Source organism: Pinus tabuliformis, chromosome 4_2, assembly GCF_031772625.1.
Source record: "Pinus tabuliformis cultivar Carrire ecotype Pingquan chromosome 4_2, CPIR1, whole genome shotgun sequence".
Taxonomy (NCBI): Eukaryota; Viridiplantae; Streptophyta; class Pinopsida; order Pinales; family Pinaceae; genus Pinus; species Pinus tabuliformis.
The window spans coordinates 1,123,872,060-1,123,944,148 of NC_142304.1; the positions used below are offsets into that span (position 1 = coordinate 1,123,872,060).

The 72,089-nt window shown below is 37.4% G+C and overlaps 1 protein-coding gene across 1 annotated transcript; it reads right to left on the reverse strand.

Moving 5' to 3' along the window:
- Positions 1-9,959: 9,959 nt before the first annotated feature.
- LOC149173611 (subtilisin-like protease SBT5.3) lies at positions 9,960-41,071 on the reverse strand. Its single transcript, XM_089426753.1, has 11 exons — positions 40,949-41,071; positions 15,769-15,866; positions 15,258-15,355; positions 14,937-15,119; positions 14,731-14,842; positions 12,766-13,312; positions 11,918-12,015; positions 11,543-11,788; positions 11,316-11,427; positions 11,001-11,214; positions 9,960-10,528 (listed from the first exon to the last, which is right to left on the reverse strand). Exons 1-11 carry the CDS (start codon positions 41,069-41,071, stop codon positions 9,960-9,962), a joined length of 2,400 nt encoding a protein of 799 aa, XP_089282879.1.
- Positions 41,072-72,089: the final 31,018 nt, after the last annotated feature.

Below are 72,089 nucleotides of genomic sequence, written 5' to 3' on the forward strand. Positions count from 1 at the left end.
TATATTTTCAGATCAAATCCATAGCAACTGGTATCAGAGCTATAACAAGTGGTATCAGAGCTATAAAATTGAGCTCAAATTGAGCTAGCAATTATAATACATCTCTATTCATCAGATTAATGCAAGCAGGAAAAGGAGCTCTTAGCAGATCACTTTCCCTTGGAAAAATATTGTGTGCATACGTGTTATTTCTCATTACATGTTTTTGATTGATGTTCTAAATTGTGAACTGAATTCTAGAGAGTGGTAGAGTAGGATTATGTCTTGTGATTTTGATTGAAATTTCATGAGCAGATACAATTCTACACCATAATTTCTACAGCAAGGCCCATTTAATGGGAGGTCCTTGTTTGGAGATTTGGAGTCTAGAACATTCCAAAGACACTGAGGCATCAAATGGCAGGTTTTAGGCAAAAAAATTTGCAAGAATAGGTTTCAACCCACTACTATTTTTCTACACATTGAGACCCTCATGAAAATGCAAAAATCACCTCAATCAAAGTTTTTATGTGGATGTATGTTTCTCACAAGTTGACCTCCCTTGTTGACCACCATGGAAGCAAATGGAACCCACATCAACCCACATTACTCATGTCTATGGCTAGTAATGTGTGGACTTTCAAGATGATTCTACAGGTTTCAAAACCTTAACATTCATTGAGAGGTGAAATATGCAAATGCCATAATCCTAGACAACTAATAGATTACGTTGAATACAAGGCCACTAGGAGTAGAGGGGATTCCATTATTTTAGCATTGTAATTGTTCTATAGTTGTAGAGATCACATAAGAGATGGATTTGATTGCATGATAAAAAAGGAAGAAGATTTTATGTCAAAAATTCATAGGAATCTCCATAGTGAATACCCCTTTCTTTGTATCTGCATTTTCATCACTGGAGAAACTAGAGAAAAGCATAGGCATCACCTTTTCACTGATTTTTCTCGCATTCAAATTATGTTTTGTTCACTTGCTTGTTCTTTCATTTTTGTATTTTAGATATCTTTTAAAATTTGAGCAATAAGCTAGTGATAATAAATTTGATATCTATCAAAATATACTCATATAATGAATATTTTTCAAAATATTATAAGATTTGATGTGGAAAATTGTTTTAGTTATTCTTAAATTTCCAATAGTAAATATATATTTCATTAATCAAATATGATATTACATATATACAGGAATTGTTGTCTCAAGATAGGAAAACTATCTTGGATGCACAATCTATTGGTTGAGAGAATATCTCAACCACTGCAATCGCCAGTGTACTAGGATGCCCTTCTCATACATGGTTCTGTCAACCATTATAACTATATAAATGTATCTTTGACTGTAAACCCCCCTCCAATATCATCATCATTGGTTTTATCAGATTACTCATTGTTATCACCAAAAAACTAATCATCTAGCCTAATTTACTGGATGAATCGAAGTACACCATGTAAAGCCAATTTTACCATAGTAAAATTGCTTTTACTGTGAGAAATTACTTAATGAACCACCTTTGTTAAGTAATTTTATAGTTAAACCCATGAAGTATAATTAGATAAATCACTATTTATTTGATTTTCTTCTAGAAATAATTAACTAAACTATTGTTTTATTATTATTCCTTGTCAAATTTGACCCAATCATGAAAAATAGATAAATAATTATTTATCTTATTTTTCTCTAAGAATAATTAATTGATCACTAATTAATTATTATCCTTTATTAAATTTGACTAAATCCCTTAGGAATAATTAAATAAATCCTTATTTGTTTATTATTTCTTAGCTAATTCCTTGAGATGATAAATAAATCATTTATTTATTTATTATTTCTAAATAAAGGTTTAAATATTTTTTTCCTTCCTAAACAAATATAATAAAATATTCCAAGTCGTTATTCCAAGAATGGGATCAATAATATTTTCTTATTGTTCATCATTGGAGGATAACTCAATATTTTGTTATAAATAGAAGGGATTTTCATTAATTATTCAACTTTGATTATTTTCATTGTTGCACTCATTGTTGTAACTCTGATTATTTTCATTGTCACACACCATATTTTTGTTGGGTTTACACATTATAGAGGAGAGAGACTCTACATAAGATGAAGACGTTTGAGGATAGCCAAGAACCCATCCCATAGAGGGGCACTGGTAACATTTATCTGTTCTCTTCACAGGCGTTATTATAAAATTATTCTTTACATATTTGGTTTCCATTGGATGATTAGAGTTATTACTCTTTCTTTTTTTGTTTAAGTATGATTGTGGCATAGATTAGAATTTTGGTAGGTTTTGATTCTATCAGTTGTTGCAGATCTACAACGTTTAACAGTCATTTATATTGTTGATATTGTTTGTCATCCACAATCTTAAGAGAGCTCTTTTTGTACATCATTGAGAAGAAAACATGACAACACCCGTGACCATGCTCTGAGTTTTATTCGATGACCCTCAACCATGCCACCAAGGGCTCTCAGCCACCATGGCTCAACTCAGACACTAAGGCTCAACACAACCACCAAGGCTCTCCAGACACTCTGGGCCACAAATTTGCCACTAAGGCACTCCAGCCACTCTGGGCCACAAACCTGCCACTATGGTACTCCATCCACTCTGGGCTACAAACCTGCCACTAGGGCACTCCAGCCGTTAAGGCTCTCAAAAGACTCGACTCAACCAGGATGAGGGTTTTCTCGGCTCACCCTCAACCATGCCAAGGGTTTTGTCAGTTGACCCTAAACCATGCCTACAAGAATCCATGTCCACTTCACTATTATAAGTGGTTTCTGGCTTACCACAAACCAACATAGTAGAGTGGTTTCTAGCTGACCACAAACTTTCAATTACAAATTGGTTTCCATGAACTTTATGGGGATACACATGCTCTATCAGACTTACATTACACACTCCAACTCTTCGAGTTACCAAGTACATACTTTACAAAGACCACTACAAAACATCCTAGACTTGATTACTAATAAAATGTGTGACTCATAATAGAACATACTAGTGAGTCTATTCTACTAACTCACACTAACTCACACAAAATCAGTTGTCCATCATCCTTTAATCTTTGATGTAGCTCCGACCATTGTCTAGTGCCATATTCACTGTCATGTCTTCATCATATCTAGTTGTTAAGCATTCCTGCAAATAAATTTGTCTATTGTTGGAATGGCCAGTGCCAATAAAGACACAAATGTGTGACAATAGTTGGCCAAATTAAATTCCACTATATTCTTTTAACCAAAATTATATCACCTACATAACACTTTCTAAAAAAAATAAAAATTTAACATTGGCATTCTCCAGGGGACAAATTGGCTCTCCAAACTTGGCTCCAAAGTTCTTATGTCAGATCGGAAGGCGGGCTCCCCAAACAATGCCCACATATCTCCATTGGTATTGCCAACAACACAAGTCCTCCAAATGACAGAAGATTGGTCCATAAAGTAGGATTGTTGGCTCTACGAAGCAACACCATTGTGCTTCTACTGTGCTCGATCTCTCCACACTTTGCTACTTTACTCTATTCACCTCTTCAGGCTCAACTTTCAAATCAACTTCATGTCAGTCTCATGTCTGAACAGATCATTACCATCACTGGACCGTTTCAACTCCACACATGTCTGAAAACTGCTCTTGCAACAAGTGGCTTTCCTATGTTGAATAAACAACATTCACAATGGTACCAAAAGCTTAGTCTCTTCGAGACAACAATAAATCTGCTCATCTGATGCTAGCTCACGAATACATTCAATGACACCAAAGAGGTTGACTCACGTCTATTTACTCTCGCACTCCACGTCTATTTACTCTCGCACTCCAGCTCTGCTTCAAAAATTCACAACACACAGTAAAGACAACTTTGCTCCTCATTCATATTGATCGAATGAATCTGAGACATATTTGACAAATCCAATACTCGCACTGCACTTGAAAGTTGAAACTACTGAAAAACCCAACGCCAACTGAATTAAGTTGCCTAGAAAGGCTTCAAAAATGTAGAAATCGCCTAATTCGAGTCTGTGATCCTCAATGCCATGACGTCGATTGCATCAACATAGACATCACAGACATTGGAATCGTTGTCCTTCAAGTGACAGACAACATTGCCCAACATGACCGTCTCTTCAAATCGCTTGAAACCAGCAAACAGATCTGTTAACTATGAAATCAGCATATCACCGCTCCACCGGCATGAGGCCCTGAGGGTGATCTACTGCACACCACAATTCTGTGGCAATTCACGATCCACTGCATGACTGCCGTTGTAGTTGACAGATCGGACCCCTACCTTAGATCAGGTCGATCCACCTACGTCAAATTAGCCCTCCTCATGCTGTTTTGTTAAGTAAGGATCTGTTGGGTCTCAGTCACAGATCGAAAGCACCGCAACTCCACCTTAATATGCTGATTACCAAAGCCACCTCCGCGCTGCTGCTACAATCCACGAGCAACAGATCCAAATGCTGCTCCTCCTGATGTAACTCTTGCATAAACAAAAATAAACAAAACAATCGATTAATGGACAGACATTCTCACCATTTCAGTCACTCTCAACACATATTTTTTATTTCCCTTAGCCTAGGATTGTTGGTTTGACAACGAACTTCAGTTTTGTAACCAATTTTAAGTTTTAGTTATGTAACGGGTAACGGTAGTTTACATAATAAATCGAATGTCATGTAATGGGAAATGATCATCGAATAATCAGATATACATTTCAGTTTCTCTGTTCTTGGTCTTCTTCTCTCTTATTTTGCTGTTTCTTTCTTTCTCTGCTCTTTAATTCAACAAGTGGTATCAGAGCTGGACAAAAACTCCTGAAATCAAACCCGTGAATTATCCCGTGACAGCGTGGTTGTGGACGCGTTCCTGTGGACGGCGTTGTTGAGACGTGCTGAGCGGCAGACTCTCTGAAGGCAGCGTGGTTGTGGACGCGTTGTTGAGAGCTTGAAGAATCGTTGGGCGGCCAGAATCCCTAGCGTTGCAATATTGTTTTTCCTGAATGACCTGTGGACGGCGGCTTGAAAAATACGAAGAGCCCTGTGGAGCGTGATAGAATTCTTGTGGGCGGCGTTGCAAAATCCAGCCCTGTGGACACGGTGTTGGTGTTGCAGTATTGCAAAATCTAGCCCTGTGGACAGCGTTGGCCTGTGGACGGCATTTGCAATGATCACTGAGATTGCCCAGTGTTGTTGAAGATAGGACGGCCCAAGCGTTGTGGCCTGTGGACGGCATTTGCAATCCGGGTATTTTTTTTTGCAGAAGTTGGCAGAATTGTTAAAAGATAGCAAATTGCAGTTTTTTAAAAGATAGCAGTTTGCAGAATTTTTTGTTTTAAAGATAGCAGATTGCAGAATTTAAAAAAAAAAAAATAACAGTTTGCATAATTTTTTAAAAGATAGTAGATTACAGAATTTTTAAAGGATAGCAGAGGTTATTCAGAAATCTTTAAAGATAGCAGCAGAGATTGAAAAGGGTGTTGTGGGTGTTGTAGTTTTTTGTAAATATTAGAAGAACAAGTTTGCAAGGGTTTTGCACGAAGGTTGTGAAACTAGAAAAACAAGAAACTTGTCTTTCTGTTTGAATTGGGGAAGTTATTTTTTTTAAAAGCCTGAAACCCTAGGAAGGAGGAAAAATGGCCAAGATGTCGAATGCAAGATTCGAGGTGGAGAAATTCACCGGAAAGAGCAATTTTGCTCTTTGGAAACTGAAGGTTAAGGATCTGCTTGTGCAACAAGGGTTGCACAAGGCATTGGATGGGGTTACTAAGAAACCTACAACCATGACTACTACAGAATGGGAGGACTTGGATGCCCGAGCACTCAGTACCATCCGGCTATGTCTAGCGGATGAAGTTCTCTTCAACATCGTTGAAGAAACCACGGCGTCAGGTTTGTGGGAAAAACTTGAAAACCTTTATATGACAAAATCACTAACCAACAGAATTTATCTGAAACGACAATTATACAGTCTTCGAATGAAGGAAGGTTCAAGTAACCTGTAGTAGATCTTCTTTTGTCCAAATCACCTGCATAGTCAGCATCTACATATCCGCAGACTGATCCTTCACTACCATCAAAGACGATGCAATGATCTCTTGTGCCTCTTAGATATCGAAGCACCCATTTCACTGCTTGCCAATGTTCTTTACCTGGATTTGCCATGAATCTGCTGACAACTCCAACTGCATGTGAAATGTCAGGTCTTGTAGATACCATCGCATACATTAAGTTGCCTACTGCATTTGCATATGGTACATGAGACATATACTGCTTTTCTTCATCATCTCTAGGACTCAAAACCGAAGAAAGCTTAAAATGGGAAGCTAAAGGAACATTAACAGGTTTCACATTATTCATAGAGAACTTTTCAAGTACCTTCTCCACATACTTCTGCTGTGACAACCAAAGCTTACCATTTTTCCTGTCTCTGTGTATCTCCATGCCCAAGATATGTTTTGCTGCTCCAAGATCCTTCATATCAAACGCCCTAGAGAGTTGAGCCTTTAACCTGTTGATCTCTTCCATGCTTTTGCTTGCAATAAGCATATCGTCAACATACAAAGCTAAGATAATGAATATGCCATTGAAACTTCTGAAGTACACACAATGATCATACTCACTTCTTATAAAGTTCTGGCTCACCATGAAGGAATCAAACTTCTTGTACCATTGTCTGGGAGACTGCCTCAGACCATACAATGATTTCCTGAGCTTGCAAACTAATCTTCTGCTGCGACCTCGCACAAAACCTTCTGGTTGTTCCATATATATCTCTTCGTTCAAATCACCATGTAGAAAAGCTGTTTTAACATCTAACTGTTCTAACTCAAGATTAAGCAACGCAGTTAGTGCCAACACAGTACGTATAGAAACAAGTTTTACAACTGGAGAAAAAATCTCATGAAAGTCTATACCTTCAACCTGAGAATACCCTTTGCTACCAATCTCGCCTTATACCTCTCGATACTACCATCAACTTTCCGTTTCAGCTTGAAGACCCATTTACACCCAACAACACTTCTCCCTTCAGGAAGCTCTACAAGATCCCAGGTATTGTTCTTGGCTAGGGAGTCCATTTCTTCTTCCATAGCCTTTTTCCATTTCTCGCTATCTGTATCATCTATCGCTTCCTGATAACAAGACGGTTCCCCATCTTCAGTAACCAAAGCAAAAGATGAAGCAGCAGAATCTTCATACCTTTTGGGAGTTTTCTTCGCCCTTGTAGACCTTCTCAGAGCGACTGGTTGCTGAACTGGTTCAGAAACTTGCTCTGGTTCAGAAGCTTCAACGGCTTCCTTTGTGTCTTCAACACCTTTGTCTCCAGAAGTCTCTCCTTCCTTTCGACTGTCACCGAAAGATCTAGCCTCCAACTGAACTCGTTGACTCGGCGATACCTGTTCCTGTTCAATTCTTTCAACATTTGATTTTAACAAAGAGGATTCATCAAATGTTACATCTCTACTGATAACTATCTTCCGCAATGTAGGATCCCACAACCTATATCCTTTCACTGCATAGTCATACCCAACAAAGACATAACATTTCGACTTTGGATCTAACTTTGAACGCTGATTTTTAGGAATAAGAGAATAAGCATCACAACCAAATATCCTCAAATGAGAATAGTCACAAGACTGACCTGTCCAGACTTCTTCAGGAATTTTACACTCAATTGCTACTGAAGGTGATCTGTTAACCAAATAACAAGCAGTAGATACTGCTTCTGCCCACAACTCCTTTTGCAAGTTAGCATTGTTGATCATGCTTCTGGCTCTTTCCATAAGAGTCCGATTCATACGCTCAGCAACACCATTTTGCTGAGGAGTATAAACAGCAGTTTTGTGTCTAACAATGCCCTCATCCTTACAGTATTGTTCAAATTCAACAGAAGTGAACTCACCGCCATTGTCAGTTCTTAGACATTTAATAGATTTGCCTGTTATTTTCTCTACCATTACTTTAAATTGTTTAAACACATTGAATACATCAGCTTTCCTTTTTAACAGATAGACCCAAACTTTACGAGAATAATCATCAATGAACGTTACAAAATACAAAGCACCTCCATATGACATAACAGGGGAAGGCCCCCACACATCAGAATGAATGTAGTCTAAAACATCTTTACTATTATGATTACCAACTTTAAATCTCTGTTTACACTGCTTCCCATACACACAATGTTTACAGAAATCTAAATTCAAGGATTTCAGACCGGGAAGAGATTTACGTTTCATCAGTATGTGAAGACCTTTCTCGCTCATATGACCCAAACGCTGATGCCACAGACGAGTACCTGCTTCTACCTTTTCCGACGCAACCGCTGCTTCACCGACCTGAGTACTTCCTTTTAACCTGTAAAGATTCCCGACCTTCTCTGCCTTCATAACCACAAGGGCACCTTTGAAGACTTTCAAAACGCCATTCTGACCTGTAAACTTATAACCATCTGAATCCAACACTCCCAAAGATATTAAATTTTTCTTCAAATCAGGCACATGTCTAACACTAGTTAATGTCCTAACTGTGTTATCATACATCTTAATCCTGATATCTCCCATCCCAACAGTCTGACATGACATATTGTTACCCATAAACACAGAACTACCGTTTACACTTTCATACGAAGTAAACCAGTTTCTATGTGGGCACATATGATGCGAAGCACCAGAGTCTAACAGCCAACTATCAAAACTATGAGAGACATTACGTCTTTACTCTTGCAGGTGGAGCCATTAGTTGGATGTCAAAGCTTCAAGATACGGTTGCTTTGTCCACTACCGAAGCTGAATATATAGCTGCTTCAGATGCCAGTAAAGAAGCAATCTGGTTAAAGGGTTTGCTCGATGAAATTGGAAGGGCGCAGGAGAAAGTGAGTGTACTTTGTGACAGTCAAAGTGCTATTCACTTGGCCACAAATCCTGCCTATCACAGCAGAACCAAGCACATTGATGTGAGATATCATTTTCTGAGACATGTGATCGATGGTGGAAAAGTAGCTCTTAAAAAGGTCCACACACGAGAAAATTGTGCAGACATATTCACAAAGCCAGTTACAGTAGAGAAGTTGCGATGGTGTTTAGCTTCTCTTGGCTTGCAGGAAAGATGATGAATGGGAAAGTTGTTGTCAAGGTGGAGTTTGTTGGTTTGACAACGAACTTCAGTTTTGTAACCAATTTTAAGTTTTAGTTATGTAACGGGTAACGGTAGTTTACATAATAAATCGAATGTCATGTAATGGGAAATGATCATCGAATAATCAGATATACATTTCAGTTTCTCTGTTCTTGGTCTTCTTCTCTCTTATTTTGCTGTTTCTTTCTTTCTCTGCTCTTTAATTCAACAAGGATGAGCCAAGTCCAGGAGGGGCCAGGCCCTCAGGGGCTCTGATACCATGATAAATTTCTATTAGGAAATCTGCATTTCATTAATCAAATATGATATTACATATATACAGGAAGTGTTGTCTCAAGATAAGAAAACTATCTTGGACACACAATCTGACACAAATCTAGGAAACAGAATAGGAACAGATTCCTTTAGATAGAAAGAATCACAATTGAGACAAGTAAGAATTACATATTCCAACAATTATATGTAAAGCATTTATAAATCAATTATTTTCTCCAAATTTCTTTAAAATACCGCAACCCCAAACTTGACATTCATATTATATAATTAGATTAAAAGTTATCAAATAAGTTTTTACCCCTAAAACTAGAAATATCTTGCTTCACCATGATTCTCCAAATGATAATAAATTAAACAATTTTGATATAATAATAACCAATATTAAAATAAATAAATCAAATTCAGTTCAATGAGATTACAAATACTTTTTTTGTTGGATTACAGGTGTTTCATTGTTTGCATGTATGACTATTACTTCTCCTGGCCAATGCCATCTTCAATGAATACTTCACTGCACTAGTAGCCGGTCTCAACAATAGCTATTCAAAGCCTTCCTTAGTGGTGTTGATAGCTACTACATTCACAACAATTGGACTTACCACCAAATACCGAGCATATTTCCATGTGAGGGACCCAAATACATATTTCCCCACAGTCCTCTCGATGCCTCTTAGTGTCACATTAAATGATTTCTTCTCACCAATCCTAGAGAACTCAAGCTTCTGAGGCTCTACTGACACTAAAACACCCTCAGGGGACTCCACTTCGGCTTTGTAAAACGCCCCTCCTTTGGCCACATTTGTCACAGTTCTTTTCACAAGCACAGACCCTTTCAATTCAGAGACAGTGATGGAAGGATAGTTGAGGTCATATATCTTAGGTTTGAAGGTTGGGCAAGAGATTTCCTTTCCTGTTATGGCCTTTATCTGGGTTGAATTATAATTCAAGCTACAGAAAAATCTGTAATATTCTTCGACAGATAGATCATAGATTAGGCCAGGATTTGCTGCTTTATTCGGATTGACATGACCTGCTCCGTAGTCGAAAGGATTTGCTTTTCGCTGTAATTGAGTCTTAATTGCCCGTTTGGTGTTGTCCAATCTTGCAGCTGTGTTTTACAAAAGAAAACAAATTAACATCTAGCCATATGCATTTTAAATATTACTATTGTATTAATATGGGGTATGTATTCTCAACCATGGTATACTTTGAAGAGAATAAATGTTAATAATTGTTTAGTGTATATTTATTTTGTATATTGGATAAGATGAAAAGGCATTGAGTCTATCATTAATTTAGTGCATAGTTTCATGGACAAGATGAAAAGATACTAGCTAATTATTGGCTTAATGCATTATAGACAAGATAAGAAGGCACTGAACTAATTATTGACTTAGTGCAGAATAAAACGTTAAATACATAGTGTGGAATGGAAACCTTAAGAGGATTTCAACTTATGAATAACATTCTGGAAGGCATGAAATTATTTTATAAAAAACCTTCTATATATGTGAATGAGAGTAGTGTAACGGTTTTATTTGTGAAAAATGGGTGAAACTAAAGAATTAAAATGTACATACCTGTAGTCATAATGGCAGACTTGATGGCTGCAGGGCTCCAATGAGAATATGCTCTCTTTAATAAAGCAGCAACACCAGCAATATGCGGGCAAGACATAGATGTGCCAGAAAGTATATTGAAAGGTACATGTCTATGATCAAGGGGGCCCCCAGTTGGTGTTGCTGCTTCTGAATATGCTGCAAGGATGTTCCACCCTGGAGCTGTAATATCAGGCTGCATTGGAGAAACAATTAACAACTTTTTCCTAGAAATTGCTGTTCTTGACAATGGATATATCACGATATAAACACTAGCTGTGGGGATTGGATTATAACCTTGAGTATGTCGGGAGTAACCGGATTTGGCCCTTGAGAAGAAAATCCTGCCATCACTGGAGCTGGCTTTGTATTTAACTCGGTTGTTGCATAGATGGAAGCGACAGGGGCCCTGAATGAGCATAATTTAATTTGGAATTAGGACTTTTCATCCCATATCTTTCATCATCTTAAAACCTACATAACCAGGTCTTAATATAAATCAAAAGGCTGTATTTAAATCCTACGCTGTTGTTTTGATGTACTCAAATACTGCTGCTCCATCAACTGCACTCAAATGTGTAGCAGGAAGAAAATGAATCGCTGCAATAATGTTTTGTTCCCCTTTGGGTGCATTGCATACAATCATTCCTATTCCTCCAGCCATACTGACTGTTACACCTTTCTCAAGTAACGGATTTCTACCACGAAGACAAGCAACAATTTTTCCTTTAACTTTACCGGGATCTAGCGCTCCCGGGAGGCAGAGTTCTCTGCAACGTTATTCTTATAAAAATTATTAAAACACAGTGTCCTAAACAGATATATCTTTGATTGATTGATCTAATACTAATCCAACCCAAGTTTCTTCTTTCGGAAAAGGTGGTAGTTAATTAGCATACCCAGCAGTTTCATTTGCATTTGCAGCTCTCACGTCAACTGATGATACCAGTGGATACAGTTTTCCCTTTGGTAATTGGAACTGGGCTAGGCTTTGTCCCTGGCCTCAAACAAAAACATACAAAATAATAGAATGATTTTCTTGCATAATGCAATGGATCATATTTGTTAGATTTCCGTTCCTCATCTTGGAAAACATTAGATATCAAATTCTATGGGCAAGGGAAAATTCAATGTCTTCTTGTTCTCTTGAAATTTTGAGGAAAAAGGGATCTATACAACATTAAAAGTTATTTTGATAATCATTAAACCATTAATCTGACAATAATTTGCAAAACCTATGTAACATGAACATAATGAAATAACGTACCCACAATGGAATGCTTATTAGGACAGAATGAAATAAAGTACCCACACTATAATGGTTTTTTTACCAGGACTGTGTGAGGTTTAGTTCAGCTTGAAAGTTTTTTGGGAAATTTAATCCTCAAAATAGCTTTCATTTTTGAATCTTAACTCTTTCCCATAATGTTTCACATTGTGATTTGATAGGAACATGCAAACCAACTGGCATACACGTCATAAAGTTCCTGCTAGCCTCTTTAGTTTTTCCATGTTAACCAGCTTATTTGTAGCTATCCTTATTTTGTTTGCAAAGTTTGGAAATCAGATAATAGGATCCTAGTTAACTGAATGTTTGAAGTCAGTGATGTGATTCAAATTTCCAAAATATTCAGAAAAAAACTACAACCAATTTTGTTCCCCACCCAGATCGAATTGCATATAATTAATTAAACGTTCTTTGGTTACTTAAAATATAGAGATGAAATGAAGAAATAGGTATACTTACTACATATGTTCTGTTGTTTCCCAGAAGAACACTGGAAGGGTACTCTCTATCAATGCTGCTTGCTGCCACAGTTATGATCCATGGTGCCACATTTTCGACTGTACTGGGAGCGCCCCTGTTTCCAGCTGAACCGACGACTACCTTTCCTCTTTGAACAGCATGGAATGATCCAATGGCAATTGAGCCTTGAAAATAATCCTTAGAAACGCCACCGAGAGAAACAGAGAACACATCAACTCCATCATGTATCCCTTCATCAAATGCTGCAAGGATATCTGTATCATCGCAACCATAAGTGCCTCTCTTGTCAGGCCAACAAACTTTGTAAGTTGCAACTCTGGCACGAGGAGCTCCGCCTTTTGCAACCCCTTCTGCATGTCCAAATATACTTGCGCTTCTCACGAAATTACCACCTGCTGTAGACAGAGTATGAGTTCCATGTCCCTCTGTGTCTCGCGGAGAAAGAAATTGGCGCATTGCAGAGTGATTCAAAAGCCCATTTTTAATTTCATGTCCCTTTCTGAAGTATCTGGCTCCGATCAATTTCCTTGTATCAAACAATAGCTCGCAGCAGTGAGACTTTGATTATAGAATGCAAAGCCCATGGGGCTGCTTTCCAATAAAACTTCATATTTCAAAACACTTTATACAGTGCGAAACCTTTATTCTCAGAAATTCTTGTTGCACATATATGTTACAAAGGAGTTTGGATTGATAATAATCATATTAGAAAACGTGGTACGACATGAGTAAATGTAAATGAATGAGAGTTATACAAGAAACAGAATGGGGTGCTGCATAGAATGGGGTTTGTGGCTGTGGTTTCCATATTCTAGCAGATGAAGACAGTCTTTTCTTCGCTCACTGGAATGGGGAGGGGTTCTAATATGATGGCTGAGGCGATGGCCCTTGCTGGTCTCATGAGTTTCTGCCTTTTCTTAAATCTTCAAGACATTCCTATTTATGGTGACTCAAAAGTTCTAGTGGATTATATGGCTGGGAAAATCTCCATTTCCAGGCCTCATCTTGGGGCTGGCTTGATCGCATCAGATTCTACTGGTCATCCTTTAAAGGTGCCTCAGTCAATTTCATTCGCAGGGAACAAAATCAGACGGCAGACTCCTTATCAAAAAAAGGCCTTCAATCTGCTCCGGGAGTGTGGCATCTACAGGTTTCCTCTGATGGGAAATGTTACTCCATCCAGGACTTTTACCCTCCAAATTTCTAGGTTTTTTCTTGCAAAGTTCTCTATGTTTTGCTTCTGTGATTAAAGATGCTAGCTGTTTCGATCAATATGCTATGGACTTTCCGTTTTATGAATAGGTCTACTTCTGAATTTAGTTTTGTTTTTCTGTACAGGTTATTCTCTGGACGGTTTCTCCTTGCTTTCAGGCGAATTTTTGTTCCGATCTGGTCTATGCTTCGGTCCTTGTGGATGGATACCTGATATATTTTTTCTTTGGATCTGGCCTTCTGGCCTCCTTTTACCAGCTCATGGCTTCTCTGTTGTCACAGATCATTGGAACATTTCCTATTTTGTATAATTGGACTCTTTTATATTTCTGATATAAAAATATTATGCTTTTTCTGTATTGAAAATGCACTTATTGTGGGAGAAAACATATTTAAAAGCTGCATATGGAAAGATTTCTTCTTTGAGAAGATAGCAAGACAAAAATAAATTTGATTCATGAAATGATAATGAATGAGGCTAAAATACTTGGTTTCAGTTTTCACATGATTATGGAATTTTTGGGATATCATCAAATATCCATTCTAAATTTCAAAATCTAATCTATGTTGATGAGTTAAATAACACAATGTCGATGGCAAAATATTTGGCTGTTTTTGACAGACAAATCCCCAAATGACGCGCATCAAATTCCATCACTGTTTAGCCATTCTTAATAAAAGGTTGCAGAGTACTGCTAAAAAGTTACAGAGTACTGTTATTGATCAACGTACCTGTTACATTGAACTGCGCCGAAATCGTTTCCACTTTGACAGATCCCTTTCCATCTAGAAGGAATAGGCCCCATACCCTTGTCACTGAAGCTTGCAGCCTCGGGCCATACCCCTAAACTCACAAAAACAGCAGCAAGAATATGAACACCAACATCATATTTAAAATGAATTCATTTTGGTACAGAAAACTATTTCTGAGGAGTTACCTGTATCCAGGTTAGCGATGATAACATCCTTTCCAAATTTTGCTTTTCTCCATAGTGAATGCAGAGGAATAGTTTCATTCTCAGATTCTCCCGCTCCAACTTCTAATCCAAGAAATCCCCATGAACGAGTTGTGTGCAGACTTCTTGTTTGGCTGGCAAATACAAACAATACCTGCGGTAGATCTGATGAATAATCCCCAGCACCATCATCAACAACAATTCAGTTCAAGAAAAAAGGACGAAAGTTATATGTATATCCCAGCTGCCTGGTCATCCATTTAAGAAAAAGAGAGAACAATCACTTAGTGACAAGTAATTCACTTGATAGAGTAAGAGCTTGCTCTTCGTCCAGAGCAGCAGCAAAACCGTTTATGCTTCTACTGTATGAGTACAAGATGTTGTCTTTGGCTGCCTCGTTACTGTAATTTTTCATAGAAAAAGAATATGTATAAGCATCCAAATTATAAGCTGAAGTATCAGAATCGAAGCGTGCATAATTTAGATTTTAGGAATATCATGGAATTTGAAGGAGTGGAATTACCTCAATTGAATACTGTAATATAATTTATGTCTATCAAATTTTAAAAAATCATTGTTAGGAATTATCTAGATGATTAATTTAGGGAATATTTAGATAAATAAAATTTTTCAAATTTTTAACTTCAGTATTCTCAATCTAATTCTGAAATATTCCTAAAATCAATAATCCAAATAAAAATAACTTCAATACCAACTTTAACAACACACCTAACTTTCAATACAAATCAACCATCCATTTCCCAATATATTATGGGAAATAATTTCAATCATCCATAAATTCTCAGTTAATTACCTTCCTAGAACTGATGCCAGAAGCTCATGGTGAGATTCGGCTACCAGTTGGCGGTTCACATTTTCATCGTGTTGTCCTCCTAAGTACACCACATAAGGCTGCATAGGGATCCACGCAGGGAAACTATAAGCAAGTATAAAAATGGCTTTTTACACAGTTAAATTCTGCCAGTTTGATAAAAATAAATAAAAATTAAGATTCCAAATAAAATTATTTGAAAATATATTGATAAAAAATTAAAATTTTTGTAATTATTTTAAGTTTTTGATATTTATTGTATTTTTTTTTAAATTCATAAAAATAGTTAAAATTAAAATTTATTATTCTACACAAATAAAATTATATATAATTTATATACAAATAAAATATTAAAAAAAACATAGCATTAAATCAATTTATTTGCATAACATTAAATCAGTTTATATAGGTATAGTGTAATTTATAAAGGAAATAGCTTTCTACACATGAATCCAGATACAATTTTAAGTAAAACTGATTTTTTTTATTGTTTTAAATATATTTTCAAATGCATAAAAAGATTTAGCACCTGAAAAATCATCAAACACTTAAATTCTATAAATTAAACCACTTAAATTCTATAAATTAAACTACTTAAACTCAAGTTTTTTAAAATCTCTAATAAATTTTGATTAAAATTAACTAAAAAACTATGAAAAAACCATTTCATATATAAATTAAAATGTGCCATTTATATATTCAAAATACCATAAATTACAATCTCCCTAAATATTCTATTAACACAACCTATGAATTAAAATCCTATCCACTACTTGGGGAATTTTCGTTATAAGTAACTATGTAGATTTTCTTTGACGTATTAAATTTGAGAAAGAAGTTAATATCACTTGTTTTATATTTGAAAATCTGACATATTAACATTAACAGCAGTTAATTCAAAATATACTTGAATCCTGTGAAAAATGTAATTATCCAAATTAAAAAAAATAATAATATAAACTACAATTTAAATCATTAATAAATCCAAACCCAAATCACAGCCAGATAATTCTTCATATTGAAGCCCCTCCTTCAGCAAACATCAAATTAAAAAATAAAAACTAAATCAGTTTTCATGGTCCATCAGACTGAGAGCATTCTGCATAATAACAAAGACAGCATGAGAGTTATTTGTCGTTTGCCTGTTTAGCGGCCATAGCTGAAGCTATGAACGATAATGACAGCACCAGCACAAATGAAGTTAACTTCTCGGCCATGGCGGTTGCTGCCTTCTGATGCGTGGTGTACAGTTAATTCCAGGCGCTTACATATTTTACAGGAACCTTTCAAGAATGTATGTGGCCGTAGAAATTGTGACTTTTCATCCATATTTATATGAGCAAGCTCGGGAATTGCGAAGCTAAAATATTCGATGTCAAAGTCCAAAGGATTCGATCTGAGGGCAATCTCAACTGAAAAGATTTCAGCTTGAGAGCAGTATGCCCTGTATTGTGTAACGACAATTGGACGTACCGAGATTTTGATTCTTTCATTCCTAAAGGTGGAGTATGAAATTTTCAATTTCTGACTGCCACTACGCCGATAACAGCTAGAATAATGGTGGCATAAAAATAGATAACAACCAGAATAACTTTAGAGCAAGTTGTTAATTTTTGCAGACTTTATCAAAGTTGGTAAAGGTTCATCTCAATTAAAGATCCTCTTATTTTTATTTCAATTTTATACAATATTCTCATATATGATTTTTCCAGTCGACAATTTCATGGCCATTCTTACTCACGCAAGCTGATTGCCTCATATATGGTCATTTCATTGTTGATTGCCTCATTTGCATCTTTACTAAGTTTGTTTTGGAGCAGTGTATCACATAATTATATGGTGTGATATATGGTGGCATTAAACTCAATATGAATCTCAACGAATCTTAATTTGTTTTCTATGGAGGATTTCTAGAAATTTGTATTGCACTTTGGTTATCACACCATAAGAGACTAGGCTGATCTTGCTGAATGTCAAACTCAAGTAATAATTGTCACAACCAAAGAATTTCTTGACTTGCGAGAATTGCAGCTCTATACTTAGATTCGGTTATAGATAATGCAATTACTAAATGTTTCTTGTAGGACCAAGAAATAGGAGCAGATCCAAGACATAAAAGAAATCCAGAGATGGATTTTTGATCATCCACTGATCCAACCCAATCAGAATGAGTGAAACCTACAAGCTTAGGAGAACCAATAGTATACTGAATGCCAAAATTGGAAGTTCCTTAAATATCCCTGACAATATGCTTCGCTGCTTTCCAATGACTCTGATGAGGATCCTAAGCAAATCTAGTGACCAACATGACGGCATATAAAATGTCAGGTCGAGAGTGTGTCAATAAAGTAGACTGCCAACAAGTTGGCGATACAATGTAGGATCCACCCTAGGAGTGGTGCAACTAGCAGTAAGAATAACACTTGACTAAAAAGGAGTAGGTGAAGGCTTACAATTAGCCATGCCAAAACGTTGGAGTAAATCAAGAGCATATTTCTACTGGAAGATGGTGATTCCTTTTGAATATTGGTGAACCTACAAGCCAAGAAAGTAGTGTAGAAGACCAAGATCTGTCATAGCAAATTGTCCCATCAATGCTTCCTTAACATTCTGAATCATAGATGAAGAACTCTATTTGAGGATCAAATCATCCACATACAAAACTAGAATCAATAAATCAGAGCCCTATCTTTTAGTGTAGACTGTTGGATCAGAGTGACAATGATTGAACCTTGAGGAAAGAAAAAAAATTTCCATCTTCTCATACCAAGATCTAGGAGCTTGTTTGAGACCATACAAAGATCGCCTAAGCCTATAGACAAGTGAAGGATTTTGCACAAAACCAGGAGATTTCTCCATGTAAATATCCTCATGCAAATCACCATGCAGAAAAGCACTCTTAACATCCATCTAGTAAATTAACTAGCATTGGGAGGCTTCAAGAGAAAGCATAAGACGAATAGAATCCATCTTGGCGATAGGAGTGAAAGTATTAGAATAGTCAATTCCTTCAACCTATGAAAATCCCTTAGCCACACGATGTGCCTTATGTTTGTCTACAAATCCATTCGCTGCATATTTGGTTCTATAGACCCACTTGCAATAGATCAACTTATGTCCCTTTGGTAGATGAACAAGATCCCAAGTATGATTCTTCATCAAAGAAGAATACTCTTCTCTCATGGCAGTTTCTCACTTAGGTTTTCCAACAACATCAGAAAATTGTTGTGGATCCTCTAAAATGGCATGACTTAAAAGAGAGATTCCTTCAAATTGTGGTTGATTTGAGGCTAGATAACTAAAATCAGTTGCATCATAGCCACATCTATCAGGATGCTTTCTCTTACGTAGACTTCTTAATGGATTATCTAGAACAGGTTGCTCCTGTATGGGTTATGCTGGTGCTGATGGAATATTTTCTTCTGGTCGAGGAACTTCAATAGAGATTTCTTCTTCTATCATATTTATAAAATCATCACAATGATTAGAACCAAAATCGACAACTGAAGATGAGGTAGTTGGGGAAGAAGATGATTATGGACTGATATTTTCATCAAAATGAACATCTCTTCGGAACAAAACTTCCTTAGAGTTAGGATATGTTGGGTGTGGAGCATGATTATTAAGAGGTCTTTGTTTCAGCTAGATGTATACCCAAGGAAGTTTGTACACCCCTCCACATGGGGGGGTGCAGGGGGGCTAATCCCCCCCAGCTGGGCGGTCCGGGGGCCAGGGGTCCCGACGGGGGTTTTGGGGCCGGTGCCCCCGAAGCTAAAAACATATGTAAAATTGCCTTATAAAAGTATAGTAATTTCTAGTCAATCTGGGTCGTTCATTAGGCGGATGATCTGACAGTAGAACTTATGTTTAGTTTAGGGTTTTTTGCCCTAGAAGGCAACCCCCTTTCTTTGTATGAGGACATTGTATTGACGCTGTGATATAGATGTGCATTCTCTGAGCAAGAAACAAAGAGGTGATACTGTGAGAGAAAACATAGGATATTACAACGGATCTGTTGTAGGTTGTGTCTCTTCAATTTTCTGGATAATAGAAAGGAAGGACTGGTTGTTTGGGGTGGACGTAGCCCAAATTGGGTGAACCATGTATATTTGTGTCTCTCTGGTTTTATGCGTTTTCTGTGTTTATATTTATGCAATATTCTATGTGTTCCATTTCTATGTAATATTTAATTTTCTAACAACTGGTATCAGAGCCGAAGGTATATTCGGCTAATAAATTTGCAGGAAAGAAGGGTTCCTCGTTCAAGTGGGAGCAATGGCGAAAGATGGTAAGTTTAGGGTTGAGAAATTTAATGGCCAAAACTTTTCGCTGTGGAAGATGCAGATGGAAGATTATCTGTATCAGAAAGATCTGTACCTACCATTGGGCAGAAAAACAAAGATGCTGACGGGTATGACAGATGAAGAATGGAACCTTCTCGATAGAAAGGCACTCGGAACAGTACAGTTGTGCCTCGCAGCGTCAGTCGCCTTCAACATTTTGAGGGAAACAATGACAGAGGGTTTGATTAAGGTGTTGGCAGAACTATATGGAAAACCCTCGGCCTCAAACAAGGTATTTCTTATGAAACAATTGTTTAATATGAAGAGCTCAGAAGGTAGATCTGTTGCATGCCATTTAAATGATTTTAATACTGTTACAAGTCAGTTAAGTTCTGTAGGGGTAAACATTGATGATGAAGTTAGAGCTATGTTATTCTTGTGCTCATTGCCAGAAAGTTCGAATGGTTTAGTAATGGCCATTAGTAACTCTGTGTCTGGATCTAGTACTTTAAATTTTGATGATGTTGTTGGTGCTATCCTTAGCGAGGAAATGCGATGGAAAAGCTCCGATGAGACATCGGGTAATGCTTTAAGTGCAGAGTCTAGGGGAAGAAAAATGGAAAGAGGAAAGAGCTCAAGATATCGCAGTAAATTAAGGAAATGCAGATCCAAGTCTAGATCGGGGATAGTGTGCTAGGAATGTGGAAAGAAATGACACCTAAAGAAAGACTGTAGATCTCGGAAGGGAAAAGAAGGAGATACACAGAAAGAAAAGAATCATGAAGCATATGTGACAGGTGAGGTGTTACAAGATGCTTTAATTCTTTCTTTTGAAAATATTACTGATTCCTGGGTGGTCGATTCAAGGGCCTCATTCCATGCCACACCTGATAAGAAATATTTTCATGACTATGTTCAAGGAGATTTTGGACAAGTCCGTTTGGGTGATGATAAACACTGTAAAATTGTTGGAATGGGTAAGGTTCATGTAAAACAGCAGAATGGAAACCAATGGCTACTAAAGGAGGTAAGGCATGTTCTAGATCGGAAGAAAAATCTGATTTCAAAAGGGCAGTTAGGCGGTGAAGGTTGTGTGAAAACTTTCACAAACAAAGCTTGGAAGATCACCAATGGAGCCCTAGTAATAGAAAAAGATAAAAAGGTTGGTACATTGTATTTATGCAATGGTATTTATAATTTTGTTAATGCTTTAACTTCCAAAGGAGAAGATGCAGCATTATGGAATCATAGGCTCGGACACATGAGTGAGAAGGGAATGAAGATTCTTCTCTCTAGGAATTTGTTGCCGGTTTGAAGAATGCTGATTTGGACTTCTGTGAGAATTGAATTTATGGAAAACAGAAGAGAGTCAGATTTCTTAGAGTTGGGAAAGAAAAGAAAAGTAAAAAATTAGATCTTGTGCATACATATATATGGGGACCTGCTCAGGTATCATCTCTCGGTGGCTCTCGTTATTATGTTACTTGCATTGATGATGCAACTAGAAAAACTTGGATTTATTGTATTAAGAATAAATCTGATGTATTTGATACTTTCAAGAAATGGAAAGTTTTGGTTGAGATTGGACAGGAAAGAAAATGAAGTGTCTCAAATCAGAAAATGGAGGTGAATATTGCAGAAAAGAGTTTGATAGGTACTTTTCAGAGCATGGAATTCGCAGAGAGAAGACAGTTCCAAGAACACCACAAGAAAATGGCGTGTCAGAAAGGATGAACAGAACAATCATGGAGCGTGCAAGGTGGATGAAATTGCATGTAGGATTGCCTTTACAATTTTGGGCAGATGCTGTAGATACTACTGTTTATCTAATAAACAAAGGGCCTTCAAGTTCCTTGGATGGTGGTGTTCCAGAGGAAGCATGGACAGGTAAAAAGGTAAACTAATCCTTTTTAAAGCCTTTTGGTTGTGAGGCCTTTGTCCATATTCATAAGAAAATAGAACAAAGATTGAGGCAACGTCAAAGAAACGTACCTTTATTGGATATGGTGTTAATGATTTTGGTTATCGCTTATATGATTCCGAAAATCACAAAATCATTAGGAGCAGAGATGTAATATTCAATGAAAAGGTCTTGTATAAGAATCAGTTGCAGAAAAAGAAATAGGAAAAAGAAAACAAGGAATACACAGTTCTTGATGAAATTACTGAAAAAGTAAAGGTGCCTAAAAATAATAATAATCAACAACCACAACAACAACGACCACCGCAACAACAATAGGTACCCCAAACACCTGAAAGTGGTGTTAGAAGATCTACCAGGATAAGTATACCCCCTGAACAATACTCTCCTTCATTATATTATTTATTGTTAACTGATTCTGGTGAACTCGAATGTTATGAAGAAGCAATGCAGGTTGAAAGCAAGAAGAAGTGGGAGGTAGCCATGGAAGAAGAGATGGACTCCTTAATGCATAACCAGACTTGGGACTTAGGCAGTTTTCCTGCAAGAAAAACTACATTGAAGAATAAATGGGTTTACAGGCTGAAGGAAGAAGATGGAGGATAACAAAGGTACAAAGCTAGACTTGTGGTGAAGGGGTTTGCAGAGAAGAAAGGTATTGATTTTGATGAAATATTTTCTCCTGTTGTTAAAATGACTGCAATCAGAAATCTTTTAAGTCTAGTAGCAGTTGAAGATTTGCATCTTAAGCAGTTAGATGTAAAGACAACCTTTCTCCACGGGGATTTGGAGGAAGAGATATATATGCAACAGCCAGAAGGATATGAGGTAAAATGGAAGGAAAAACTAGTGTTTAGGTTGAAGAAGAGCTTGTATGGATTAAAACGGGCTCCAAGGTAGTGGTATCTAAAATTTGACAAGTTTATGTCTGAACAAGGTTATACTAGATGTCACTCTGATCATTATGTTTATCTGAAAAAAGAAAAATGATGACAGCTACATTATATTGTTATTGTACGTGGATGACATGCTTGTTGCAGGATCTAACATGCAGGAAATAAATGTGCTCAAAATAAAATTGGAAAATTCATTTGCAGCGAAGGGTTTGGGAGCTGCAAAACAAAGCCTTGGTATGAGAATAACTAGAGACAGGAAAAATTGCAAATTAAAATTGTCTCAGAATGAGTACATACAAAAGGTGTTAAAAATATTTAATATGCACAATGAAAAACCAGTTAGTACACCTTTTTCTTGCCATTTCAAACTTAGTAAGGAAATGTGCCCAAAGACCCAAGAAGACATGGATTATATGTCTAAAGTTCCATATGCATCAGCAGTTGGAAGCTTAATGTATGCAATGGTCCACACAAGGCTTGATATTGCGCATGCAGTGGGAGTTGTAAGCAGGTACATGAACAATCCAGGAAAGAAACATTGGATGGCAGTGAAATGGATTCTCACATATTTGAGAGGTACCACAAATCAAGCATTATGCTTTGGTGGTTCAAACATTTCTCTACAGGGATATGTTCATGTAGATATGGCAGGTGACAAATATAACAAGAGGAGCACTATAGGATATGTATTTACTGTAGGTGGAACAACTGTCAGTTGGGTTTCAAAAATCCAAAGTGTTGTTGCACTTTCAACAATAGAAGCAGAGTATGTTGCTACTACAGAGGCCAGTAAATAAATGATTTGGTTACAAAGGTTTATGGGTGAATTGGGTAAGAAGCATGATATGGTCACGTTATATAGTGATAGCCAAAGTGACATTCATCTTGCAAAGAACTCAGCATTTCATTCTAGGACTAAACATATATAGCTCAAGTACCATTTCATATGATCAGTGTTGGAAGATGGAGAGTTGAAGCTGGAAAAGATACACACTAGCTAGAATCTTGTAGATATGCTAACAAAAGTTGTAGCCAGGAAGAAACTGAGAATATGCTTAGTTTCAATTGGTCTTCAAGGATGACGATGAAGATGAGAAATAGCCAGGTCCAAAGAGGAGTCATTGTCTAGCAAATGAAGTAGTGGTGGAGTTGCTATAATCATTCTCCAAGTGGGAGATTGTTGGGTGTGGAGCATGATTATTTAGAGGTCTTTGTTTCAGCTGGATGTATACCCTAGGAAGTTTGTACACCCCTCCACGGGGGGGGTACGGGGGCGGCTTGTCCCCCCCTCAAGGGTTCGGGGGGGCCGATTCCCCCCGGTTGGGGGTTTCGGGGGCCAGTGGTCCCCCGATGGGGGTTTCAGGGGTAGCACCCCCGAAGCTAAAAACAGATGTAAAATTGCCTTGTAAAAGTATAGTAATTTCTAGTCAATCTGGGCCGTTCATTAGGCGGATGATCTAACGGTAGAACTTATGTTTAGTTTAGGGTTTTTTGCCCTAGAAGGTAACCCCCTCTCTTTTTTCTGAAGTCATTATATTGAGGCTATGATATAGATGTGCATTCTTTGAGCGAGAAACAAAGAGGTGAGACTGTGAGAGAAAATAGATGATATTACAGTGAATCTGTTGTAGGTTGTGTTTCTTCATTTTTCTGGATAATAGAAAGGAAGGACTGGTTGTTTGGGGTGGACGTAGCCCAAACTGGGTGAACCACGTATATCTATGTCTCTCTGGTTTTATGCGTTTTCTGTGTTTATATTTATGCAATATTCTATGTGTTCCATTGCTCTATAATATTTAATTTTCTAACAGGATCGAAGAGTCGATAAGGTTTCATGTCCTCACAGTAACCAACAAATATCAATTGTTGACTTTCCTTTTCCATGCCTTTGCATTTTCATCTGGAATAAATGACCAAGCATGACTACCAAATACCCTGAAATAAGATACATCAGGCTTCTCTTGTGTCTAAGCTTCCATTGGAGTTATATTTTGAATTACCTTATGAGACATCCTGTTTTGAATGTAATTAGCACAATTAATTTCTTCAACCCAAATAGTAGGTGTCAAGTTCTTGGAAGCAATCATGCAATTATCCATCTTCTTAAGTTTTTTATCCTTTTGTTTAGCTACAACAGTTTACTGAACAGTGTAGGGAACATAATGTTGATGATGAATGCCATGTTCTTTGCAAAAAAAATGAAATTCTTTCTTGACATATTCCCGCCCATTTTCTGTGCAAAGCCTTTTAATGGATCATGAAGATTGTTTCTCAACAAGAGCTTTAAATGCCTTGAAGGTTGCAAAGAATTCGCTTTTGTACTTGAGAAAATACACCCAAGAGTACTGTGAAAAATCATCAATAGAAGTTAATGCATATTTGTCCCTTGAAAAAGAAGGTGTTGAAAATATCATTAGATCGTTATGCACCAACTCAAGAGGTTCTTTTTCCCTTGAGGCATTCCCTTTAGGAAAGGGATCTTGATTTTTTTTACCAAAGGCACAATGTGCACATACTCCATCAATACAAGAAACCTTAGGAAGACCTGAAACCAAATTTTGAGTGTACATTTGTTGCAATTATATATAATTAAGATGGCCAAATATTTCATGCCAAATCTTACTCAATGAATCGACATGAGCTATAAAAGAAGAAGTAAAGGAAGGCTGAAAGCATAATCAACTTGTTCAATAACAACAACAACTGAAGGATCATGTAGATCTCTAATGACTACTATATCTGGAGAAAACTCTACAATTTTCCCATTACCAAAATGACAGATCTGATAAATGGAAAATAAATTTGCATAAATTTTAGGGACTAGGAGGACATTTTTAATGCACCCATGTCTCATTTGTATAATGCTTCATCCCAAGGCTTCAAGTTGTGTAGAGTCACCAAATGCCATTTTTGAGATGTTGTTATGAGATGTAGAGGGAAACAAGTCTTGACAAGGAGTCATATGATGTGAAGCTTCTAAATCAAGTATTCAATTGTTTGTACATTTATGCATGTCTTCGACTGATAGAGCATGTCCCTTTCCAATTGAAATATTGTGCTTCTTCATGGCCTCTTTTAAGACATTCAACTTTATCTGACATCTTGCTTCAATATGCCCCTGTTTGCCACAAAAAGAACAAATTTCATCTATTTGGGTCTTCTTCTTTTCCTATTTTTTGTTTGTCATTGAGGAGGATCCTTCATTATTAGAAACTAGAGGAGAAGACTTAGTAGTCTGCTTAGGCTTGACTCATGGGCTTGTGTAAAAAATTTCTTTGGTTGAAACCGAGCTTTGTGCTTACCTTTGGAGTTATGAGCCACCAAAGCTTTGATGTGAAGAGATAGAGAGAACATCTAGTTACTTGAGCTTAGATTATTCTCGTATGAGACAATCACAACATATCTCAAAGACTGGAATTTGAAATTTTTCACCAAAGGCAGCCCTTGATGCATAGAAGGTAGATGCAAAAACTTAAAAAGGACCCTTTAATTTTGAAAAAATGAATAAAATACGTTCACCACATTTTTTCTCCTTGCCACGTGCTTTTAATTCAGACAACAAAGGCCTAGATTGAGAAATATACTCTTCAATAGAGGCATGCTCATTAGGTAATAGGGTTGTCAATTTAGTTTCCAATTCTAATGCATGGAACTCATTGATACCTCCAAATAAAAAATCTAGTTTTTCCCAACTTTATTTGGGAGTTTCACATTCTTCAAGATGAAATAAAACATTGTCTGAAACATGGATGTTGTTGGGGAAAGTATCTACTCAGAATGCCCCTATCCCACTCTAAGGTGTGACAGTGCCTTAGCAAAAAACAAGGAAAAACTATTTGCATATTCTTATTTATGAAATGTAAACGAAGAGGAAGGATGAAATAACGTGTGCCTTGCGCTAGTTTGTCAATCCAATCGCTCTCCTCTTAGTTAGCTTCCAGCTACCTGCTCCCTTACTCGCCCAGCTTCACCAAGTTCCTGCAAGATCACATAAGAAGAAAATACACAAAGACATAGATTTACATTCATAAACAACTTAGGATCAGATTAAGCTAAACATGCAAATATAACAAAACATCATTGATACACAAACATGTAGGAGAAACTCAAATAGTTTATTGATGAAACAAGAAGATCTAGAACGAGATACAACCAAGTGAGTCCCGATCCAGCATCTACCTCCCAGCAGAGGAATCCCTTCCTCACCTCCAACAAAGCATAAATCACCCAATGCACTAATCTCAATCTCAAAACCAACAGCAATTCTCTGCAAAGTACAAAATTCCAGCCTCTGGATCTCTGGGATGAGGGATCCATATATAGATGTAAGCAGAGAGGATGAGTCAGCTTATGTTTTGACTTGTGGCTTCTCTCTGTCAGTTCTTGCTTCCACTTGGAGCCTGAGAGCCTCTTACTCATCCTTGGTCGAACTCAGTGAGGCAAGTGTCATTGAGGAAGATTTTGGAAGCTTCCATTGTCTCTCCACCTCGTTGAATGACTATGCCACTTGTCATTTCCCGCTCAACGCACCTGGGTAGTGCATTCAAGTGCGTTGCAACGCACCTAGCCAGTGTATTTGGGTGCTTTGCAACGCAGCCAGCTAGTGGAGCATCTGAATTGATCCTGATTTGACTAGTTTTGAGTAGTTTCTGGTGGAGAACTTCTCGGAGAAGCTGTCATTGGTTGACCTTGTTCCTCTAGGGGTAGGAACAACACTTTTAGGGACTTTGGATCCCTTGTATTATGGACATTTCATTCTTATAGCTGTAAGGCACAAAAATGTCTATAACAATGGAGCCCAATGAACCTCATTGCTTCATCTAGTTTTTTCTTGTAGGCGAAATTTTCAACTTGTTTTGTAAAGTTTGGCTCGCTTTCACTTAATGTTTGACACAACCCGTTTCAAAATTGAAGAAAGACATAGCCAACCACATTGGCCTCCCGGAAGGATACCAATATCTGCTCTTCGAAGGCAGATCAATACAAGATCAAAGGACAATTGGTCAACACAACATTAAGCCTGGATCTAACATTATTGTTAACATGAGACTTCGGGGAGGTGCAACAGCAAATGGACCATGGAAACAAACAGAAGGGGGCAGTGGATCAAAAGCTAAACACAACCCAGATCCACAACAGTAGCACAAAAGTGAAGGAACATCATATAAGCACATACTTCAAAGGGGAAAGCCTACATCTACAGTCCCACAACAGAGCGGCACAGAACCTAATGCATATATTGTGGATCAGCTGAACTACACTCCTGAACTAACAATAGATACAACAGAAGCAGAGGAGGTACGTAACATATATGAAAGACAAGCTCTTATCTGTCGTTGGAACGGTTTTTGGCCAAAACCCATAGAGCTAGCTCACTGGATTTACTCACGATGGTCTCTTAATAGTGAGATCATGCTCTGCTCCAAGGGTTTTTTTATTGTCAAACTTCCATCTGAGGAGGTTAGGGCACTAGTAATTTAGGAGGGACCGTGGTTTTGGGGATCTTCAGGACTTTTCATCACACCTTGGACCCCTGATTTTGATGCAAACACCTACATCATCTCCAGGGTACCAGTATGGGTCAGACTACATAATCTCCCAGCACACTTTTGGGACCAAAAAATGATTGCATGCATCGGTAACTTATTGGGCAGATATATTAAAATGGACACTGAGCGAACGACAGAAGGAATCTATACTTTTGCAAGAATATGTGTGGAAATAGATCTCAACAACGGGTTACCGGATCGCATAGTACTGAAGCATAAAGAGCTCAGCTGGATGCAAACAATAGATTATGAAAATACAGCTTTCCAATGCAGAATATGCCGGCAGACAGGGCACTTACAAAATACCTGCCCAAAATTCAAGAAGGATAGCCAAAGAAGGAGGAAATCTGGAAAGAAAAAAGGATGGACATTCCCACCACCAGATCTGGAGGAAGAGGAAGAAGAAGAGGAGGAAAAGCCCACCCCCAATGAAAATAGTACAACAGAACCGCAAGAACAAATGCCCATGGAATCACAACCGAAAAAGGCTTCAGACCATTGGAACTCAGTGGAACCAAAAGGCAGCACAAATCGGACACATCAGACTCCAATAAGGAAATCCCTCGACCTGAGGAGGAAAATCCATTACAACTCATACCCATGCATTCAGCTCATGGCGAGTGGTGCAAGGTAGAGAAGAAAAAGGGGAGGAAAACTTGATCTTTCCTCTATCAGTCATCTTGTATCCAGGCATGGATTTTTTATTACAACAATTTTTATTCTTTTTTTGTACTTGACACTTGTGTCAATTTTTTTCGTCAGGCTTCATAGCCTTGTCTTTGCAATGCTTCGGCATCTACAAAATGTAATTTTCAAAATTAATGAAAATTACGATTTTTTTCCAAGTGAAAAAAAAATGTTTGACACAACCCCTTAGATTACAATAATTGTTACATTTTTCTTTTCCAGGTATGATAATTGTATGGAGTAAGTAGCTATATTATCCCTAACTCCATAATATGAAAAATCAAAATTTACAACTACTAGAGAATACCAAAAATTTGCCCAAACTTCTTTTTACACAGGTAAAAAAATGCCAAGAAATGCCAATAATATTTGCCTAGATTCTCCTTTTTAACTCATCAATAATTTTTGCCCAATTCTTCTTTTACCCAGGGGAAAAAAATTCTAATAATTTATAGCTTTTTTTATTTTTATTTTTTAACACAAAAAAATTTGCCCAAAAAATCCAAAGAATTTCAAAACAATTTTAATGAGAACTCAAGAAAATTAAACCTTAAAAAAAAATACCCATACTCTTTCTTCCTTTAAAATTTGTGGTAAAAATTTCTCATTTTTTGAAATCCAAAACAAGACATTCATAAATTCCTTTATCAGTTTCTAAATACCCTTCTCCTTAAAAAAAAAAAAAACCATGGAAAAATTAAAAAATGGGAAAATTCGTTATGGAAAATTATGTCAAATATGAATGGAGCCTTGGAGAACTTATGGTAAATTTATAGACTCATTGAACGAGGCCTCAACAACCTCCACGCTCTGGTTGCTTCAAGAACTGAACAACAAACTTCAAACCCCAATAGATCTAGATCCAAAACTAGATCTTAAAAAATTTAAAATAGATCTCAAGAAAGATGAGAAGGAATTTGCAATATAGCTTTAATACGATGAAAGAGTATTAAAATACCCAAGGATCAGACTGCAAAGTTAAAAAATCCTTCTTCCAAGAGATCGCAAGATGAAGAACGAAGAGAAAACACACTTCATTGCTTAAGAAAATGAGTTATACATGAACCTAAGTTATAGGAACAATATAGGCTTCTAGCTATAGCTATAAGATAAGACTGGAAAAATTGTGAAGTTGCATGGAAAGTCACTATGCACACTATATCACAAGGAAATTTCCATGAGTTTCACATAAATATTAGCAAAATAACCATTATTGATTCTTCAACATTACCTTTCTTCTACAATAAAGTATTCCCTTCCTTTATTACACTAAAGATTTATTGCCCACATGATCTATTGCATGGCCGATTTATCATTTTGTCTAATGTATCATGCTAAGAAAATATCTAGGTCAGTATATCTCACTTCAACAAAGTTTATTTATGTGCAAAACACACTTTTCTTGAACTTTTCATATGTCTCCTTTAGCATATTGCTTCACCAAGAAGTTTTTCATCTTGTGACACTTTTTCACTATCATATCCATAGGAAGTTTTCTCCTTTGTGACATGCTAGAGAACTCTTCTTTTGTCATATCACAAAGAAAATATTTTCCTTGTGACATATCATGAAGACCTTCTATTCTATGTGACACTTCACATCACAAATATCTTTTCATGTCAATCATATACAATTTTCCACTACTCTTCCGCAAGTCTTCCACTACTTTTCCATAAGCTAATTTTCTATACTTTTACCAAAGACAAGAATTTTCAATTTCCATTTTTACTAAAGATACTAAAATCAATAGGAAGACAAATTGAATTGAGAATGAAACTTGCAACACTTAGGTGATGAGCACCTAAGGCTTCCAGTGAATTGCATTCATTGATAAGACAATCACTCATACACAAATATAATGGTTAATATATGTTCAGGATATCACAACAATCTCCTAGAAAGTAGGATCTAAATCTAATCTTAGAACATAATCAAAAAAATCAAAACAACCTTTCTCTATTATTCCCATGTTACCCCTTAATGGAGACAGGATTAATCCCCACACCTAAGATCTCCCTAAATAATTCAAATTTCATCTTCCCAAGGGACTTTGTGAAAATATGAGCAACATTTTCACAGATATTACAATATTCAAGAAAAATTTCTTTAGACTGTATCTTCTCTCTAATAAAATGAAACTGAGCATCAACATGCTTTGTCCTTGCATGAAATATTGGATTATTTTCTAACTTGATCAAGCTTTGGTTGTCAAATTTCATCACTATAGCCTTCTTTTGTTCTTCTCCAACATCTTGAAATGATTGCCTTAACCAGACAAATTCACAAGTTGTTGCACACAAAGCTTTGTACTCTGCCTTTGTAGATGGAAAAGATAGCGTAGGCTACTTCTTACTTCTCTATGTAAAAATCTAGGATCCAATACTAAATTCATAACATGTAGTAAATCTTCTATCATCTGGATTACCAACCCAATCTGAATCTAATTAACCTATCACCTCAACATCAATTGAATTAGTCTATTTAAGACAAAACTCAATTGTTCCTCTAACATACCTGAGGAATCCTTTTACTGCTTTCCAATGGCTTTCAGGAGGTATCGCCATAAATTGACTTAACACACTAACAAACTATGTTATGGAAGGTCTGGTTGTAGTAAGATTATTCAAACTTCCCTTTAGTTTTCTATATAATGTACCATCTACTTGTTTTAAGCCATCATCAAAATGCAGTTTCACATTCTGCTGCATTGGAACAAAATCATCTTTGCATTGATCCATATTAAACATTTTAAGCACTTCTCTGACATACTTACCTTGAGTAACAAAAGTATGGCCAACATCTCTCCACACTTCAAGACCTAGACAATAATGTAACTCACCAAGATCTTTCATCTCAAATACTTGTGACATCTTCTCCTTAATTCCATCAATTAGTTTGACTGAATTTCCTATAATAATTAGGTCATCAACATACAAAGATATTAGTGCTACATTCCCCTTTACATCAAACTTGGTATACATATTTGGATCGCTTTGACTCCTCATAAAACATTGTTGAAGAAATAAGGAATCTATCTTTTCATACCATGACCTAGGTGCCTATTTCAGTCCATACAAGGATTTATTTAATCTGCAAACTAAATGTTCTTGCCACTTTTTCACAAACCCTTCAGGTTGTGTCAAATAAACCTCCTCCTTTACATCACCATTCAAAAAAGCCGATTTTAAATCTAACTGGTGAAAATTCCAATGGTACTTTGTAGTTAATGCAATTAACATTCTATTGATGATGTTGGACCTACCAATATTCAGGGGATCTCCCCGATATGAAATCCCAATTATACCTCACACCTTTTGGTGTAGGAGTCTCATCTGGTATAAAGGCTCGGTTGCTGAATCCTTAAATATTTTCCTTGCCTCTAACTGTCAGCTAGAGAGAGGGATACAATGGTGCCTTCGAAAAGCAAGAAGGTGCACCTTGCGACTGTTCAATTGTAAATGTGTCAAGGTTCTTCTACTATGGAGAGGGGAGAAAAGTGAGCCTCTAAGAGATAGGTAATATTACCACCCAAGAAGGACATGCATGAACTGGAAAGATCCGTCTAACATCCAATGGAATAGTCCACACAGGATGTGGTGGTCGTTACAATTAGTGAATGAAGAAAGATTTGTCTAATATCCTACAGAATAGTCCACAAGGATGGGACAACAATAAAAACCATTACAACACATTATCAATAAGGTAAGTACTAAAACAAATGAAATATTTCAACTATCTTAACTAAGAATGCGTTAACTAAAAAAGAACCGAAGGAACGAATTCTGGGTGTTAATATTCCGTTTGTTCAGGGGACCACTGATAGAATTGCAAGGATTCTTAGAAAACATAATTTCCCCTCGTCCTTTAGACCCCTTAACACCATTTGGAAGTCCCTCAGATATGTGAAGGGTCCTATCAACCCTAAGGACATGAAAGGGGTATATATTATTCCTTGTTCCTGTGGGACCCCCTATATTGGTGAGATGGGTCACTCCATTAATCAAAGGATTAATGAGTACGCAGCTGACCTTAAGCATATGAGAACCAAGTCTTTGGCTTTAGCAGAGCATGTGGAGAAAACCAATCATCATGTCTACATCGAGGAGGCTAGTGTTATTGCTAAAATTTTGCATTTCCATCACCTGAAATTTAGGGAAGCCCTTGAGATTGAAAAAATGCCGATCAATCTCAATAGAGAGGATGGCTGGAAGATCAGTAGTTTCTGGGTCCCAGCCCTCTCTTCCTAGTTGTTTTCTTCCTTTCTTCCCCTCCCTAGGTGTGGCTTGATCTTGTTTTCTTTTAATTTCCCCTTATTTCCCATATCCCGTGGCCTTTATTCTTTAAGGCATGGCTGGTAGTATTTGAGGTATTTAGGTAGCGCTTAATTTATGCTATTAAGTTTTTTCTAATAATTTTAATTAACAATAAAAATAATCTTGAAATTAATCTATGATAAGATGCTAATTAAACCCTTAAATAAGCTATTAACTAATTTTAAATATTAAAAAATTTTTTTTTTTTTTGACCCTTAGGTTACTCTAATACTTTCATATTTATAAATTTTATAAATAACTATAAATTAATTATTATCATTTTTTTTTTTTTCTCCGATGACCCTGGGTTATCACTATTAAATTAATTATTATTTCTTTATATATATATTATTTTTCGTATCTTTTATTTCTTATTTTTTATTTTTATTTTTACTTTTTACTTTTTTTTTTTTTTTAAGTTTATAACATAGTCCATTTAACTCGTATTTTAATAAGAATTTAACTAACTAATTACCCTAATATATATATATATATATATATATATATATATATATATATATATATAAATATTTTATTTATATTAAATTATATTTAAAAACTTTTACAACTAACTATTAATTACTCTAATATATATATGTAATAACTTTTATAATTAAATATTAATTTCATTAATTTATTTTATAATTAATTTCGTTTAATATATATTTATAACTATAAGTTTATTAAATGGTCCCTTTACTTTTATTTTAATTATTTAGTTTATTTAAATATAGGTTTTTGCCCCTAATCCTGTCCTTCTAACCATTTCCCGGACAAATTTAGCCGTTAGACAATATAGCCGTTATCTAGTCAATAATTATAGCCGTTGGATGTTCTAATCTAACTATTTAAGATGCTAAGCTAGATATGATTCTTCAACTTGTCCCGACGATGAACCAGGTTCGAAACGTGTTGACAAATGAAATTTCTTGTGATTTACGGCGAAAAATCTCTCATAAACGTAATATGGATCACAGAAGCCTCAATTCAACATTCAGATTTCTTCTTAAGGAAATATATCCATGTATTCCTTGAGAAGTCATCTATAAATGATATATAGTACACAGACTTACCAAATGATGGAACCTTCATAGGTCCAAACACATCACTGTGCACAAGTTCTAATATATGTTTCACCCTCTTACCACCAGAGGGGAAACTCACCCGATTCAGCTTCCCACTTACACAATTGTCACAGAAATCAAAAATCAAAATTGAGAGATATTACTCATACCTTCTACCATAATTTTACCATGAAGTATTCGAAGGCCCTTCTCTCCAATATGTCCAAGCTTTTGATGCCACAACATGGTCTTCTCTCTAGAGACCACTAGATTTTCTTCCCCACTTTCAGGAACCACAGAGCTATTGCACCCATCAACAATAGTGCTACCTTGCAGCTTGTACAGAGTTCGAATCTGAACTCCCCGCATCAATACCAGTGCTCCCCGAACCATCTTGCAAGTATCCTTCTCAAACACTATTTTTACACCTACATCATCCAGCTTTCTTACAGAAATCAGATTTCTGGCCAATGCAGGAATATGCAAAACACCCAGAAGTGTTCTAACCCTTCACATTGGAACTTCAAATTTACTTTTCCACAACCAATGATTCTAGCCTTCCTATCATTCCCTAGGAAGACATCGCCACCATCGTATTTCTCATACTCGCAGAACCACTCTCTATGGGGAGTGAAGTGAAAGGATGCACCCGAGTCAATCAACCATGCCTCATGATCTACATGTGTAATTGAAGAAGAAAAGTACACATCCACACCTTCATCTGAAGTGTTTTTTGCCTCTGCAGAAGGATCATCATCAGATCCCTTTCCTTTATCAAGAGATTTAGATTTACAGTCCCTTTTGTAGTGCCCTTCCTTTCCGCATTTCTAGCACACCACCTTTACAGGTTTTCCTGGAGATTTAGATCTCCTTCTAGATTTAGATCTCCCACTTGATGACTTATTTTTGTTTCTCTTATGGGACCATCCTCATACAGACAAGGCATCACCATTCTGACTCTCCATATTTTTCCATCTCATCTCCTTCGTCAGCAAGGATGAGACTATTTCATCAAACCCCAAGGAAGTTGTATTTCTACCTATTGCAATAGCCAGACTATCCCATGAATCTGGTAGAGAACACAACAAACTGATGCACTTATCTTCATCTAAAATTTTAATATCAACAGATAATAATTGACTTACCACAGTATTAAATTCCTTCATATGCTCTATCATTGAGTCTCCATATTTCGTCCTCAGGTTTAACAGCTTTTTCCGCAGGAACAATTTATTCACCAGAGACTTAGATTGGTACAAAGTCCCTAACTTGTCCCACAAAGCCTTTGCCGTAGCTTCCCCTGATACATTCAACAATACAAAATTTGAGACACACAACTGTATTGTGCTCTTTGACTTCCAATCCAACTTCTTCCATTATTCGTCGAACACTCTCGTTGGTTTAGTACCCGGATCTACCATGATCCACTAATCTTTATCCACCAACAGATCCTCCATCTTGAGTTTCCACAGCTAAAAACTCTAAGCATTAAATTTCTCGATCTTTATCTTTCAACTGCTCACCATCTTCTTTCACCACCAGAATCGATGTCACAAATCTCCCACTGAACACTGTCTACCACAGGCCCGAGCGAAACCCCTCAGCAATAAAGGCGTCCCCTTGAATAAAAAACAGCTCTGATACCAAATGTATGTTTTAACCCCCTGTACAGAAATTACCTGCATACGAAATCTAAAACACAGAAAATAAACAATGTGAGAGCATAACACATAAAACACATATACACAGATTTCCCCTCGATCCCAAAATTGGATCTACTAGCTTGATTTTTCGTTATGTTCCTTTCAATGTTACAATACATATTTATACATGCAAAAGCATCCAATACCATGGACCGAAAACCATCGCGTCCAAAACCATGGATCGAAAACCATTACGTCCAAAACCATGTGCAAAAATCATGCACAAAGCCATAGCTAGGTCTGCCCAGCGTAATATAGGGTCCAAAAAACAAAATTTTCCAGGGTGCTTCCCTAAAGCCCATAGAGGGGGGTTACCTGCACCCCTCAAACCCCCTGTGAACCCCCCGCTACGCAATCGGCGCAACAAAAGGCGGGCTCCACCCCCTCTCTAACCCCTTGGTTAACTACATGGGCTAATCATGGAAAGAATAAAACAAAACCCAACATCCCTTGTGACATTTACTCTCTCCTTGTGGAACACAAAGTTTTCCCAAACGATACAACAACTTATCATGTACATGGTAGTCTAATTCCTCAACTTGGTGGCCTTGAATCAAGTTTGAATATACCTCTTGAAAGTCAACATCATGTGCGTATTTTTCAACATAACGTTCAAGAAAAACATATTGAATCTTGAGTAAAATGGCTACATTAACAACCACTCTAGAAAGCACATCAACAGATCTATGATAAATGCCTTTCTTGTACCTGATTACCAAGTGGAATTGTTGTAAGATCTCATACAACGAAAGTGCCTTCATTGCTGCAATTTTGTTTGAGATTGTAGATATTGCAAAGGTTGATGATTGGTGTGAATAATGATTTCTTTTCCCATTAAGTAATTCTTCCATTTCTTCACACTTTGCACCAATGTGTAAAATCTTTATCATATATAGGATAGTTAATAACATCACCACTAAAAATCTCAAAATGAAATGAAATGGGTTACCATGTAAAAGAATTGCACCCATGGCATAGTCACTTACATCTATTTGTATTTCAAATGCTTGTTTCAAATTTGGTAATGCTAAATCTTTAAAGCATCAAATTCTTTTTGTTGTTTGCCTCCCCACTAGAAGGCACAATTCACGCCGGTCAAAGAATGTAGTGGAGTTGCTATGGAAGAGAAATTGAAATGAACTTCCTCCAGTATTGCGTTGCTCCCATAAAAATCCTTACTTCTGTGACTGATTGGGGTATCAGCCAATTCACAATGATTGAAACTTTAGAGGGGTCAATCTTTAGCTCACCTCCTCCAACTATGTGTCCAAAATACACTAAGGAAGTTTTCCCAAATTCACATTTAGACGTCTTGAGAAAAAAGTATTATTTTTTCAAGACATCCAATAATTTCCTTACATGCTTGAAATGTTCTTCGTGTGATTAGCTGAATATCAAAATATCATCTAAATAGACAATTACAAACTCATCAAGAAAGGATCTTAAAACATTATTCATAATTCTCATAAATGTAGCTGGAGCGTTGCAAAGATCGAAAGGCATAGCCAACCACTCAAACAATCCCTATTTGGTTTTAAAATGTTGGCTTGATGGGGCCCGACCGAGTTTCAGCATTAGGCAATCAATCAAATCCCTACACTACTAGCCGATTCGGCATCAGTCTATGGAGCACGGACAAAAGCCTCACTTAAAGTAGTATGGGGGGGGGAAGGAACCAAGTTCCACGCCCTGAGATGGTTGTGATGTCATTTTTTTAGACCTTCACTCTGCCTTCATTCAGATCGATAAGCCCTTCAGGTCTTATCAATGTACTTCTCTTATTCGTCCTTGGAGCCCCTGCGAAAGTCTCCACTCGTCCTCCGCAGACCCTAAATAGATTGATTAGGTTCTTACATGCTTCTTTAATTAGTCTTACTTCCATGTCTACTTAGATTAGCTTAAGTAATGGTTAACTTTAACATGCATTATAGTTATCTTCGCGTAAACATATATCCTTACTTGCATTAGTATGACAAATTGAAATACATAGATTCACGCATCAATATAACATTAATTCATAACCCCAATGTTCAACATAGCATAATCACAACATTCATAACATAAGTAGAATGACACAGACAGAGATGGAGAGTACACAGTAATTTCAGAATACTTCTCTTTCTTGATGATTCAGATTCCCAATATAGACTCTATCTGCCCTGTGCACACAGCTGTGGGGGTCCGAACACTCAGCTGCGAACTTCTACCCTAGGCCTCTATGCACTTAGTTGCAGAGCCTCTTCCTACACTAAGACTCTCACTCTTAGCTCTTTACAGACTCATCTAGTACTTCTAGTTCACTTACGTTCTCCTCTACTACTGACCTAGACTCATTTTAAGACATCCTTTTTATACAATCCCATGGTCTGTGGACCAAGGGTGGATCTCCAAAACCAACACAACCTATATAGACTAAGGGCGGAAAACCATTTTTGACTTTATATATCTTCATGCTCTGTGACCACAAAATGTAGAAAATTTACATTTCTTGATACAAACTTCGGCCTTTTACCCCAAAACTTGGGTTTTTAACCCCAAGATTGACCCCTAGGGGACCCGTTCCTAATAGGCTCCCAACACAAACATGGTGACTTGCCCTAGACTCACTCGGCTGGCGTGGAGATCTTGTTGTGAAGACCTCCTAGCTCAATTTGGATAACTACTACCTTGGCAGCACCGCAACTTGCTTCATCTCCTCGATGAACGGCTCTATCACTGTCCCTGCACTATCATCCTGTAGCTACTATTGAGTCTCCTGCAGACTAGCCAGCTTGCATTTAATGGTGGTCGTGACCAAGTAGGCCTCATCCAGCCAAGGCTTCAAGCAAGCCTTCAACACGGCTTCCTTGTGCTGAGCTGCATCTACTTGTTCTTTCAATGCCTTAGCCTCCTGCAGTTTTGCTAGCCTCTGCATGATGGTGACAGTGCGCCTTGTCACTTTAACCTCGTCATAGCACTGCTGCAATGACCATGATTTTGTTTCTAGCCTCTTCACATTAGGGTCTTCTTGTAGGTTGGTGAGCACCTCGAGCGACTACTCGAAGAGCGTCATGCAGTCCATCACTACACTCCCTACTATTGTGCACATCTGTTACAGCAGTCGCTCGCTACTCTCTGACTTCTGGTGGAGTCGAAGGCTGGGCCTTCAACTGCAATTCTACGATCTTGAGGTTTAGCTCTAGCTAAACGTTTTCCAACTCTGTGCAGGCATCGCACACTCCCGCAGCGAGTTTCTAAACCCACACATCCACTGACTCAGCCTCGGGAACGTCCAACTCCGGGATAGTGCAACATGCTTCATCCACAACCTTGGTTATGCACTCATTCTTGTCTGTGAGGTTGGACACAAGGTTAATGACGGAGTCTCAATGCACAACCATCTAGCTGTTTTTGACCTTTTGTTTATTGATGATCTACAAAGCGCGTTGTTCGTGGGCTTGAAATTCCGTGATCACACCATCCTGCAAAAGGTAAAGCACTTCATTCGGAAGCATGGCCAAGTTGATTCTAACTATCCTGAGTGCGTTGATAGTAGGTCTGTTAGCTTCAGTCTATGTTGCTAGTGCTCCATCTGGCATCACTTTTGCTCGGGGGTCCCTTGCGCGTAGCATCCCGACGGTTTCTGAGGTGCCAAGGGCCAAATTGGTGGGCATCGCACTAGTCTATATCTGTGATGCGTGGATCTGTAGCTCACGAAGACCCATCTGAATAGTGCCCAATTCCTACTGCTACTGCTACTCGAACTACAGTAGTTCTACGGTAACATCCTACATCGTATCCCCTATATCATTCAGATCCCCCTTTGTTAGGGTGATCGGATCCAGAGACATCTTGCTAGCCTTGTAATTCTTCCATGGCCCTACTTTTTCTAGACCTCTAGTGTGCTTGATACAGAACATATTCATCTCCAGATATGCTCCTCCCTGATCTCTGTTTGTCCTCTTCTTCCTCTGTTTCTGGTGAAGTCGACTTTTGACCTCCGTCAGAGCCGTGCTCCTCTTCTCTTGCCCATCCACCCAACTATTGCATAGCAGCATGCTTTGCCTTGACCCTATCATCAACCTCTTTTCTCCTCCTCGCAGCCAGTTGTTCCACCTTCAGCTTGGATTCTTCTTCATCGGTCACGTTATAACATTTGAGCGTGTGGCTCAGCTGGGTAGTCCAATCAGGTTGAATCAGATCCAAAGGATCCTGCGGTATCCCAAAGATCGTTGCATTAACCTCTTGTAGCACCACATCAATACAGTGAAACCCATCCTCAAAGCTGAACGCCATTATAAACCCCTGGCGCAAGATATTCCATTCTTCATTGCCATGGCAGAGCTCTGTTTCAAAGTACCAATTCATTGGTATGACATCTAGGGTATGAAGAAACAAATGCACCTGTTTAGGCTGGGGCTCCACTCCATAAGCCTTAGTCCATTTGGCCAGGTGATCACACGGATCATCCCTTCCATTATACTTGTCTTTCATTCATACTTTCAGCTATCCAAAACTTATTCTCATCATCCTCCTATAGTCGTGCCAATCACCAAAATTATCCTTGTGTGTACCCCACCATCTTACGAGTGTAGGGTGTGGTGCCCAATTCAAGGCCTAGAAGCAATGCTTTTCTAGCACTTCTCTCTCAAATGCATCCTAAAAGCGATCAACATCAGTTAGCCCATCATATTGAGGTAGATTCCTTACTTCTAATGACACGTAGCACAATGACTTGGTCATCATATTACATCATAGCATAGATACTTCATGCTGCTCGCTGTTCTGCCAGCACTCTAGTTCTTCGTCTGAAGCTAATGTGGAGGAGATCTCGTGATCCCATGCAATACGTCCATCTGCTTTTGGGTTTACCCAATCATATTTACGCATCGTTATCTTGAAAATCTGGTCCAAATCATCATCACTTTAATAATTGTGGATCGGTTCTATATAGCACAGTCCTTCTGCAGGATCCAGTGGCACCACTAGGCAGAGTGATTTCTTTTCAAATATCATCTTTCGCTTCTTCAGGTTGAATACCCCATTCATTTCAGTGGCCCAATCGATCCCAAGGAGCGGAGGGTAGGGATTGCTATCATCCACAATCTCTAACACCTCAAAATCCGCCAGTGCGCTCACGCCTTTGATGTCAACTGTCACCCCTTGCAGCCTCCCCATTGGGATAATTTTATGTTGATTCGCCATCCTTAACTGGATCGGAGACCACTCGAGCACAGTTCTCCCCATTGTTTCCCATGTTTCCTTTGGAAAAACATATGCGTCGGACCTGAGATCCGAGATAACTTGGTCGATTTTGTATTCCCTATCTATGCAGTGAGTCTCATCTCACACCCAGTCCTTGCCTTATGCTTACCAATATTTTTGACTATGCGCAGATTGCAAGTAGCGTCATCCTTGCCAGTGCACCCGTTGATCAGTTCCTATAGGCCTTTCACAGCCTTACTATCATGGAGTAGTTTCATGTAGGTCCCTAAGAATGTGGTAATCATGGATGGGTCCATTGCTTCAACTGGTTTCTCTTGACTTCCTCAGGTAGAGGCCTCAGTGAAGCTTTTCTTTGCTTCCATGAATGTTTCTTTTGCGTGCTCCAAATCAAACTGAGTCTCCTTTTCTGGTGCTTTGCGGACCCATTCACCTTCTGCAGGCTACTTCCCTTTATCTTACCCAGTCATTGTTCTGCTTTGCAGCATAATGTTTACCTTAGGGTTTTCCTCGTGAGGCTTAGACCTCATCATTTGGAGGTTTTGCATCGGCTGCTATGGTTGCGCCCCCTTTTCATGAATTTTAGCCAGCAATATAGGGAAATCCTCAGTCGCATGGTCAAACTAAGTACAGTAGCAACATGATAGTTGTGTCGGATTCAGATAGTCTCTTGTGTAGTGTCCTAGGCCTCCACAATTGTAACAAATCAACTGTCCTCGGCCTCTACTAGGCCCCCCTCCACCTCGGCCTCGGCCGCGCCCTTGATACTCACCTTGCATTCCCCCAACACCTTGGTCCGAAGGTTTTGTTTCTTCCTTCACCCTATATGTAGGTGTCCTGTCCATCATTAATTCGTAACTATGGTAGTTGCACTTTTCATGACCTACTGATTGAAAGAAATTGCAGAAGAGCTATTGTGGTGCTTGTACGAATTTTTGCAGCAAATGGAAATTGTCAATCGCATGTTTCTCAACCACCTAGCATATAGCGCACCACAACGCGAACCCTGCACTTGGCCCTGCCATAGCTTTTGGCCATAGAGGCATTGGTTCCCTTGCTGCAACATAGTTCGCAAAGACTGGAAAGTGATCCTTGTCATGCCCTTGACATTTGTAGTTTAGGCACCACACTTCTTCGTGCGCCTCTGGTCAAGTTTTTCTGTCCTTCTGCAGACTTTTCATTTCAAGGCAAAAGTTATGCAACTATGCATCAATCTGTTGAACCCCCAGATTAGCATCCTGCATTGGTGTCTCATGTAGTCTCATTTCAATTTCCAGAGCTTCTGCTTGGGTCTCAATCTTCTATTGTGATAGCGCAACCCTTCGGTGGGGCAAGGGCGAGGCCACAAACCATCCACAGAGGTTCCCATCAGTTAGTTTCATGTTGGCTTCATGGATCATACCTTCAACCTTTGATACAAATCCCAGAGTGTCTCCCTAGGATTCATCAGGATCTCCTTGAATCCCACAATTGATTGCACTTGAGACTTAGTTCTACTAAATTCTTTATTCACTGCAGCCTGGATATTTGCCAACGCAGACATCAGGTTATAATGTACCACGTTAGTGTGCAATATTGCAAAGCACTAACCAGCGTGGCTTTCTTCATTTCGTCATCTATGATACCCTGAGCTTCCCATACAGCCTTCGTGATGAACCAAAACTAGTCTAGATCTTCATTTCCTATGCCCTTGAATACATGTAGCTTTACGGAGTTCACCATATTGAATAGTGGTGGAGGTAGTGGTGGTGATGGTGATGGGGTGAGTGGTGGAGGCGAGGATGGAGGCGGTGTAGGTATTTGCAGGAACCCTTGTCTTATCAACTAACTAACACTCAGGGGATAAGCCTGCATTGCTCTTTCATCGTCACTCAAAGGAGGCTCGATCAGTGGGCTATACTTAGGACCTTTTCTTCCTCCATCCCTGAAAGACCTTCCACTTTTCTTAGCTCCAAATATCAAGGTAACTGCATGACCCACTTTTCACACAAGAGCATCATAATCCAAGTATTTAGTAACTTCAAATACTTACCTTGCAGTCCTTTAAAGAAGTGACGCTCTGCTTTGTTGTAACTAACAGAAGTATTGACCATGAACTCTATCAAAAATCCTCCTAAGATGAAGTTGAGCCAATGGTCGAAAGCACACATGATCTTATCTTTAGACGCTTCCAATATCCGCACTAATTCTGATGTCCAAACAATCAAATTGTCAAGCCTCCACCTTCCTTGGCCATCCGCCAACTTCACGATCCACTCATATAACTCAACCGAGAAGGATCAAAAGATGATTAAGTGTATTTTTATGTACTGATATCTATCCAACCATTGTTCTTTTGTCAATCACAGATTCTTGTTCTCTTTCACCTCGAATTCGTGGATCTTTCTATCCAACCAACCTTCAATCTCTTTCTTAGTTTGATTCCAATGATACGACATCACAAATCAAGTTATGCAGATCGCGGTCCGAACAACAGAATCATTTATTGGCTTGATAGGGCCTAACCCAGGTTCAACGTTAGGCAACCAAGCAAATACCTACACTATTGGTCCTTTCGGCATCAACCTATGGAGCATGGACTAAAGTCTCACTCAAAGCAGTATGGGGGGATGCAGGAACCAAGTTTTTGCACCTTGAGATGTTTGTGATGTTGGTTTTTTAGACCTTTGCTCTGCCTTCGCGCAGATTGAGAAGCCCTTTAGGGCTTATCAATGTAATTCTATTATTCGTCCTTGGAGCCTCCGAGAAAGTCTCTGATCGTCCTTCGCGGACCCTAAATAGATAGATCAGGTGCTTACGTGCTTCTATAATTAGTCTAACTTCTGTGTCCACCCATATTAGCTTAAGTATTGGTTAATTTTAAGAAGCATTATAGTTATATTCGTGTAAACATATATTCTTACTTGCATTCGTATGACAAAGTGAAATACATAGATTCGTGCATCAATATAGCATTAATTCATAACCCCAGTGTTCAACATAGCATAATCGCAGCATTCATAACAAAAGTAGAATAACAAACACGGAGATGGCGAGTATACAATAATTTTAGAGTAATTCTCTTTATTGATGATTCAGATTCCCAATACAGACTCTATCTACCCTGCGCACACAGCTACAGGGGTTCGCGCACTCAGCTGTGGACTTCTACCCGAGGCCTATGTGCACTTAGCTGCGGACTTCTACCCTAGGCCTATGCGCACTCAGCTGCAGACTTCTACCCTAGGCCTATGCGCACTCAGCTATAGAGCATCTTTCTACACTAAGACTCTCACTCTTAGCTCTTTACAGACTCATCTAGTACTTCTACTTCACTTACTTTCTCCGCTACTACTGACCTAGACTCCTCTTAAGACTTCCTTTTTATACAATCCCATGGTCTGTGGATCAAGGGCGGATCTCCAAAACCGACACAACTTATCTAGATTAAGGGTGGAAAGCCCGTTTTGACTTTAGATATATTCACGCTCCGGAACCACAAAATGCAGAGACTTTACATTTATTTATACAAACTTCGGCCTTCTGCCCCAAAACTTGGGTTTTTAACCCCAAAATTGACCCCCAGGGGACCCGTTCCCGACATAGAAGAAGTATTCCAAATATCCTCCTCAACTATTTTAGCTTGATGATATCCACTTCTCAAGTCTAATTTAGTGAAATATTTTTCATTCTTCAACTAATCTATCAAATCATCTATTCTGGGCAGTGGGTATTGATTCTTTATGGTAATTTTATTCAAAGCTTGATAATCTACACACATGCACTAGGTTCGATCTTTATTGGCTACCAAAACAATTGGTGAACCACATGGCAAAGTAGAGGGACGAATTACACCTTTATCTAACAATTCCTAGATTTGTTTCTTAATTTCTAAACTTTCTAGAATTGACATTTGATACATACCGATATTTCAGAGTGGATAGTCTTGTTGTAGCTGAATCTCATGTTGAATTCCCCTTCTTGGTGGAAATCCCTTTGGTTCTTGAAACATATCTCCATATTGATTGACCACATCAACCAATTTGGCTTTCAACTTCATGTCACAGCCTGCAAAGGATTCATGCTCCATGTGATTCTTCTGCTTGATCATAAGGAGCATGCGATTCTCGATGGAATTGACCAGTCGCTTCATTTTCCCCACGCTTGCTAAAGATATATTCGATCAAATCCACCGACGAATTCATCACACAAGGTCTCCACATAATTCCTATCCTTAAACTCATCCATTTGATCCAATATTTTATGATTGTAAATTTATTTTAGAGAACTATTTCTTGTTTCCAAATGATTCTTTGCATCTACGTAGGTCGAAAGCTTGAAAACCACATATAGAAATCCCTATACACGAGTTTTCAAAGGAAAAGTTGCGTGTGTACGCAACTATTATTTACAAAAGTCACGCAAACATATAGTAAAATGAAAATCTTAATTTATAATAGGTGAAATACCTTGATTTTGTAGGATATTGATCATTTGGAGAGAGAGAGAACATACTGATGTTGATAATGAAGTCTTAGAGGATCAAGAATCATTGGATGTATTAAAAAATTACAGATTGCTCAAATTCTTAATAATGGCCAACATGATAACACAAACTTGATTGTTAGAGATGTTAGTTCATTATTAGGACCCAGATCAAGAGCTATTTATTATAGATCATATGCCTTTATAGATCAAAGTAGAAGATATCTACTTCATAACAGGGCTTTCCCAAAGGGGAGAAGCGATTGACCTGAAAGGGAAGGCCTGTGGAGGCCTTAACATTGTTGATTATATTGTCATATATTGTGCACCAGATGCTAATAAGGCTGGATCATAGGTTTTAGTCAAAGCAATCATGAACCTTCCAATTAAAATCATCCTTTTCACCATTTCCAGGATAGTAGGTTCAACCTCACTACATCAGGCTTCACGACCTGCTATGTTCTTGGCAGTAGAATGCCTAAGACCAATAGTCTATGATTGGTGTACAACACTCTTGATCAACATGAAGAAACAATTAACATCATTTAGATAGGGTAAAAAAAAGAACTTTGGATATGGTAGCATCATTTGCTCAATTTTCTTTGAGCAAATTCTGACACTATGATCCACATTAGCTACTGCCATCAATAATCCTAGAGATCGTAGGGAGGATAGATGGGTAGATCTAATGAAGTGACTTGGCGGAGGCGATGTCACTCAAGCGGACTTCGGTGATGATTTATTCCACTAATGGGAGAAACAAGTTGTGGCCATAGATGATTACCCATATGTAGGTGTACACTTCCAAGAGGACCTAGAGCTGGCACTTCCAGTAGGAGCTGCATGGGCTGATATGGGTAAAATTTGATTTTTAACTTATTCAAAAATTTTGGATTTTTTAATATAATCTCAAGAAATTCAAAATCGTTTTTCATGAAACAAAAATCTTAGAAAATTAAATGATCATGATATTGATATTGGACCAGTGATACCTGAGGGACTATCAAGGCATAAGCATCGTGGGAGAAATGCAGAGAGATAAATAATTGAGTCTGAGAGAGTTCTTCATTTTCTTCAGAGGAACTTGGAGAGTTTGACTTGCCAAGTTCCCATGGCAACAATAGAGGATATCCCTAAGGCTATATAGACATGAGTGGTTGGAGTACAATGAGAGTGGGTGTAGCTCTTCTGATGAGTGGAAAATGCCATTGTCTTCTTCCGAGATGCTCATCTAGGGTAGGGCCCACAGCCTTAGAATTTTTAGATATTGATCATTTTTTATATATGAACATGAACGGGCTTGAGCCCTTATTTTTTAGGACATTTGTACACATTTTGTAATATTTTGACATACTATATCTATCTATATACAAATATTTCGTGATGATTCGATCATATATACAAATGATTTTGTGATATTTTTTATTTAATGTGATGAATGATTAATGTGCCAATCCAATGCTTGGTTAGCTATAAAATAAGAAAATGCATTATCTGATCGTGGAATATGAATATAAGTAATAAAAGTAAATGGTCTTTGCAATAATCTCACTCTTAGAAATTGACGATGTAATAAAGGATCCCTCACATGATAAATGTTATTTAATTGAGACACAACCAGTTGTGAATCCAAATAAACCACTAATGATTCAATACCATAAGATATTGCTTCAGATAGTAAATTGATAACGACATTGTATTCAACCATATTATTAGAAGCAAGACCAATACATATGCCTCTTGAGACTAACAATTGACCAGATGGATAATATATTACCCTAGCGACAGAAGCTAAATTTTGAGTATGTCTATTAGCACCATCTATGAATCCTAAATAAACCAAATCACCCATCCAAACTTGTCAATGCAGATAAAAAATATCATCATCACCATGAGACCCATAGACATAAATAAAAGCCTATGTACAATATTTACAAAACAAAGAAAATTCTAGGCAAGATCCTAGACATAATACTTCTTGAGATAGATCCCATTTCTGGGTTCTAACAACACATTTCCCTCAAAGCCAGTCAATTCATGCTCACTCTTCTTCAAGACCTTTTTAACAATAAAAGGAACATACCACATAGGTTTAAATTTTCCTTCCCCTAGTGTGTCTTTGTCTTGTTCATAGACCAAAACAAGGCCACCTTCATAGAAAACCCTAGGTTGTACAATCTTTTCATAATGGGATTTTACTCTTTTCTTATGATCTTTTTTCATTGTTGCTACATCTCTGTAGAAATTTTGAATAATATGACACTTATTCACAGAGATTATCCTGATTATACACTATTGCGGAATGCATGCATAATACATAACCTCCTCTACTATTGATCATCAATTTGCAGTATTCAGAAACAATCGCATGCGCACATTGAAGCATCAATCACACATATCAACATAGTATATCACGGGGAAAGCATATAGATGAAAACCCCCAACTATATGTATATTATAATGATTGAGAACATGTAACAATACATAGTACAATACTCCTCGCAAGTACTCAGTACTATCTCCACCTGTTACACACAAACTAGCTCAGATCTGAATCAATCACAGGTTCAAATATCCTCTGCTGCTTTCCTGCCTCCACTGCGCAATCCTGCATGAGAATGGATGAGAATGGCTGATCCAAACTCGTATTTCCCTTGGCTAAACCACACAATCCTCATTTTCAATACTCAATCCATTGGTTGTGCAAATCTCATGCACAACTATAGTCACAACTGATAGCAATCTCAACCTCTAACACCTGTCTCCACTGAACTGTCCATGCACTAAGTTAACTGATGTATTCTTTAGTTGCTTTATGAGTTAATAATTAGTGAATTAATTTAACAATTAATTCACATCACTCATCACTAGTGTATTTGCAGTTAAATTAAATAAAACTAGTTCAACCAAGTCAAACTGAACACAACTCCATCAACTCCTCAAACAAATCCACCAAACTCAACCACATGAGTTCTAACTGAAGTCCACCATGCAATAGCTCAACTGACTCATAAGAAAAGCATATTTCATTCTGACAGCTGCATGTGCCACATATGTAGCTCAAACTGAAGTGCTCCAAGAGGATAAGATAATGTTTATAGTCCAAATATTATTATGAGCTAATAATATTCGACTATTCTAGTTTTTAGCCTGGCAGTCTAAAAATAGAAACCGCCCATATGTCTAAAAATAGAAGTCCATATATTTTTACCAACATGACCAATCATCCACAAATAACATCCTGAAACTCATAGACCATGATCCATATGTCTAAAAATAGACATAGTCTAAAAATAGACTTTGCACCAAAAATAGCCTGCGGGCCCACTTAGTGAAGGCGACTCCTTTCCACTAAGCTCCATCATCTTGTTGCATTTTCAACAATCTCTATGTTGCTTATCGAGATGTTCCAAATGAATGAGGTGTTCATCAAGACTTGATGTGTATGGAAGTAGCTGGAATGCCATTTTGAGAGATGGAATTTCACATTCTAAAGGAAATATTGATTCCAACCCATAAACCAGTTGAAAAGGAGTAAAGCCCATATCGGTCTTAATAAATATTCGATATGCCCAAAGTGGAGGATATAGCATGATGTTCTAGTTGGACTTAGCCTGATTAATCATCCTTTGTAGGATGGTCTTAACGGATTTATTGACAGATTCTACTTGTCCATTTTCTTGAGGATAATAAGGAGATGAATGCTTCTGCTGAAATCGCAATATCAAATCCAACTCAGATATCGTCTTATTTTGGAAATGACTGCCATGATTAGTAACATTCTCTTTAGGAATACCGAATCATGAAATGATTTGATTGAACAGGAAAAGAGTTGATGTCTCACTATCATTATTAAATGTAGGCATAGGTTCGACCCACTTGGTGAATTAGTCTACTGCTATGATAATATACTTGTGGCCCTTAGCTGAAGCTTGGTTACACGTAGTAAAATTAATACCCCACTTGGTAAATGGACCAACAATGGTAACAGGAAAAAGCATATTTATATGCGTGCTCATTTTTTGAGTATAAACTTGACAAGGATGACATTTCTTGACCACTTTGATACAACCTTTGAAAATCGAGGGCCAGAAATAACTTGCATGCAAGATTTTTTGGGCTGTAGCAAGCCCATATAGATGACCTCCACAAGCTCCATTGTGGCAATCATTCAAAATTGATTTTTCTTCTTCTAAGGTTAAACAACATCTAAGGATTGATTCAATCCCTCGACGATATAGAGTATCGCCAATGATAAGATAATTTTTATCAATGTGACGCAATTTACGACATTCATCCTTAGAAAAAGACTGTGGGAAATTCGAAGTCTGGAGATATATAATGATTCCTTCATACAAGGATCTTGTGAGGAGATGAGGAAAATATGCCCATTTGGAAATGATTCTTCATAAACAATACATCCTTCACAAGGAAATTCTAAAATCAGTTATGAAAAAACCAAATATTTATTCAACTTAGCTAACATAAAATCAAGATCAAACTCTTTCAAGATGAAAATCCATTTATTGCATTTCCCCCCAATCACTCATCAACTGAGAACAAATTGAATTAGGCTAACATTAATCAATACGAAGTTTTTTTTGAGAAGAATGTAATGACAAAGTTGTTGAACAACATGAATAGCTACCAAAGGCAATTTCTCAACATGAGAATACCTAAATTTAGGACCAACTAAGCCATGACTTAGTAAATCACATGATCCCTAAGGGAAATGTCTTCTTGAACCAAAAAAATGCCAACGATTGATTCGGGTGTTGCAAGATACAAGAGGAAATATCTCATATAATCAAGTGCACTCAGAAGAGGAGCAGAGGTCAATGCTTTTTTCAAAGTATCGAATGAGCATTGAGTGAAGTCATCCAAAATAAATAGAACTCATTTATTTAGTAAACATTTTGATCTGTATTTGTATAATTAGTTCTTTTGTGCTAATAAAAATTATAGGTTTTTAAACATGTGCTTTCTTCTTGATTTTTGTGTTGAGGTTTCCTTAGTTGTTGGTGCTTACAAACAGGTAAATTTCCTTAAGTTAAACAAGACATTCATGAGAAAAATAGCTTCAGAAGCTAATAATGAACAAAAAACATGTATAGTACCACAAAACATCAAAGAGACACATTAACACAGTGTTTTCATGAGGGAGTTCACTCCTACTGGGCTACATCTCCTTGGTCTAACTTCCATGGCTTCAGCCTTTGTATTAGCTCAATGTAGAAAAATTGTTGTTTACAAATATCTATGGCTCCTGATACCTACATCAATGTGTTAAGAATGTCCAAATTACCTAAGAACACTTCTTTCTGATCTCAATTTGGTCGAAAATTGTGTAAGTTATGGCTCAAATAGTTTTTCCTAGAACACCTCCACTAAATCTAGAGAGACTCGAGTTAAGTCTGCCAAGTTTGGTGGCGATTCCAGATTTGGTGGCTCTGCCATAAATTCCTCCAACTTAATAAATAGTTTAATTAGGCTTAAACATGATTAGTTAATTGTTAAGAAAGATTAGGGGCGCTCTTAGTGCTAGCCCTAGCCCCCAGTTCTGGGGTGTGGTCGTATGGGATGGGGGCTGGCCCGCAGGGCTAGCTCCCACCACCTCACTATCAGAAAACACATATGGTATAAATGACTGTGCATGGCCCTCCTTCCAAATGCGTTGTTTGTGGTGTAATGGAAAGGCTTTGGAGTGGGGTGGGGGAGGTTGGGGATTTCATTCCCCCTCCATCTACTCATATAATTTTGCATTTAAATATATTTTGAACCTTTGTATAGTTCTTCACATAATGCGCGTTTGGAAATACGTTGGAATTTAATTCATATTTAATGAAAATATTTATAATATATAATATATATTGATTATATTATAATACATAATTTAAATAATTATATAATATAACATAATAATTATATAATATATATATATAATAATATTTAATTAAATATAAAAAAATCAAATTCCACCTTAGAGGCCAATTAGGAAATTCCCCTTTCACACAACCACACTAGCGAATTTGGAGGTGACACTTGTCACAGCCCTATTGGGTGAAAACTAAAGAAAGTTTCCCTTGCTGACTGGACTGCCATGTCATCATTCTATCCCATTCTGCAATTTTTTTTAGCTATTTAGGAAAATGAACACCAGGCCTTTTCTCCTTCATTTGGACTCTGTTTTCAGTGAAACAAATTGTGTTGCGATAGTCTTGACGAGATGGACACAGCCACATTGTTTTCAAGTCAATCTAAGAACTTTGAATTTTGAGCTAAATACTGAGCACCTGATCATTCCTCTCAACTAGAAGCCTTTTGGATCCCAGTAGATACTATTATCTGACAAGTAGATGAGGGTACAACCCCCTCACCTTTCCAAGATCGATCCAATTGGCTTTTGATGAATTTGTTTCCTTGAGCTCCTCTCTAAGGAAATCAACATTCACTTTTCTTGAGGACCCCATTCTATACATGTACTTGTCTTTTCCCCTTTCAAGCTGATCTTGAATTGTTTTTTGCACCATTTTCAGTCATTCATAGAAACTCATGGTTTTGTCCATGTCGCCATCAAAATAAACATCCTTCTTACCATGTCGAAATAACAAAATATAATGTAAATGGATGACAAATTTCACTACTTGGTTTTCATGACTCAAGCCCGATTGTACATCTTGAAAGTACAAAATTTTCTGAACATAAATTTTATGTAAAACATAATGATGCTTGAATACAATAGTTACATAACCAATAGGCCTAAAAGGCATAACAATAAACTTACTGCTTATACCTCTTTTGTACCTTCGAACCAAGTCAAAATTTTGACAAGTATCCATCCAATGCAAGTGCATGGATTGTTACAACTTAATCTTTACACCATGGAAATATTCTGAATGAAATAATATGGTGAAGTTGCTTGCATAAACTTGAAACTCAAATGAACCTTTCAAGTTTTAAAGAGCATGAAAAAGAATTGAACTAATCTTTTGGTTTGAAGCAACACATGCCTCTTGCTGTTTGCATCCCCACTGGAAGACTTTGCACACACATGACAATGCATGCCAAGGACTTTCGAAAGAAGAAATATCAACAACAACTCTCCTCCAACATTGGGCTGCTCCCAACAAACCTCTTATCAAGATGATGATCTTGGGTGTTGACCAATCAACAATGGCATTCAACTTGGAGAGGCTTTCCTTCAACTTACATCCTCTAATATCATGGCCCAAATGCATCAAAGAAGTGAAACCCAACTTGTACTTTGATATCTTCAAAACATTAAACAATTTTCCTTCATAGATGACATGTGCATAGAAAAAATTTCTCAACATGTTTATGTCACCCAAGTGGACAATTTATTCAAGAAAGGACTCTTTTTTTCCATAATTCAAATACATGTTTGTAATAGAATTGTTACAAAGAATATACAACATTAAAAACCATACAAACCATTATTGTTTGGAGTTATGTATATTCTTGCACTGACCTCATTTTACAACTTTTATTTGGAGAAAACTACTCCTTTTGTCCTCTTTCTTCAAATACCTACCATTCCTCTTTGGCACCATAACCATCGCTGCACAACATGGCGTAAGGGATGATTGAATGAGCCCATTGTTCAACAAACTTTTGCATTGCATTGGTGTCTCTACACTTTGCAATTTTATCAACCTTCATATGCTAACATCACAAAGAGAAACCTCTTATTACAAATATATTTCATGTGAAGTTTCTTTCTCCTTAAAGGATGTTTATTTCATAAGCTAAAATACTTCATCACTCTGATGAACAGAACCAACCAAATCAAAATTGAAACTTGCATTACATGCAACAACATTTTCATAAACAATATCGTTAGGGGATTTTTGAGATCTAAAATGAGCCTCCTAAGGAAATTATAAAATAATAGTACTAATAATAAAATAAGATTAGATTACATCATCAAATTTTAGAGGGAAAAAAGACAAAACTATTTATTAAACTCGTATTTTCAACTTATCTCCGTATGGGTTTACTCAAATTTTGAGCGGAAACACTCATTGGATGCATAATTTGATTCCTCATCCAAAGAGTACCCTTGTCACATATTTTTGATGTACCAGGCTACATGAAAAATGAGAAATACTTGAAAAACATGATTGTAATCACGTTGTTTCATGTATTTCTCATTTTTCGTTTAGTAGGGTCCATCGAAAGTATGCAACATGAGTAATCATTGGATGAAGAATTAAATTTTGCATCCAAAGAGTACTCTTGCTCGAAATTTGAGTAAAAACTTAGGGAGATAAGCTAAAAATACGAGTTGATAAAGTAGTTTTATTATTTTCTTTTTTTTAATCTTTGTAGTTTTTTACTCCAAAATTGTGAATCATCCCCCATGGCTAACAACATCATATTCAATCATGTTGGTTCTTATAAAGTTTATTTTGGTTGTACATTTTTCTTAGGAGGCCCATTTTAGACCTCAATAATCCCCTAATGCATCATTTTGCTTGAACATGAGAAGTACTAAACTTTTACTTCAATTCACTAGTCTTTTTGCCTTCCTTGCATTAACCAAAGAAATGATCATCTTTTTGTGATGGGCTCTCACTATGTACTCCACACCATCCTTGAACAAGTCATATTGAGTTTCATGGTGGTAAAATACTTCTTTCCGATCATACAAATATGGAGTACCCAACACCACACCTAAAATATCAAGTGTTACCACATCTAACTCTACTTCGTCAACAAAATTTGCAGTGATTGCAAACTTAAACAAACATTTTCTTGTAACCTGTAAACTTGTGTCTCTTGTTATCCATCCCAAAGGATATGGTTTATGGTGTGTTATAGACATATTTGGGCACATCAACCCCAAAATTATATGTCGATAAACTAGGGCTCATCAACCCCTAAAAGAGTTGTTTCATACCCTAAAAGAACATAGTCATCTGATTACATCATTCCCCAAAAGTTCCACCTGAGAAGCCATCCAGAAATGGCCTAAACTGAACCATACTGACTGCTCCACTAGAAAAGTGCGATGCATACTGAATGGAACACTGCCAGGGTGTAATGAATACTAATTAGGCCTTTTATAGGGTGCGATGGGTGAGGCTGGACAAATGTTCGAGACGGTTTGCTAGGTGGTTTCTCATGGAATCTTCTAGAAGCTTCCCCTATGACACTTGCCTCCCTGAATTCACCTAGAGATGAGTAAGATCCAAGAAATCTCCAAGTGGAACCAATTGTGACAAGTGGAATGACACTAATCAAACCTCATGGATGACTCACACCCTTGCACACTTCTATAAATGGATCCCTCATCTAAGAGATCTAGAGGCTGGAATATTGTGAATTGAAAGGAAGTGTTGATAGTTGGTAATTGAGGGAAGAGCATTGTATTGTTGGTGTGATCTTGCTATTTCATGAGGTGAAGAGGGATTGAAGCTGGGAGGATGATGCTGGATCAGACAACTGGGTTCTAATTCTCCCTTCTATTAATAAAATTATTCAAGTTTTCTTCCATATGATTGTGCAATTGTGAATGTTATCATTTGTTCATTATATATCTAATTCTGTAATGTTTATGTTGTAATAGATCACGATGCTTTGACGGTTCTTTGTTGTTGTACTTGTGTAGGTACTCTCCAAGCGGGTTAAGTATGGGGAGGAGTTGCAAGCTCTATCAACAGGGAGAGAGATCAAGCAAGGAATTAAGCGGAAGATCCATGCTGGTTCCATTATCTTACTCTTATCTGTTACACATAGAAGAAATCATTGAATTTCTTTAAACTGTTGTTTCTAGGGTAGTTGCCAAACCTAGAGGGCTAGTTGTTCAACAAGACACTAGTTTTCCCAAAAACAAATTGGCGACTCCACTTGGGAACAAATAGATGTTTGTTTGCTATTATTGTTTGTTTTATAAACTATAGAAAAAGCCTGAAGTCAACCAGGTAGCCTTCGAACTACTCTTTTTTTGCAATTGCATAGTAGATGAATGCTTCTTTAGTTAATCTTTAATTTAGTCTATGAATTAAACATTTGAATTACAAGCACATCTAGATGCCCTTTTGGTAGCCCTGTAACCACTCAAGAAATTCTTCTATACTTTACTCTTTACAGTCCATCAAAGCTCAACTTAACTCATTGAAAACAGCTACACATCTGAGCCAAAACCCACTTCAGTTGTGCTCCCTAGACCATCCCATTGTCTTCCACTATAACCGAGTATGAATCACACCTCCTGAGTGTACTAAGTGCGATGCATCCCTGTTTTTGTGAAGCCCAGGTGCGAGGACTGACTAAATCCTTTTTCCATTCTAGAAATTGGGGGTTTTTGACCTTGTTTTCAGTTTTGTTTAGTTGTTTTGCTACTTATGAACAATGCCTCCTTACTGAAGCCTACTTGCATCACATAGATCAACCTCCATTATATTAGGATTAGTAGATTTTTTTGTGTATTTTTTCATCATTTACAATCCCTTGTCGAAAATTTGTTTAAATCGATCTGTCACTTTGGTACAAAAAGTGTCGTAGTTGTTGTTTTGTGTCGAAAAGAGAAGTGTCGCGAATTCTTCCTTCATTTGATAGTCGACTGAAATTTTCTTCATGTATTTGGTTTGATTTGTTTTTATTTGAAGTATTGAAAGCATTTTTATTCAAAATTGAAAAGTGTCGTGAAGTCTTCCTTGCTCTTTTGAAGAAGAAATTGTCGAAAATGTCGCTTTGAGTAAAATATTTCAGATCTTTGCTGCATTTAGTTTTCCTTTTTGGAATTTTTCACATTAAGGAGAATGAAAACAAATACAAGCACTTGCATTTAGCATTTTTTTTAGTTTGTGTGCGAAAAAATGATTTAGGAAAATGCACTAGTGTGTGCTCTTTCTTCTTTGTTTGAAAGAATTGTAATCTTTTTTCCCTAATAGCTAGCATTTTCATTGCTCAAAATAAACAAATATTGTTTATCATTGTAGATTGTATATTAGGAATTTCGAATCATCATCACGCGGTGAACCATTGAAAGGAAAACTCTAAGCAAGATCAACTTTAAAATAAATTTCAATGAACCTCATAACGCTTTGGAACTTAACACGACATATCTAGAGGTCTAGGCTAGAGACGTGTTCCGGTGTCATTAAAACTAATGGCTATCATTTTCATTGAAGGTTGGGTGATTCCTCCTCCTTGATAGGACAAGTGCTAGCACAAACTTGTGCTCCCCGTACCATCGTGTATATATTGGGAGACCACAATAGGCTTAAATCCTTTATCTATATGAAGTCGAGTTTGCTGCCTTATTGATCACAATGCATTGAACACAACATTTGGGAAGATTGACTGCTGTACATAAGCCCTTGGTAATTTCTTTTTAATGTATAACCAAGGTGTATATTGCAATTTTGTGATTGGTTTGGTAATCCCTCTATCTAGATTTTCCATAGTAGTCACTTTTGTTCCTTTTCAACTCTTTAAAAGAAAAGGTCCATCTGAGCACTTTTCCTTTTAGGCTCATTAAAAATCGAAGGATATTAGAGTCATCTTTAGATTTTTCTTGAATCTTACAAAATGAAAAAGCAAATCAGTGTCAAAGCATCATTAAAATTAATTGAATTCGGAATAACATCCCTGTTCCTTAGTTGATCTTAGGTTGAGACATATCGCGACAAATTCAAAGTCCACTGATCAATGAATCCCTTTTGATGGGAATCCTAGTCCTTTTCCTTCTTTTGGAAATATTGGTGCTCCTTATATGGCTACATTATCCCTTCCAGGATTTACCATTGGCCTGCCATTATGGCTATTTTCAACCTCTGTTGTTCAAATTGTCGAGACATCTCTGAAATCGAGTACACCTCCAACTAGACAAAATCAACCTCCAGTTGATCCTAAATTTGACCCTTTGCCTTCTTCCTCATTTTTTTCTTCCTCCCCTTCTTCCTCTTCGCTTGGTGAAAGTATTGGTACTAGAAACTAGGTGGCTAAAAATAAGAAGAAGAAGCGAATTCAACAAGGAGGCAACCATGCAACCATTGCTCTAAATGCAACATTTGATGAAAATCCATTCGTTAAGCCTCACAAAGTCAAATATCCATGCATAATTTGTGTGGGAGACAATTTTCATCGAAATTTTCCTTACTTTCCTCGGATATTGAAAGAATGTTCTTCCCGTTCACACCATCCTGTGTCATCAACCTCTGGAGATCATGTTGGTAACACACCATCAACTAGTGATAGGAAGGTTCATGGAAAAAAAAGAAAAGTCAAGATTCCATGTAGGTTATGTGAAGGTGTACACCCCTTTCACCTTTGTCCCTATTTGGATGAATCCAAAAGAGTGTTGGATAACCATCCTACTTCACCGTAGCGACTTCCATCTGGTTACAAGAAACTCTCCCTGAGTCCTTCTCTAGTTGAAAAACCGACTGACTTAAATCAACCGTCAGTCGAAACCACTCTCTCTGAAAGTGAATCTTATGAGTCTATCCCTGACCAAAGTCAACAGGTCGAGGTAACAGTTGACCCAGTTTCACCTTCAAATAATCGTACCTTTCCCGAAGGGAGTGGAAATGATAGTATTGAAGTTCTTTATGTTACTTCGGATTCTCACGAACTTGGGGACAATCCACTTGTTCCATCTAGACAGGAGGAAAACCTCCCAGTTCTCGTAACTCAAGGGGTTAATTCGCCCATTTCTTCGATACCCCCTCTAAGTAATCTAGTCACTTCCTTTTATTGGAATCGACTGGCAAGATCCCGCCTTCCTTCTTATGTACCTCTCTGGATCATAGTACAAGTTTGTAAAATGATCATGTCTAGCACTATCATAGATGAAGGTGCATCAGTGAGTATCCTTTCCTCAACTGCTTGGCAGGTGCTCGGTTCACCACCACTTGTACCTGTTACATAGAATCTGTTGGGCTTTAACAGAGGAACCAATTTACCATTAGGGATCCTTTCTTAGTTACCTATCACTTTGGGAGGAAAAATCGTTTATCTGAATGTGATGGTAGTCCCAAGACCTTTAGATTACAATTTAATTCTGGGGCGTGACTATGTTTATCACAAGGGAGCTATTGTTTCAACACTCTTTCGAGTGATTTGTTTCTCGCATGAAGGTAGAATTATGACCATTGACCAGTTTTCATTTCCCAGTCCAAATATGGTTCCTAGTCAACCATCTTCCCTAAATGGTCCTTTTGTACCAATGGTATCATCCCCGCCATGGGTTAATTATGTTGCAACCTGTTCCATACCTACATCGACTGATGATCAATTCAGTGATGTTGTACATTATGTACTGGGGGAATTGGAACTAGATCTCTCCTTCATGACCACTTATGAGTTCTGAACAGGGTCTCCGAGGATAGTTCGTTGTCTTGTGCAAACCTCGTTAAAAAATGAAACCAAGGTCCTTCGAGGACAGTTCGTTGTCTTGTGTCAACCACGTTAAAAAATGAAACCAAGGGTCTCCGAGGATAGTTCGTTGTCTTGTGTCAACCTCGTTAAAAAATGAAACAAGGAATCTGAGCAAATTTCCTTGTCTTGTGTCAAGCTCATTAAAAAATGAAACAAGGTCCCAAGTTCCAAGTCCAGTTGTTCACTTGATGTCGTAAAAGAACCTTCATTCCATCCACTTGATAACCATGAGTAGTCTGGTGAGTTTAATGAAGCTTGGGGGGCATGCACCTAGTTGTAAAGATAAGTTTCCCTATAGGTTATGTGATTGGTCTATCACACCATTCAACTTTGTCTATCTGAACGAAGCCAAATGGGTGTTGGATAACCATCTTGCTTCACCGCAATTATTTGCATCTGGTTACAAGAGACTCTCCCTTTCATCATGTTGGGTGCATGCAAACCAACTCAAGCATAGTTCCCCCATGGTTCAAGCTTGTCAAAAAATGAACCCATTTTCAATTTTCATTTTCAATTTTTAGTTTTGTCATTTCGAGCTTGTGTAAAAATAAAACTGAATCCAAGCATAGTTCCCCCATGGTTCAAGCTTGTCAAAAAATGAACCCACCTTTAAAAATTAACCTCTGTGATTGCTATTCTATCAACCTTTTGAACCTTGGTTGTGTGCATCCCATCACCACCATCTCTTTGGCCGATAATACGCTTTCACTTGGTTGTTTTACCCTTTTTGAGGAACAATTGTGATGAGTGGTCTTATTAGCCACCCTCTTCATAGAAATTAATATGTTTTGAGAGGTTCCAAAATTCACCAGAACCAGTTGCTACCCTAGACAACACTCGTTCCTCAAAATCGAGTCTCCTTTAAACCCTTTTAAGACTCGTTAAATATGAAAAGATTGTCAAGCGCTGGCCTTTCCAGCTCGTTAAAGTGATTGGAAATGTCATCCTTCCTGTATGATCTTATACTTTTTCAGACCCGAGGGATTATCTTACGAAAAAGTTGAGCGCTTGTCTTTTTCAGCTCGTTGAAGTGATCGGAAACGTCATCCATTTTGTATTATTTTAATCCTTTTTTGGACTTAGGGGATTATCTTACGAAAAACAACTTATGGAGTTTTCTTTTCATCCCTTTTCAAACTCTCTAAACATGAAAAAGACAGAGTTATCCTTGTCATTAAACTCGTTAAAGCAATAACGACAAACTTGTCCATTCTAGACAAGACCGAGTTTCACTGTCGCTAGACTCGTTAAAACATAACGACAGGTTCCCGAAGGGAAAATTATAGAACAAGCATATGTTATCCTCCTAAAGATTGACAAAAATAAAGAGGTACTGGTTAGCAATGACTAGGGAAAAAGGGAAGAAACTTGAAGAATTTATGGTAGCAGGTCACTCTTGAACATGAAAATTTCACTTCATCTCCATTATTAAGTTGGGTTGGGTTATTCCGTTCACCGGTCATCTCACCATTGGTCTTTCATACCATCCATCTTTTGGGGTTAACACTACCAATTCATCTCAGTGTCATCGACATGTTCAAGAGAAGTCATTCAGTTGAGAAACCACAATCCAGTTAATGTCTCATCCACTGCAATACCTCCAACCTTCATTTTTTCATGACCGCCATTCTTGAACCTTGTGTCGTCAGTTCATTTTCACCTCCAGAAATCATTTGCTTCATTTCATGTCATAGATGTGGGATACATCAAGGCCCTCCTATGATGAGTCACTTCTTGTCGACATTAACTCATTATCCAAGAAGTTGACTTAGAAACACCCCTTTCAGTGCTTTGAAGCTTGCATACATCAATGGCAAGTTTCTCACTTTTGGCGATAGGTTAAGATCAATGGCCTTCGAACGAAAGATTTTGCGTGGTGTTCGACATCAGATCATATATTCACACCACATGAATTGTACTGTGGTACCTTGAGGGTCATTATCATTATCGGTGATTCCTCTCACGTCTGTTAACATCTCACATTACTGGCTGGTAATCAGGCGACGTCTTTCCATGTTCGACTTCAGAAAATCTCTTCACATGGATTGACTTGTACATCGGGTGAAAATTGAACGAGTTTGAAGACCCTAGATCTAGTTTCATCCATCTGGGCTAGGATATATTCAGGGATATAGCAACATCAAATGTACAAAGGTGCTGCACAGATGGTCATCCGAACCATGGATGATGACTTTGCATCTGAAGAATCACTAGTTTGCATCTACAGACGATTATTTGATCTATGTACATGAAATGAATTTATAAAGCTGAGCATGGGAATTCCTCCCTCAGCTAGATCATGAAAATTATATTATGATTATGTATTGTATTGTAACTTATGCAGGTCACCTTCCAGTTCGAATCTTCAGATCCTCATGATAAAGCATTTCACCCAACATCAATATTTATGACTTCATGCTTTAGGGGGCAACTGTTATAGACATATTTGGGCACATCAACCCCAAAACTTATATGTCGATAAACTAGGGCTAATCAACCCCTAAAATATTTGTTTCATGCCCTAAAAGAACATAGTCATCTGATTACATCATTCCCCAAAAGTTCCACCTGAGAAACCATCCAGAAATGGCCTAAATTGAACCGTACTGACTACTCCATTGGCAAATTGCGATGCATACTGAATGGTACACTGCCAGGGTGTGATGCATACAGATTAGGTCTTCTATAGGGTGCAATGGGTGAGGACATACAAATGTCCGAGATAGTTTGCTAGGTGGTTGCTCATGGAATCTTCTAGAAACTTCTCCTATGACACTTGCCTCTCTGAATTCGCCTAGAAATGAGTAAGAGATCCAAGAAATCTCCAAGTGGAACCAATTGTAACAAGTGGAATGACACTAATCAAACCCCATCGAGGACTCACACCCTTGAACAAATCTACAAATGGATCCCTCATCTAAGAGATCTTGAGGCTGGAATATTGTGAATTGCAAGGAAGTGCTGATAGTTTGTATTGAGGGAAGAGCATTGTATTGTTGGTGTGATCTTGCTATTTCATGAGGTGAAGAGGGATTGAAGTTGGGAGGATGATCCTAGATCAAAAAACTGGGTTGTAATTCTCCCTTCTATTAATAAAGTTCTTCAAGTTTTCTTCCATATGATTGTGCAATTGTGAATGTTATCATTTGTTCATTATATATCTGATTCTATAATGTTTATGTTGTAATATATCACGATGATTTGATGATTCTTTGTTGCTATACTTGTGCAGGTACTCTCCAAGCGGGTTAAGTATGAGGAGGAGTTGCAAGCTCTGTCAAGGGGGAGAGAGATCAAGCAAGGGATTAAGCAGAAGATCGAGCTTGGTTCCATTATCTTTCTCATTTCTGTTACACATAGAAGAAATTGTTGAATTGCTTTAAACTGTTGTTTCTAGGGCAGATGCCAAACCTAGAGGGCTAGTCATTCAACAAGACACTAGTTTTCCCAGAAACATGGTGAGGTATAGTTTCAAGATTCAATCTGTTGACTAAGTATTCAGAGATTAGATTCACTTGTGACCCACTATCGAAGAGTGTGTCAATCTTGGTGTGTTTGGATATGACCCTAACATGAAATAACTCAATTCATCTCTTTTCATCTCGAGTAGTGGTAGTGTTACAGTTTTGTGAACATGTGCTTGAAATATCTTGTTTTCCTTTGATTCCCATGATAGTGATTTTGTTTTCATCACCTGATTTAGAACCTAAATCTTTTTGAGTGATAACAGTGGTTTTCTGTTTCTCTTTACTGTTGAACTTTTTTGGTCTCATTTCTGGATGCAACTTACAACAATGGGCTTCATCATGCCCCTCTTTGGAATAATGTTCATGTGTGATTTTATCCCCTTCTTTCTTCACATTTGCATTTTTCTTTCCCTTCCATTTTCCTCCTTTCCCTTTCTCCTTGCCCTTACTAAGTGTTCTTTCTTCTAGATTCAAGATGTGTGGCTTTCACACATACTTCATGTAAATTAGTTGGATTGAAAATAAGAATAGCGTGTTTAAGATAGGAATGTAAACGCCTAATATATTTCAGCAGTGTATCTTGAGAATTCAAATTCGCTCCTAATAACAAAGCTCTTTTCCTAAACTCCTATGTATAATATTAGACTATTTGGCCTTTAAGCTTCCTAAAATTATGCTAACTCATAATGGATTTTTGCATATAAGCTAAAGGATAAAACTAACTTTTAATTGCAGAAAGAAACAAACCAAGTGATGGATATCTTACCATGGATTCTCATTTCCTCTTGAGTCTTTTCTTCTCACCAAACTAGTGCAGCTCCTTCCAGCCTCAGTGAAGCCAACTAGATCTTTATGTTGTCTTCTTGAAGGTTTTGAATTCTTCAATATACCTCCAACCATCGAATCCAATTGTCCGACTTTTTTGCATTCACTTCTCCATTGTACATGGGAAGTTCAAAGTTTTTGTCCAATTTCAGTAATGGAGTTTTTCCTTTTGGGGTTTTTGAACGAGTATGGGAAATTTCTGTGGTGGTAGTGGAAGAAGATACTGTTTGAGATGGTGAAGATGATGAGGAAGATGATGAGGATGGTAGAGATGGAGGTGTTTTTCCACCATTCCCTTTGGAATCCTTCTTCTCGTATTTTTTGTCCTCTGTGCTTCCTTCTCCATGTGGAGGTTGAGAACTCTCTCCAACCATTCTAGTGTTCCTCTCTTCATAGAGGAATTTAACCATATCAGTCAAAGTATAGAAAGCTTTCTTGAATTTTTACTCTTCTAAAGAGGGACCTTCAGGCTCTCTTTCTACAGACATAATGGCTATGGATTCATGCTCAGAAATTTGTACTGATTGTACCTCTTCAATATCAATTGAAGGAAAAACTTGAGGAGTTTCAAGTGCAGCTGGAATTGGAACTTTGGGTGTTGGAGATTGTGGCCTTGTGGCTCTCCTTCTTCTAGGCATTACCTCAGGAGTTGCAACCAATAGCTTCCCTTCTCCTCTCTACAACTTTAACCTTCTAAGCATCACAATTTTGCAACCATTAAAATCCTAATTGCACAAACTCAAGAATCAAGGAATTCAACCTTGAGCTCCGATACCAACTTGATCTGTATTTTTATGATTAGTTTTGACATGCTAATAACAAATACAGATTTATAAACATGTGCTTTCTTCTTTCTTTTTGTGTTGAGGTTTCCTTGGTTGTTGGTGCTTACAAATAGGTAAATTTCATTAAGTTAAACAAGACAATCATGAGAAAAATAACTTCAAAAACTAATAATGAAAAAAAAACATGTATAGTACAACAAACTATCAAAAGGACACATTAAAACAGTGTTTTGATGAAGGATTTCAACCCTCTTGAGCTACATCTCCTTGGTCCATATTTCATGGCTTGAGCCTCTGTATTATCTCAATGTGGAAAAAATGTTGTTTACAAAGCTCTATGGCTCCTGATACCTGCACCAATGTGTTAAAAAGGTACAAATTAGCTTAGAACACTTCTTTCTCATCTCAATTTGGTCGAAAATTGAGTAAGTTATGGCTCAAACAATTTTTCCTAGAAAACCTTTGCTAAATCTAGAGAGACTACAGTTAAGTCCGCCAAGTTTGGTGGCAGTTCCGGATTTGTGGCTCCACCATAAATTCCGCCAACCTAACAAATGGTTTATTTAGGCTTAAACATGATTAATTAACTGTTAAGCAAGATTATGGGTGCGCTTAGCGCTGGCCTTAGCCCCTGGTTCTAACGCGTGGTCATATGGGGTGGGGGTTGGCCCACAGGGCTAGCTCCCACCCCTCATCATCGAAAAAAAATTATGTATAAATGACTGTGCGCAACGCTTGAGTGGGGCGAGGGAGGTTGCGTGTTCCATTCCCCCTCCCTCTGCTCCTCATATAATTTTGCATTTAAATATATTTCGAACCTTTGTATAGTTCTTCGCATAATGCGCATTTGGAAATATGTTGGAATTTAATTATATATATATATATATATATATATATATATATATATATATATATATATATATATATATATATATATATATATATATATATATATATAATATTTAATTAAATAAAAAAATCAAATTCCACTTTAGAGGCAAATTAGGCAACTCTCCTTTCACACAACCACACTGGCCAATTTGGAGGTGAAACTTGTCACAATCCCATTAGGATAAAGTTGAACAAGATTCTCCTTGCTGACTGGACTACCACATCATCATTCTATCCCGTTCTGCAATTTTTTTTCGCTGTTTAGGAAAATGAACAACATGCCTTTTCTCCTTTATCCTGACTCCATTTTTGGTGAAACGAATTGTGTTGCAATCGCCTTGCCGAGACAGACACAACCATACCATTTTTGAGCCAATCTAAGAACTTTTAATTTAGAGTTAAATATTTAGCACCTTCTCATACATAAATCCTTTTGTTATCTCAACATAATTTGTGATAAATCTCCTTAAAAAATTGGCTTTTCCTTGGAGACTTTGAAGTTGACGGATACTCACGGGGAAGGCAATTGAAGTATTGCCTCAACTCTGAAGGGGTCTACATGAATTCCTTCATTAGACATAATGAATCCCAATAATCGAGCAGTTGTAACTGTTAGTGTCAGTTTTGTTAGCTTGGAACCTGGATCAAATGTTCTTTTAGTATGCTTGTCAAGACTATCAAAATCAATTTTTTTATGTCACTAGGTTTTTCATAGCAAAATTTGGTCACTACTTGGTCAGTCTAGAAATGAGGCCAGTCTTTTGGAAATTCACTCATGCTGGTCAACTATCACATTTTTATGGAGGTGTCATAATAAAAATATGTCAGTCATCAACATCATCCCATTTAGTTTCAGGTCATCCATTAGGTTTCTAGGGTTTCCAAGGTCCATCATTTTCATGAATAAATCCAAGAGTGAATAGAGCATGATAAGAAGATCTGTGTATTGATTTGTGAGTTATCACACATTCATCATGTTCTCATGGTCAAAACGTTCCAAAAAAAGAAGTTCCAGCACTCAGGAAAGTGGAAAGGTAGCTTAGGTTTCAGCTGTAAAGGTAATTCCGTTTTCAAAATTCAAAAATTAGTTTTTAAAGGTTTGTGGGTCCCATTTATTTTTCAAAAAGAGAAATTTTTTTTCCTATATAAACTCAAAATTCCCCAAACATGGTTCATTTGCCCGCTATTCACTCTTGAGAATCGAGCTCTCCCATACAAAAGAGAGAAAAAGTCTATTTCTTAGGAAAATTTGAAGAAAACCTTGAGGTGTTGCACACAGGGATAAGGTGCTATGCATAGAGGGTCGGCGTTGCACACAAAGAAACTGCATTGTGCACAGGTGCTGCACACAAGAACAAAACACTGTGCACGGGACATAGTGTCCAGAAAATGCCCAAATCTCTCCCAAACTCCATTTTTTGGCTTGCAAACTTAATTTCATTGATTATAAGCTAGGAAACAAGTAATTAAACCACCATTCTCCCTCATTTCTTTTCAAAATCATCTCATGCCAATGATTCTTCAAATTAGGGTTTGTAGTGAAATTTTTCATGGGAAATGATAGGGTGATAGTGGCCATTTTTACTTTTGGTTTCTAAACATGTAAAATGTTTCCCTACACCTGCATACATCTTCAATAAACCATTTTAACCATTCAATCCACCTCAATACAAAGTTTTACCGCTCAAAAAGTAAAACCCTAGCTCATTCCTAGAGGTTTTTGGGCATTTTTCATTACAAACGCTATTTTTCCTCCTTGCAAGTAGATCACTCTTCCACTGTTTCTTCACTCATTTTCATCAGCTTCCAAAGTTCATATCCATTTCTTTCAAACCTCCTCTATCATTTTGTCAAAATCCACCTTCACATCACTTCATTTCAATTCATACCTCACACTTCTTTTCACTGCATGTTGCTAGGGTTTTTTGTCATCATGGAGGCAAAATCTTCACCAGAGAGGAAAAGACATCATAAACGATGGAAGATCCTCAGATATGAAGCATCAAATTGTAATGAAATCAACTCCTATCCTTTCATCAAACAGTGCTTCGAAGATGTACATTGCTTGGAGTTTTGCAAAAGGGTGAGTGAGGTAGGTTTTCAGGAACAATTAACAGATTGGGTGGCAACTCAGTTGAAGGGTGAAATTTCTGTCATCGCTGGTGTTGAGTTCATTTTTTCAGTGGCCTCCATCTCACTTGCAATAAGGCTACCGAGCAATGGTGAATATTGGTTCAAGGGAATGAGCCTAGATCTTGAGTATTACAAGCCTTTCTTAAAAACACCATACAGGGAAAAACATGATCACACTATGCCTTTCAGATGCTTAGTGGAGAAATATGCCCCTTTGATGAAGATTATCATGAAGTTATTTACATGTGAAGTGAGATTCTCCAGGTTGTATTCTTATCATTTCAGCGTCCTAATGCACTTCATCTCTCAGAAGCCACTCAACATGTGTAACTACCTATTCAAGAGCATTTCCAAAATGTCACAGAAAACACAAATTAAGAACAAGGAGAACTACCCAAGCCTTTTTCATCATAGTCTAATTAAGACTATAGTCCTTCACCATCTTGCAGAGAAAGGCATGACTTGGGAAACCTTTTTGGAAACCTCCTTGAAATGGCATGAGGCCAATGTAGCAGCTCAAACCTCTAGCACCCCAAAACAAAAAATGGAAGTCGGTCCTTTAAGAGATCAATTGAGAAAACTCAAGTACCTAATCCTAAGGTGACTAAAGTGTAAAAGAGAGGACATAGGCTTGTGTTTTCTTCTCATGGAGAGAAAGGGGCCAAGCCTTCTTCATCGACAAAGCAAGGACTAGTAGCAAAAGATAAAGACACAGTTGAGCATGAGCTTGTGCTAGTTGATTTAGAGGTAGACGATAAGACCTCAAGCATGCAACAGAAAATCAGAGATAAACACTATCAAATCAAGGAGCTTACAATCAATATGGAAAGAGAAAAATATGTCATTTCATTCCTTGAATAGGAGAATAGTCAGCTTGAAGAAAAGGAATTGATCATGGAAAAAGAACAAGCCAAGTTATTGCAATAGGTTGGTAAAGGCAAATAAATCATAGAATCAAGCGAGCCCGAAGGATCAAAAGGGAAAGGAAAGAGGAAAAGGCTAAGAATAAAGGGCCTGAAGAAATCTTCGCATGAAGAGGAGAAACACATCCTATTGAATCAAGACATGGACCTAGAAGATAGAATTGCTCTTGAAGTCAATCAAGACAAGGAGTATTGGCTCAACAAGGTGAATGAACACTTTGAGAAGCTCCTTGAGAAGGTAAGCATAGATAATGAGTTTTTTAGACATATGGCACACCACTATCAGGCTCAAAACATGATCACAATTATTAAGGTAAAGCAACTTAAAAATAAGCTAAATGAAGCGAAAAAAGACCAAAAGATGAGGGAAATTTGGAGATGCTTGTAGAAGCATATATGAAGGTTTAACAAACATATTTTTACAGCTTCCAGCCAATTTTGAGCAAATTCTGAGCATTTTTTGTTTTTTGAGAATTTTTGAGCTAAATTTAGAAAAATTAGCAGCTCTAGAAATACAGCGCCTTGGCGTTGAATTTTTTCCTCAGGCATATATTTCAGTAAAGGTTTACATTTTTGGAAAGCTATTTCCATCCTCTAAAAACCCATTCCTTCATATTTTGCAAAGGTGGCTTAGTTTTGGAGAAAAATGTAAAAAAGTGGCAAAAAACTAGCATCCTAGACCCTTTTTTGACATGCACTGCGCACAGGAAGTGACCTAGGAAGAATGGATTTTGGAAGGCCTTCCCATGGTCCAAATTCAAAAATTCAAACTGTTATAGAAACTAGACTTGAAGGGCTAGTTCACTGTTCTCTCAGTTTTGCATTTTGACCCCTGGAAGGCACCTCCAAATCAACTCAAAGTTGGCACTACATCATAGGTTGTTTTTTATGTTTATGTAGGCATGAATAAATGTACATCATAGGTTGTTTTTATGTTTATTAGGCCTCATACAGGAAGCAGTCTCCTAAACAAACTTTTCGTGAAGTGTTTTAGTTTCACCTTTTCACTCTCACCTGTTGGTTGAGAAAATCTTAGAGTGAGTTCCTTCACCACGGAATTCGACTCCTGAAGGTGGGAAAGTGGTATAGGAGAGTCTATATATATCGTTTCTCTTCAAGAGAAAAGAGTTGAAATTTTTTTGAAGGAGGCTTGCATGTAATAATGTTTTCAGCTAAAACAGAGACATGTTGCAACTATTTTCAAGGAACTCTAGCCCAGTGAGTTCATGGTGCTTGTTCTTATTTATATTTGTTTTCTAATGGTTTAAACATATTTATTTACATGATATCTCTTCTTTCTATGGATGCGTTACAGTGAAATATACAGATTTCTTATTTTTCAAGCTCTGTTATCTGGTTTTCATAGTTATGTTTATGTCTTCCTAAGCTAATGAAATCATGTTTACTTATGATCATTAGTTTCTTCTACAATTTATCCTCTATACTACATTGGAAATGTTCTAAGCACACCATGGCTTCTGATATCTAGCTCCTTCTCATATTTTCTCCTGCATTCTTACAACCTTGACCTATTTATTGCTCCAAACCCTAAGCTCAACAAACCTAAAACCCAAATTTTCATAAACAAACAAACAAATACACATATCTAGCCTAAAATTGATTTTCTTTAAAGTCATATCACTGATAGGAGACTTAGAGAGATCCCTCTCAAGCTTAGTATGGCTAGCTACTGAGTTGAAGTGGTTTGAGGTTACCCTTCTCGATATCCTTTTTAGTCTAGTAGATTGTAAGGACTAACATTTTTTGGCGTCGTTTCTAGGGAACAATAGTTAAATCATTCTTGGGAAATATCTAAGAGCTTTCAAAGAACTGGTTCTGTAGTTCACATCTTCGAGTATTCAAAGATAGGCTGAATTCATAAATTTCATTAGTTTAGGGTGTATACATTCTGGCTTCTAAAAGGCATACCAGGTCAAACCCTGACCCCAATCCAACCTTCATTTTTGAAAATCCATAAATACTACTAAGAAAACTTAGATTACCCATCGCTAAAAGTGCAGCTTGAAAAATTAAAAGAACAACCTATCTTCCTAAAAATATTTTTGCCTTTGAGCAAATTCCTTTTGATGAGCAGACAAAATTATCTCTTTCCAGGTTGGAGTCTAAGTCCTACATTTCTAAAGTGACATTAGAGCCTTTTAAGGTTGAAACTCACTCTATTTCTTCAAAATCTTTGTCTACTGAAACTCATCGTGAACTATGGTTGAATTTTGACAAGATTCAAAGCCTTGCTGACCAACTCCAGATCACTACTGAAAAAGCTTTTGTCCAACATCAACTTGAATACCTAGCCATTACTTTATCTTCTATTGCACCTCCAAGCACATCTGTTACATCTCCCAAGACTTTAGTTTTATCATCTTTCATACCACCTCCATTTATTCCATCTATTCCTGTACAACCAATTGTAGTAGCTCCACCACCCCCATCAATATCATCATCCTTACTTACATAGCCCATTGTAGTACCTCCACTATATCCAGTAGTCATGGCACGATTTATGCCTCTCTTACTACCTACTCAACTTGTTGCTTTGCCTCGGAATTATGGTCAAATAATCCCCTTGTTTGATGGAAGTGCATAAATTATAGCTCAACAACATGTTGACAAGTTAATAGATTTCATTGATTTAGAATAAATTTATGAAGATAATGCCAAGATGAGGATTATAGCTCAAAGTTTCTAAGGAGATGTTAAGAAATGGTTTCGAAGTATCAATGCTAATTATGTTAACAGTTCTCAAATATTGATTGAATTATTGTTATCTCATTGGCAAGAGAAGAAAAATCCATTGTAGATATTGGCTGAGTATAATTCAGTGAAAATGAACTCAAATGAAACAATTCAAGAATTTACATCGAGATTCAACACAGTGTACAATTCCACACCTGCTGATATGAAGCCTCCTCTTGGTCTAGCTCTTCTTCATTATCCTAATGCTTTTGATACGGACATAGGATACCAACCGAGAGAGAGAGATCCTACTACTCTTGAAGAGATGCAACAGAATGCGGTCAGTGTTGAAGCCAATTTTCTCATCAAGAAGTCAAAATCAAAGCCAGAGAGGACTGAGAGGAAAGTTTTCTTTAAAGAAGAACCTGCATCATCTTCTGATGTAAAGCTTGAAAATATAATAAAAACTATGGAGAGGATGATGGATAGAATATCCATAACTGATCAACAAGTAGAACCTTCATTGAGGAATCCTAACTTTCACGGACAACAACAACAACAGTTCAGAGATCGAAAGAAAGAGCAGCAAAAGCAACATCCTCAAGGTCAAGTAAGAGCTCCATTTCAGCAAAATTATACTGAAGGCCATGAAGAAGATGAAGAAGAGATATTAGAAGCAAACCACGTATTTCAAGAAGATGAACTGCCTACTTTCCTAACCGAAGAAGATCAGTTTTCCGAAGATTCTCTCATACCATGTGATCGACAATGTTTGCTTGTAAGTGATGATCTGTGTGTTGTTCAAAGTGAAGAGTACCAAAGAGGATATTAGAACGCCCTTAGTCATCTTCAAAAGAAGTACAATTTGAGGAATAGAAATGTACCTGTTACTCTAACTTAGAAAAGACAAAATGTACAAAAAGACACACCAAGCAAGGAAATTGTTCCTGTAGGATAGAATAAAGAAAAGGACATTGTCATATTGAACCAAGACAAAACAAATGAAGCATATAATAGCAATGTGGGGAAGGACAAAGAGTTGTAAACTGAAAGCCACAAGAAGGAGTCACAAGCTAAAGGGAAAATAGAAAAGAAG

Excerpts from the sequence above, each read along its gene's own strand:
- LOC149173611 (XM_089426753.1), bottom strand. The coding sequence starts at position 41,071 with ATGCGTAAATATGATTGGGTAAACCCAAAAGCAGATGGACGTATTGCA. Across the intron at positions 12,016-12,765 it reads GAAACAACAGAACATATGTA|GGACAAAGCCTAGCCCAGTT; the intron begins GTAAGTATACCT and ends GTTTGAGGCCAG. Across the intron at positions 11,215-11,315 it reads TTACTCCCGACATACTCAAG|CCTGATATTACAGCTCCAGG; the intron begins GTTATAATCCAA and ends TCTCCAATGCAG.